This window comes from Hemiscyllium ocellatum, chromosome 23 (assembly GCF_020745735.1).
Source record: "Hemiscyllium ocellatum isolate sHemOce1 chromosome 23, sHemOce1.pat.X.cur, whole genome shotgun sequence".
Lineage (NCBI taxonomy): Eukaryota > Metazoa > Chordata > Chondrichthyes > Orectolobiformes > Hemiscylliidae > Hemiscyllium > Hemiscyllium ocellatum.
Genome location: NC_083423.1, coordinates 56,818,673 through 56,890,761, shown reverse-complemented (window position 1 = coordinate 56,890,761; position 72,089 = coordinate 56,818,673). Strand labels below are relative to the sequence as shown.

The 72,089-nt window shown below is 43.3% G+C and overlaps 1 protein-coding gene across 1 annotated transcript; it reads right to left on the bottom strand.

The window, feature by feature from the left end:
• Window positions 1–39,831: 39,831 nt before the first annotated feature.
• snrpf (small nuclear ribonucleoprotein polypeptide F) lies at window positions 39,832–57,484 on the bottom strand. Its single transcript, XM_060843275.1, has 4 exons — window positions 57,318–57,484; window positions 56,242–56,367; window positions 53,406–53,470; window positions 39,832–40,123 (listed from the first exon to the last, which is right to left on the bottom strand). The coding sequence occupies exons 1-4, from the start codon at window positions 57,318–57,320 to the stop codon at window positions 40,057–40,059; spliced, it is 261 nt and encodes an 86-aa protein (XP_060699258.1). The 5' UTR covers window positions 57,321–57,484; the 3' UTR covers window positions 39,832–40,056.
• Between the last annotated feature and the right edge of the window lie 14,605 nt (window positions 57,485–72,089).

Here is a 72,089-nt window from a genome sequence, read left to right as displayed (position 1 = left end):
TCAGACGAACAAGGGCAAAGACAACGTACATGGGAACTCCATTGCCAGAATTTCCCTTCCAGGCCACTCCCAATTGTGACTTGGAAATATTTTGCCATTCCTTCAGTGTTGCTGGGTCAAAATGCTGGAATTCCCTCCCTAATGAAATTGAGGGTGTAATTATAGTCCGTGGATTGCAGCGTTTCAAAAAAAGCAACTCACCACCACCTCAAGGGCTTCTGGGGATGGACAATAAATGCTGCCCCCGCCAATGATATCCATATTCAGTGAAATAATAAAGAAAAATGCAGTCTAACTGAGGTCCTACCTAGGTGTTCAGTTAGTCTCATTGTTACCTTTTGATATAGGTATTCGAAATACTTGTTCCTCTTGTTCTATATTGTCTGTGCCAAAGCCTAGAGTTTTGTTAGCTCTTTGAACCTTGTGAATTGGAGGTGCTGCCGATTGTCCTGTGAACTTGTTACCCCTTGTTTTCCTGCTGAAAATGTGTTGCTGGAAAAGCGCAGCAGGTCAGGCAGCATCCAAGGAGCAGGAGAATCGATGTTTCGGGCATGAGCCCCTTGTTTCCCTGCCCAACCCCTCTGCTCTTCAACAACATTAAGTAATTTACGCTTAGATTTTCTTTGTTAGAAAAAAAGCAGAATATAAAAAAAATCAGCCCATATAGATATTGAATTCTTCTTGCTCCACTTTAGCCCATTCCTCTTTGCAGTTCTTCTGTCCTTTAAAGGAAACAATATTCTGTTTTAGTGACATGCACAAATTCCAACAGGTCCAACTCCAAATTGTTGATGAGAATGAAGACATCCTTCCACAGCATTTTTACTCACTTTTCAAACTCACTGAGACCTACTCAATCCAGTTTGTGATCCTGCTCTTAATTTCATGCTCCTTAAGATATGGCTAAGAATTAGGGATGTGGAGATCTGTAACAAAAACAGAAATTGCTGGAGAAACCCAGCATGTCTGCCAGCATCTGAGGAGAGAAAGCAGAGTTTTGAGTCCAGTGATTCCTTTCTGAAGAAACTTCATCAGACCCAAAATGTTAACTCTGTTTTTCCCCATAGATGCTGCCTGACCTACTGTGTTTCTCCATCAGTTTCTGATTCTGTTCCATTCTCCTTAATTATTTCAGATAGACTCCTGTGTGATACCTTGTCAAAGAATCTCCACTAATTGAGGTACACTACATCCACATCAGTTCCTCCTTCATCATGCCTGCTCTCCACTTAAAGAATTATATCATGTTTTTCAAGTCCTTTTAAAATTCCTGCTGGATATTTCTAGTGCTGTTTCTTTAAGATAAGTGGCCACTTCATCTTTAGAGTATACTTCCCCCTGTCACAGATAGAAATAAACCAACTGGTCTGAGATTCCCTGAATAACTCTGTCTTTTTATAAGTAGATACTAACACTACTGACCATTCTCCAGTCCTTCAGCTCACAATGACACTCAATAGAGCCTGACATTTTACTTTGCAAGGCAGTGAAATTAATAAGAGACAAACAATGTATCACTTTCAGAGCCTGCTCCTTTGCTTATATAAAACTTCCCTTTAACCATAATAACGTGGGAGTAGAAGAGGGGAGTGGGACTATTTAGATGGCTCCTTTGCCTGAACAATAGACAGAATCACTTTCTCCTATGCATCTGTGTGATTCTGTAAAGATCTTTTATAAATGGTGCTAACATTTTAATTCTTTTTAGGGCAGAAGAAACTGCAAATGATAATCGTCTTGCAATGGAGCAAATAGAAAAACTTACCGAGGAAGTGCTAACTCTTAAAAGGTGTGCAACATTTATTTTGAATGTCGAGGTATGATACTATATCTTGTAACTATACCATGTAAAAGCTGCTCTCAGGTATTCATTAGAATCCCTAATTGCGAGAAGTAATAACATGAATTGTATTTAGTGGACAAGGTCGTGTTACTGAGTTAGATATTCCTGGAGAATTATTTTCATTTGATCCAGGGATATGGGGATCACTGGCTAAGCCAAATTTTCTATTGGCCTTGTGAATATGATGATGAGCTACCATTTTTGAGTTGCAATCCACATGACGTAGGGACATCTAGATTGCCATTAAAGAGGGTTCCAGGATTTTGACCAATAACACTGAAGGAATGGTGATATGTTTCTGATTCAAGATGGTGAGTGGCTTGGAGGGGACCTTGCAGAGGGTGATGTTCCCACATATCTGGCATCAACCTCTGCATGTTATGTGCTTGGTTGCTGCAAGATTCCAGTTCAGTAATGGAGAAACTCCAGGCCAGATTCTCTTGAACATATCACAACCAAATGTTTATTCATGCTTAGAAAGTACAAGTCTCCTAGCATGATCACGTGGACTGTAGTAGTTCAAGAAGGCAGCTCACTATCATCTTCTCACAAGCATCTAGAGATGGACAATAAATGTTGGACCAGTCCATATCCCATGAGTGAACAGAAAAAAACCTTTTGAAGTCAGGCCAACAATCTGCCTCTTGTGCTCAATATGGTGCTGCAGTCTCTGAAGTGGCCTTCTGTCTTGCATCACAACCCTGAGTGTTAACACCTCAATCAGGTAATTTTGTTGATCACCACCATTGAACAACCTACTTCACCTGTTTTTTTTAACATTGTGTAGTGCAATTGGAAAACAGCAACAAGAACTGGATTATTGTATAACTGCAAAGTTGTTTTTTGAAACACTTGCACCCAAGGAATGGAAGGAGAAAAGAAAAGAGAAAATGATTGAGAGTGATGTCAGAAAGGAAGCTATTCCACTTGACTCTCTTACTGTAACTTCTATAAGTGGTATGTTATTTTGCTTGTCTCATTTAAAATATTTTGTTCTTCATAGAATGATATGATTCTAAAGTCCTAATAACAATTACAAGATGGGAATGGTGTATGGGAGAAGAAGGACCACAGGTAGCTGGAGAGATATATCAGCTATTCAAGAGAGCCTCTTAGTCGAAAATGCCCAGGTTCAGCTTTGTTTCCATATACTAGATTATGGAAGACCTATAATGTACATTATATACTGATGTTGCTAACATGGTGGTCCATAAACAGCAGTTACGTCCCCTCTTAATATCAACTGACTTAACATTGTTTCACCGTAACGTTATTGATGATAAAGTTGATGATCATCATTTAATGTTATCAGTTTCATTTTACATCAGTTTCATTCTAACAAGTAATTTTCTGTCTGTGGTCTGCTTGTACAGCTGACCTTACCCCATCTCGCCTGCTTCCACCCTGCCCCATCAGGACCTCTTCCAACCAAACCCCACTACCTCTGCCAATCTTGTCTTTCTGTCATGCTATGGCACCTTGCAACCCCCCCCCCCCCCCGCCCCACCACCACCACCCCCCACACCTCTTCTTTTCCTTCTTCATGACCTTGCTTTTTGGCATTGCTCTGTCCTGGTTTTGCCTCCAGCCCCAGCTGCGCCTGCTGCCTCTGTTCTTATCTGAGGCTCAGGTTTGTTCTTCTATTCGTTATTGGCTTTGTTCTGGTGGCAGAAGTCAGTCATTGGATGTAGTTCTGGGAGTTCTGTTTCCTGCACTGACAAACCTCTGCATGACATCGAAGTTAGTCAATCTGGCTTAATAAAAATGGATATTTAGTGATGTATTTTATTTTGCTAGCTAATTCAGTTATGAATGTAGTGTTGCACAAGAATGATATATTATTTTAACTTTTACATTTTCTTTGTTGTGAGAAATAGCTCACAGAACCTTATTGTGTCTTTATCATTGATTCCTGAAGGAAACCATGATTAAGTTCAAAGTTGTTTCACTTAAAGTTGTGATTTTCAGGGATACAACTATAAGTAAGGTTTACTCTTCAGCAATCAAATTTATCTCTTGAAAACATTTATAATGCAATTTTTGTTTTATTCCAAATGTTTTAACTTAGCTGTGTTGCCTCTTGGTGATGTTAATTTCATGCAATTGAACATCGCTACAATTCTTTGGCAGTGTTTCCTTTCAGACACTACCTTTTTATAGTGAGTGTATTCCAAGAGGCCCACGTTCAAGTCCCACCTGTTCCAGAAGTGTGTAGGAAATGCTCTGAACATGTTTATTAGAAAATAGGTTAAATGTACCTTTTAGTTGATAAATTTTATGGAATTTACAATGTTCCAAGTACCCTGGCTTTCAGTTTGACTTCCCAGTGTGTGAGATATAGGATGAAACCAAAGCCAGATTATACTTACTTTATATAGTCTATTAGCTTCCAAATGAAAGTTACAGCATAGGAACAGACCCTTCAGTCCTCCAAGCCTGCGTTGTTCCAGCTCCTCTATCTAAATCTGTTCTATTTTCTAAGGATCTTTATCCCTCTTCTCCCTGCCCATTTATTTATCTGTCTAGATAGGTCTTAAGTAATGCTATCATGCCCTTCTCTACCACCTCCATGGGCAAAGCCCTCCAGGAACTCACCACCGTATGCGTAAAGAACTTTCCATGCGTATCTCCTTTAAACTTTTCCACTCTCACCTTGAACTCAGGACCCATAGTAATTGAGTCCCCCACTCTGGGGGTAAAAGCTTCTTGCTATTCAATCTGTCTATACCTCTCATGACTTTGTAGACCTCAATCAGGTCCCCAGCCCCCTCATGATCTGTCTAATGAAAATAATCCTAATCTACTCAACCTCCCTTCATAGCTGGTTCCCTCCATTCCAGGGAGCATCCTGGTGAACCTACTCTGCACCGTCTCCAAAGTATCCACATCCTTTTGGTAATGTGGTGACCAGAACTGTAGATAGTATTCCAAATATGGCCGAACCAAAGTCTTATACAACTGTAACATGACCTGCCAAATCTTGTACTCAACATTCCATCTGATGAAGGAAAGCATGCCGTATGCCTTCTTGACCACTCTATCGACTTGTGTTGCCACCTGCAGGGTACAATGGACCAGAACACCCAGATCTCTCTGTACATCAGTTTTCCCTAGGGCTTTTCCATTTCCCATATAGTTCATTCATGAGTTGGATATTCCAAAATGTACCACCTCACATTTGCCCAGATTGAAATCTATGTGCCATTTCTCTGACCAACTCTCCAATCTATCAAATTCTGCTGCATTCTCTGATAATCCCCTTCATTATCTACTTCACCAACAATCTTAGTGTCATCTGCAAACTTGCTAATCAGATCACCTATACCTTCCTCCAGATCATGTATGTAAATCACAAGCAACGTGGTCCCAACACGGATCCCTGTGGGACACTACTGGTCACAGTTCTCCATTTTGAGAAACTGCCTTCTACTACTACTCTCTCTCCTGTTGCCCAGCCCAGTTCTCTATCCATCTAGCTAGTACACCCAGGACCCCATATGACTTTACTCTCTCCATCAGCCTACCATGGGGAATCTTATCAAATGCCTATCTACAACCCTTCCCTCATCGATCAACTTTGTCAGTTCCTTAAAAAATTCTATAAAGTTGGTAAGACATGACTTTCCCTGCACAAAACCATGCTTACTATCACTGGTAAGCCCATTTTCTTCCAAATGTAAATAGATCCTATCCCACAGTATCTTCTCCAGTAGCTTCCCTACCATTGATGTCAGGTTCACCGGTCTATAATTACCTGGATTATCCCTGCTCCCCTTCTGAAACAAGGGGATAACATTAGCAATTCTCCAGTTGTCCGGGACCTCACCTGTGTTCAAGGATGTTGCAGAGGTATCTGTTAAGGCCCCAACTATTTCCTGTCTCGTTTCCCTCCATAACATGAGACTTGTCCACCTTAATGCCTTTTAGAATACCCCATACTTCTTCCCTCTTTATGCCGACTTGACCGAGAGTAATCAAAGTTAAAAATCATGCAACACCAGGTTATAGTCCAACAGGTTTATTTGGAAACACTAGCTTTTGGAGTGCTGCTCCTTCATCAGGTGATTGATGAAGGAGCATCAACTTCTGATGAAGGAGCAGCCCTCCAAAAGCTAGTGCTTCCAAATAAACCTGTTGGACTATAACCTGGTGTTGTGTGATTTTTAACTTTGTAGACCCAGCCCAACACCAGAGCCTCCAAATCATAGAGTAATCAAACACCTCTCCCGAAACTCAACATCCATCATGTCTCTCTCCTCGGTGAATATCGGCGGAAGTACTCATTAAGAACCTCACCCATTTCCTCTGACACCATGCATAACTTTCCTCCTTTGTCCTTGAGTGGGCCAGCTCTTTCTCTAGTTACCTTATTGTTCCTTGTATACAAATAAAAAGCTTTGGGATTTTCCTTAACCCTGTTTGATAAAGATATTTCATGATCCCTTTTAACCCTCTTAATTCCTCATTTCAGATTGGTCCTAGTTTCCCAAAATTCCTCCAAAGCTTGGTCTGTTTTCAGTCGCCTAGACCTTATGTATGCTTCCTTTTTCCTGTTAGCTTGTCTCACAATTTCACCTGTCATCAATGGTTTCTAATTTTGCCATTTCCATCCCTCATTTTCACAAGGACATGTATGTCTTGCACACTAATCAACCTCTCTTTAAAAGCTTCTCACATATCCAAGGTGGATCTGCCTCAAACAGCTGCTCCCAATCCACATTCGGCCGGGCAGCATCAGGAGGTGGAGAAGTCAACGTTTCGGGTGTAACCCCTCTTCAGGACTGGGAGCAGGTGTTGGGGGAGTTGCAGATAAAGGGGGTGGTGGGGGTATGGTGGTGAAGTGAAGATAGGTGAAAACAGATAGAGGGTACGACTCGGTTGGTCAATGGGAGGAATGAATCCGGTTGGTGGCAGGGAACAGTGAAAGGGATGAGGAGGGGCTGGGAAAGGAGTCGGGGGATGGGAAGGGAGGTTATTTGAAATTGGTGAACTCAGTATTGAGTCCTCCAGGCTGTAGGTTGCCCAGGCATGTGTGTTCCTCCTATTTGTGTTGGAGTTTGTTTAGGCAATGGAGGAGGCCAAGGATGGTCATGTAGGAAAGGGAATGGTTGGGGGAATTGAAATGGGTGGTGATTGGGAGGTCTGGTTAGCCCCTGCAGTCTCAGCTGCGATGCTGAGTGAACCGTTCCTTAAGTTAATCTTTTCCAGTTGTAGGCGAAGGTACCTGGGGGTTCAGAGGGGGTTGGTGGGGAGAGTGGCGCAAACCAAAGACTGAGAAGGAACTGCCCTTGCAGAAGACAGAAAGGGTTGGGGAGGGTAAGATGTTCTTGGTGGTGAGGTCTAGTTGGAGTTTCCGGGGAGTGTTTAAGGATGATGCATTGGATGCGGAGACTGGTGGGGCAGTAGGGGAAGACAAGGGGGACTGTCTTTATTGCATTGGGAAGGGGTGGTTTAGAGCAGTGGAACGGGAAATGGAGGTGCTGCGGCAGAGGGCTGTCTGGATGATGGGGGGGGAGGAAAAACATATTCAAAATAGGTGGACATTTGGGATGCTCGCGAGTGGAATGTCTCTTCATCCGAGCAAATGAGGTGGAGGTGGAGGAATTAGGAGAATGAGGTGGAGTTCTTGCATGATACTGGGTGAGAGGAGGTGTAGTCCAGGTAGTTATGGGAGTGTGTAGGTTTGTAATGAACATCCACTCGGAGACTATCGCCGGAGATGGAAATGGTGAGGTCAAGAAAGGAGAGGGAGGTGTCCGAGATGGACCAAGTCAATTTGAAGGCGGGGTGGAATTTGTGGGCGAATTTGATGAACTACCATCCCTTCCACTGCTCCCTGCCACCAACTGGATTCATTCCTCCCATTGACCAATCAGGTCATACCCTCTACCTGTTTTCACCTATCCCCACTTCACCACCCTGCCCTGCCACCCCTGTTATCTGCAGCTCCCCCCACACCCACCCCAAGTCCTGAAGAAGGGTTACACCTGGAACATCAACTTCTCTACCTCTTGATGCTGCCTGGTTTGATGTGTTCTTCCAGTCTCCTGCCTATCTATTTTGGATTCCAGCATCTACAGTTTTTTTTTGTCCCCAATCCACATTCCCCAGCTCCTGCTGAATTTTGTTAAGTTGACCTTCCCACAATTTAGCACTATTCCTTTAGGACCACTCTTGTCTTTGTCCATGAGTATTCCAAAACTTACAGAAATGTGATCACTATTCCCAAAGTAATCTTCAACCACCTGGCCAGGCCCATTCCCCAACACCAGGTCCAGTCTGGCCCATTCCCGAGTTTGACTATTTACATACTGCTCTATAAAACCCTCCTGGATGTTCCTTACAAATTCTGCTCTATCTAGACCTCTAACACTAAATGAATCCCAGTCCATATTGGGAAAATTAAAATCTCCCTTGATATCACCCTGTTGCTCCTACATCTTTCCATAATCTGTTTACATATTTGTACCTCTATGTCACGCTCACTGTTGGGGGGCCTGTAGTACAGCCCCAACATTGTTACTGCACCCCTCCTATTTCTGAGCTCTGCCCATATTGCCTCACTGCTTGAGTCCTCCATACTGCCCTCCTTCAGCACTGCTGTGATATCCACTCTGACCAGTAATGCAACTTCCCCCACCATTTTTACCTCTCTCTCTATCCTGCCTGAAGTGTGTATATCCTGGGGTATTTAGTTACAAATCATGCCCTTTTCTCAACCAAGTCTCAGTAATAGCAATAACATCATACTTCCAGGTACTAATTCTAGCCCCAAGTTCATCTGCCTTACCTACTACACTTCTCGCATTAAAACAATGGACCTCAGATCATCTGCACTCGTCATTTGCTCCCTGCCTACTCTTCTCCATTAGTCATGCTGACTTCAGTATCTAGTTCCTTACAAGCTTTAGTAACTACTTCCTTCCTGTCCACTAACCACCTCATTTGGTTCCCATCTGCCACATTGGTTTAAACCCTCCTCAACAGCATTAGCAAAAGCACCCCCTAGGACATTGGTGCCAGTCCTGCCCAAGTGTAGACCATCCAATTTGTAATAGTCTCACCTCTCCCAGAAGTGGTCCCAACGTCCCAAAAATCTGAACCCATTCTTCCTGCACCACCTCTCAAGTCACTCATTCATCCTGCCTGTTCTTTTATTTCTACCCTGACTAGCGTGTGGCACTGGTAGCAATCTTGAGATTACTACCTCTGAGGTTATACTTTTTAACTTGGTTCCTAACTCCCTAAACTCTGCTTGTAGGACCTCATCTTGTTTTTTTTTCAACCTATATCATTGGTGCCTATATGCACCACAACAGCCTCCCCCATCAGAATGTCCTACAGCCGATCTGAGACCTTCCTGACCTGAGGCAACGTACCATTCTGGAGTCTCATTTTCGACCACAGAACCACCTATCTACTCCTCTTATAGACATAGAGACATAGAACAATACAGCACAGAACAGGCCCTTCGGCCCATGATGTTGTGCCGAACATTTGTCCTAGCTTAAGCACCTATCCATATACCTATCCAATTGCCGCTTAAAGGTCACCAATGATTCTGACTCTGCCACTTCCACAGGCAGCACATTCCATGCCCCCACCACTCTCTGGGTAAAGAACCTACCCCTGACATCCCCCCATACCTTCCGCCCTTCACCTTAAATTTATGTCCCCTTGTAACACTCTGTTGTACCCGGGGGAAAAATCTCCGACTGTCTACTCTATCTATTCCCCTGATCATCTTATAAACCTCTATCAAGTCACCCCTCATGCTTCGCCGTTTCAATGAGAAAAGGCCTAGCACTATGAATCACCTATGAATATAGCCCTTCCACTCTTTTTCCCGCCCTTCTGTACAGCAGAGCCAGCCACGGTGCCATGAACCTGGCTACTGTTGCCCTCCTCTGGTGAGCCATCTCCCCAACCGTATCCAAAACGGTAAACCTGTTTTGGAGGGAGATGACCACAGGAGACACCTGCACTGTCCTCCTGCTCTTTCTCTGCCTTTTGGTCACCCATTTCCTTTCTCCCTCAGTAATCCTAATCTGCGGTGCAACCAATTCACTAAATGTACTATCCACAACCTCCTTGGCATCGCGGATGCTGCAAAGGGAGTCCATCTGCAGCTCCAGAGTCGTCATGTGGTCTAACAAGAGCTGGAACTGGACACACTTCCTGCGCAGGAAGGAGGCATGGACATCGGCCGCATACCTGAGCGCTCACTTTGAAGAAGAGAAGCATAACACAAATTGTTTTTACAAAACCTCTTGCTCCATGAACATAATGTGCTGTATTTCTGATGGAACACATCTTCATCCACTGCATTCTGTGGAATCACGAGAGAAAGTCAAGTTCTTGACATTTCTGAATAAAAGCCGAAAGAAGTAGACACTCTAAATTGAAAACAAAAATAGAAATTGCTGAAAAAGCTCACCACGTCTGGCAGCATCAGTGGAGAGAAGTTAACTCATTAACTTTCGGTCAAGTGACCCTTCCTTAGAACTCCAGACAACTGATGAGTAATTACAGAATCAAAAATAAAGCATAGAAGGGGGCCATTTGACCATTGTACCCAGTTCTTTAAAGAGCTGTCTAATTGGCTGCATTTTGCCTGGCTGTTTTTCCATGTCCACATAAGCCTTTCCTTTTCTGTATGTATTCAACTGCCTTTTCAAAGAGAATTCATACTATCTAATAATGTAGAAATATAACTCGCATTGCTTCATCAAGGTTTGAGGGACAGTTACTTTTACAGGCAATAATAATTAGTTCACAAGACCTCTGTAAGCAAAGTCACATGTTCCTTGTATTCGTCAGTCAATGGTATGTTGTGCAGAGAGCTCAAAATATACAAAGTGCAACAAATCATTAATTTTTAAACATTGTTCTGCTTGTCACACTTTAGAACCGCAAAGTCGTAAAGCAAGCAGGCCAAAAAAGAAAAGCTCACGGTTGAGCCCAAAACATTCAGCAGCCACGCTGACTACTTCCTGGATAGAGAAAGGGTAAGGGAACCCAACATAAAGACAGAGCACCAGAAGAACTGGAAATGCTGGGATTCCTGGTCTACTCCTGCCAGGGGGTGACTTTTTAAAAAGTACAATAGCCCGCAGCATTTGTTGGTGATTTTACACTGAGGCATTTAAATGGCTACAAGAACAGGTCAGTGGCCAGGAATCCTGCAGCAAGTAACTCACCTGCTGACTCAACATAGCCTGCCCGTCATCTATAAGGCACAAATCAGGAGTGCAGTGCAATATTCCCCACTTGCCTGGATGGGTGCAGCTTCCACTACACTCAAGAAGCTTGATACCATCCAGGACCAAACAGCCTGCTTGATTGGCACCACATCTACTAGCATCCATTCCCTCCATCACTGATGCTCAGTAGCAACAGTGTGTACTATCTGCAAGATTCACTGCAGAAATTCAACAATGCTGCTTAGAAAGCACCTTCCAAACCCATGATCAGTTCCATGTAGAAGGACAATGGGAACACCAGTCCACCTCCAAACCACTCTCCATTCAGACTTGGAAATATATTGCAGTTCTTTCAGTGTCACTGGTTCAAAATCCTGTAACTCCCTCCACAAGGGCACTGTGGGTCAACCCATAGCACATGGATTGCAGTGGTTAATGAGGGCAGCTCGTCAGCTTCTCAAGGACAGTTGCAATGGTTGGACAATAAATACTGTCTTTGCCTGTTATTCCCATATCCCATGAATGAGTAAAAAGCTTTAAATTATGATAAGTAACCAAAAGCTTGGTTAAAGGTTAGTAGACGGATGTAGGTAAATTGGGTGAGTGGGTGCACAAAATGTGGGAAACGTGTGAAAATCTGAAATGGTCTCTGTCAGGAAGAATGAAATGCATAGTATTTCCAACCTGAGAATAAGTGCAGAATTGCAGACGGAGCTAGGTTATCTCGTGCTCGAGTCACAAGTAATCAAAAGGCTAATGGAATGGTATCCTTTATTATGTGTAGAATTGAACGTAAAAGTAAGGACATTATGTTTCAGTTATATAGTATGTTGATGAGACACCATCTCGAACTAACTGAAAAGTCTAAGGCTGTGAATAACTTGGAGAAGCTAAAGAACCTGGTATTTTCCAGACTGTGGCCAGACTGTGAAGTGGAGAATTTTTAGTCAGTTGTGAAGGAAGGAACTCTGGAAAGCTACATTAGCAGAATTGTTGTGAGCCAAAGGAGAGATGATTCATGGGCATCTTTCTTTCTATGACTGAAGGAGTGAAACTGGAGGGTAAAAGCTGTCATCAGATAGGACCTATTGATGAGTGAAGTACTGTGGAACTGTGTAGCTATGTAGTGTCACATTTGTGTGGGGAGTGTTGGGTTATTTGTGATTCTCTAAGGGATATCTTTGTCACAAAATCTTTTCATCAGTATGTTTAGTTTTAAGTTGCAGCTCGTTCTTCTACAATATGCATCAGCGCAAATTAGCTATAATGCAGTTGATGAATTGTGGAAATTGTTTGCATAACATAGACTTTCTGCTGAATGGGTATGCAGCGTCATTTCCATAGTGATTTCCAATAGCACAATTTTTTTATAGTGTGAGGTTGCACAGGAATACAACCGTCGAGCAGAATGACCTGTTTGCCTGCTAATTCATGCTTAGTTTACGTTGGTTCTGATCTGTGTTAATGTATAACTTACATAAAGTAATGTCACGTTGACAGTTTCTCCTATGAGGTCATTTGGTACATTTGGTTAGTTTGATTGATGGTTCTCTGTGGGGATCATCACAGATTCTGAACAAATTCACAATGATTATCAGCCAAAAGGCCTTTTGAAAACACACTCTTACAAATATTATATCCATCCCACTGATCAAATATGCATCAGTAATTTTGATTCAAAGACAAAGAAATCTTTCTGTAATGATTGTAATGAGGTCAGCCAGGTGGACCTCATAAAATATGAGGGCAGCATGGTGACCCAGTGATTAACACTGGTGCCTCACAGCACCAGGATCCAGGTTCAATTCTGGCCTTGGGCAACTGTACGTGGAGTTTGCACATTCTTCCCGTGTATGCATGGGTTTCCTCTGGGTGCTCTGGTTTCGTCCCACAGTCCAAAGGTTAGATTAATTGACCATGCTAAATTACCCATTGTGTCCAGAAATGGGTAGGGGAATGGGTCTGGGTGGGGTACTCTTCGGACAGTCGGTGTGGATTTGTTGGGCCTATAGGGATTCTATGATTCTGAGTTCCTAGACTGGACCAGATTAACAACCCAATCAGCGAGCCCTGGCTGACAGATATAAACAGGAGTGTCAGAGGTTTGTTCACTCTGAGAGCTGGTTCTAAGGAGTTGGATCAGTGTCAGGGACTCTCCACAAGTAAATAAAGGGTGACTTGATGACCGGTTACCGGCCTCTGTGGAGTTATTTCCTTTCATTTCTGCTCAAGGCCCCCACTATCTCAAGTTAAATTTCTATGTGAAGTTTTGATACCTAATAATGAATCACTGTGGAGTGCAATGTAACCAGGCATTATGTTGGATTTCTGTAATCCTGGATTCAGGTAATTGTCAAGCTTGTTGTTTGACAAATCAGTCCCATAAGACCATAAGGTATATGAGCTGAAGAAGGCCATCTGTTCTCCTCTGCCATTCAATGCGATCATGGCTGATCTGATAATCCTCAACTCCACTTTGTTGCCTTTCCCCATATTTCTTGATTACATTACTGAATTAAAACTTTCTGCTCTGTTCTGTCCTGTTTGTCTCTCTCTCTCTCTCTCTCATTTCTCATTCTTGAATCTACTTAATGGCTTAGTCACTATAGTCCTCTGCAGTAAAGAATTCCACAAATTCACAACCTTCTGAGAGTACGAATTTCTTTGTTATTTGGGTAGCCTCTTCGGACTCTCCCACGAGAAGAAATAGCTTTTCTGCCTGTACTCTGTCAAGTCCCTGAGAATTTCATATGTTTATACAAGGTCGCCTCTCATTCTTGTATCTTCCAAAGAGTACAGGCCCAATCTACTCAACCTCTCCCTATAGGACAGTTCCTCCATACTCAAGATCAGCCTAATGAGTCTTCTGTCAACTGCCTCCGATGCTAGTGTCTTTCTTTAGATGGACAAAAATTGTTCACAGCTGTGGTCTGATTAGTATCTTGTATAGTTTTAACAAAACCTACTTACTTCTATGTTCCATTCTCTTTGAAATAAAGGCCAACATTCCATATCTCTTCCCACTTACTTTGTAAACTTGGATGCTAGCTTTTAGTGATTTATGTATGAGGACTCCAACCTCCCTCTGTACCGCAGCTTTCTGCAGTCTTTCTCAGTTTGAATAAGATTCAGCTCCACTCCTCCTGCCAAAGTACAAAACCTCACACATAACCTTACATTTCCAACACATTATATTCCATCCGCCAAATTTTTGCTCATTCACTTAACCTATTGATATCTGTCTGCAGATTTTATATCATCCTCACCACTTGCCTTTTAACTTAGTTTCATGTCGTCTGCAGACTTCAGTACAGTACATTCACTTCCTTCATCAAGTCATTCGTACATTTCTAAATGATTCTGGCCCCAGCACTGATCCCTGTGGCACTCCACTAGCACAGGTTGCCATCCTGAAAATGCCCTTCTTGTTCCAACACTAAGTTTCATTAGTTACTCAAACCCATGCTAATGCACGACTTCCAAAACTATGAGCCCTTAAATTGTCTAAGGTGTGGTACCTTATCTGATGCTGCTAAGGTGTCTGTGAAGTGCTGAGTGTTTTAACTTTTCTGTGTTTAACGTTCTTGACTTATTGTCTTTGATTTTCAGTTAAAAAAAGTATTTTATTTTGTTTCTGCTCAGGATGGAATCTGAACCTGAAGAAACGCCAATGGAAACTCAGCCTGATGTCAGCCCTGAGGTATGTTGGACATGACTGCAGCACAGATATCATAAACTAAATGGTTGCTTTCTAAGTTTAGTAAAAGGGTAGATACTGTAATGTTCAGAAATCACATTGGAAAGTGCACAAGGGTCTAGCGTATCAACAAGTTTACATCATCTATTTTTATTCTAATTTTAATCTGATGGTACATTGTCAATATATGTAATACATTTCTGCACGAGATTTTTCTTTTAAATAAAGTAATTGAGTAGATGTTTCTGAATTATACTTTTGTCACTTTTTTATATTGGGAATATCCTATCACAAGCTATCACAGGTTCCTTCATACAATTCGTAATTGCTTTGGGAGTGCTTTATGAAGTTGTTGTTATAATGAGATCTGACCTGTTTTTATCTGTTTAAGGATCAGGAACTGTATTTTAAGGATCCACAGGAAATCCTGGACATTTTCTTTGATTTGGAAGAGCAGATCGTTTCCCTTCTCCAGAATTGTCGTGAAGTTGAGGAGGACATCGACCGAGTTAACCAGAAAATGGCTGCAACACAGGAGACCATGTATGTGTGACTTTTCAATGTTTGTCTATGATTCTTGTTACTAAAGATATAATCCATATGCTTGTAGAGAAAGAATTTGAAAATGAGGTGGGGAAGTGTGGGCAACAGAACATCCTTTTTCAAGTCTGTCAGTGAGGATTTGGGAGGAATTTATTTCCAGAGAATGGTCAGAAGATGCCAAATGGAGTGGGTTCAAACTCACACATGAAGCATGGGCACACAGTCCCAGTTATAACTGCAGTGCAGTGCAGTGCTACACTGTCAGAAGTGTTACCTTCCATAAAGTGTTAAACCAAGTCCCATTGGCCCTTTCTGATGGAGTAAAAAGGATCACAATGATCCCTCAATTTGAGGATGATGTGTGTTCAGGATCATAGGTTCCAGCTGTGCATCATCATGTGCCTGAACAGATTCTGAAAGCACAGAACTTTGGGCATACAGGATATTCCATGGAACAGTGGGATCTGTATTGTGGGATTTGATTCCTTTTCTTTCCCACTCTAAAACCACTGTGCCTCATCATTAAGGTGTTTTGCCTCAAAGTGTGATGCATCTTGATGGACGTGTCGTTGCCATTCAGAACAACCAGTAGGGAATTCTTCCCAGTCATTAATGTTAATGCTGCTATACATCAAGAAGAGGTTTGGACAAAGATTTCAGACTTTGTAGCAGACTTTTTTCATCCTCACCGGAATGCTGACCAGTCGAGAATTGAGAAATCAGGACCTGGATGAGGAGATACTTTTCAGTCATTCAGATGCAGTATCCAGTCCACCGAAGTTGGTTTTGTAGGGGTTTGGCCTAAAACATGTGGGGTTAGCTTCAAGAAGGTACTTGTGTTTGTTCAACAGTGCCCCTCACCCACACTGAAGCTGGAGGATGTGGCAGAGGCATTGCTGGTGGAATTTCTCCAGCTCTCTGTGTGTCACTGATCCATCGTCCCGGTATCCCTGGAACCGCTGTGCACTCTAGGACTTGTCTTTGTTATCAAACACTCGCTGCTGTATTTTGTAGCAGGATGAGGTGCTGCAGTTGATTGGTGTTGGATCATTTCGTCAAAGGTAGTCTTCTGAGAGGGGTGACTGCCAAGACTTGGGACATACTCAATATTTTCCAGACTCTCCTTCAACAGATGTGGGAGCTGGAGTATGTTATATGTGACTGATCAGATTTGGGATGATATGAACTTTGTTTTGTCAACATTCAAGGACCAGCCAAGTCCATTGTTGCCAGAGTTAACGAGATTGGGAGTGGATGAAAATCTGGTGCAAAAAGGGGAAAGCACTGCAATGGCCCAGTGGTAATATCATTGGATTCATAAGCTAAGCAATCCCACCCCCCTCAACCTCTGTCGTGCCCTGAAAGGAATCTGTCCTCATCTGGTCAGGCCTACATGTAACCCCAGATCCAATTGTAGTTGATATTTAACTTCCCTTTGGCACTGTAATGCTCAAAAAGTAAAACTGTGAACATTCTGCTGTGATATAACCACTTGCGAGACCTCAGAATATTCCACAGCACATCACACCAAAGTATTCTTACAGTGCCATCACTGATATAATATCAGGAAATAAACCAAATCAATGATAGCAATGGTATTAATGACCTGACAGTCTGCAGTGACTTTAGTTGAAGGATAGATGTTGGTGCCAGGGAGAACTTACCTGTTGTCTGAAAAATGTTGTGGGATCTGCTACATCTATCCAAAAGGACAGAGCAGTTCCAAAGGACACCAGATGGTACAGCATTGTCTCCAGGCTGGGGTCTCAGCCAGAATTATAATGTGAAGTACTTGGACAAGTGCTACAAGGGTTGTAAGTCAAGAATATTAACTGTGAGCCATGACCATCTAAACACTCTGTTAGTAAATTATCCTTATAATATTTCATATCACTATTGTGGGCAGTGAGAAGCAGCGCAATATTCAGTTATTATAAATGTGCATTAAACTTTGTAAACAAGGTAACGAATGGGGCAGATTTGAAGGGAGCAATGATAACTCATTAGGAGGGATGTGTGTGTGTGTGTGTGTGTGTGTGTCTGTGTGTGTGTGTGTGTGTGTGTGTGTCTGTGTGTGTGTGTGTGTGTGTGTGTGTGTGTGTGTGTGTCTGTGTGTAGCAGTGTTTATGGCACCCGGGGCATTCACATGGGTCTCTGGACTAGGCTGGTGAGATTGCCACAACAATTATAGTGTGGTGAATGATGTCAAATAAATGCACATGCAAAGCCTAATTCCAGTTGTTTAGTCAATATTGAGGACTGAAGGGGGAAAGTTACAAATCATCATTGAGGTGACTAACAGAATATATTACCCAACAGGCGGATTAAAATATTCTGCCTGAAGAACCAGGTGAAGCATTTTGAGGACAGCATTGAGAATGTGCAAAGTGCAACAGAAGATATTAAGTTTCAGGTCAAGATGTTCTCATGGGCAGATTCTACAGGTGAAGATGAGGTAAACACGCCTTGTTCATTGCTCGTTGCTATATTATTTTCATCATAAACATTGAATAAGAATGTCATGGCACATTTCTTCTTAACCAAAGTGATTAAGCTTCCTGAAATGTCAGGGATTAATTAAATAGTGCTGTGAATCCATTCATATTACTACATGTTTGTCCATAAAACATGAATTGGGAGCAGGAGTAAGCCATTCAGCCCCTCAAGTCTGCTGTGTCATTCCATGAGATCATGCTGATCTGTTTGTGTTTCACATTTGCATCTTTTCCCAATAGCCATTGATTTCCTTGTACAACAGGAATCCATCTCCTCCCTCTACCTTAGCAATATTCAATGACCCTGCCATCACCACTTTCTGAAGAAGAGAGTTCCAAAATCTCTCTGCCCTCAGTGAAATAGAATTCCCTTCATCACTGTCCCAAAAAGGCAACACAACACGGTTCTGCACTCACCCACAAGAGGAAACATCCTTTTCCATGTCCATCTTATCACAACCATTCAGCATTGTATACATTTCAAGTTACACTTCATTCTTCTAAACTCCAGCTGGGGAAAAGCTCAGCCTATCCAACCTTTCCTCATAAGAGAATTCACTCATCTGAGGACTGCAGATGCTGGAGATCAAATGTGGTGCCAGAAAACCACAGCCAGTCAAGCAGCATCCAAGGAGCAGGAGAGTCAACGTTTCAAGCATAAGCTCTTCATCAGGAATGGGGGCTGTGGGGAAGGGGGCTGAGAGCTTATGCTCAAAATGTCGACTCTCCTGCTCCTTGGATGCTACTTGACTGGCTGTGCTTTTCCAGCGCCACATTTTTTGATTCCACTCATTCTAGATATCAGTCTAGTAAAGCTCCTCTGAACCAGCACCACGCATTTACATCCTTCATTAAATAAAGAGACTAGGGGATCCAAAATGACGGCGATCTAGAAAGATCGCGTTGCAGAGCTCCGCGCCACAAGCTGGAAGAAGTCCTAACCCACCCTACCTGGACCATTGCGATATCCTAGGATGCTGGAAAGGTTGTGGAATCCCAAGAAACTGCTAGAGAACAACTTACCTGGGTTTTCGCTGTCCAAGGATGCCGAAGAAGGGAGGAGGTACGTCGGGGGCCGGGCCTGTAGCCCAGTCTACCGGTTCCCCAGACTCTATTTCCTACCAGGTCCTCATAGCGGAGCTCACATAATCTTGATGTTGGGCAAGCAGATAGAGGAGAAGCTGGCCCCGATCTCTATCATTCTGCAGAAGCATGAACAGCAGCTGGGAGACCTGGAGAAAACGATGGATGTGGTAGAATGCAGAATCATAGTGGGTGGAAGCTCATACTGGTTCCTCCAACAATAGGATCCAGGCCCTGGAGACTTAGGTCTGTAATTTGCTTGACCAGGTTGATGATCTCAAGAACAGGGGCAGGAGAAAAAATATTCGGATTGTCGATCTGCCAGAGGGCAAGGAAAGTGAGCAACCAGTGGAATTTATTGAGGACTGGTTGCCGAAATTCCTTAGCGTGGAGGCAGGAATGAGAAGCTTGAAGATTGAGAGGGCTCAACGGGTCACGGTGCAGAGGTCAGGTCTGAACCAATGTCCTCGTCCTGTCTTGGTGATAAGGAGACAATTGTGGAAGCTTCCAGAATCCAAGGAAAGGATTCAAAAGCCCTAGTTTGCGAGGGCTCTAAGATCATGGTTCTTCCAGGACTTCTCAGCGACGGTGATCTGGAAAAGAAAATCCTTTGATGGCATTAAGAGAAGATTGAGGGAGCTCGGGATCCAGTACTCTGAGGTATCTGGCGATGCTTCGGATCACCTTAGATGGACTTGTACATCTCTTTGACACGTCTGAGAAGGCAAGAGGCTTCGTGGGCAAATTAATTTAATCTGAACAATTTAGTATGCAGAAATAGTGTGTGTTGTTTGGGTATGTCTCTACTTTTTCAAAAGAAAAGGAGGAAGCCTGGTTAGGGCTTTCTTTTCCTCTTTTTTTGTATTGGTAATAATCTCGTCTAAACTAAGCTTGGGGGTGGCCAGGCTGTTTACTTTCAATTTCTAAGTTATGTTAAACCAAACGATGGGTGGGGTACTTATTTTGTTATTCCATGGTGTATTTTCTTTCTTTCCTACTTGCTTTTGTGATGCGGCTCTAGCTAGGCGGAGGGAAAATGGTTGGGGTGGCTAGATGCCTATTTATGGGCAGTTTATGCCTGTTTCAGGTATTTAAATACCCTGGCTACTGTGTTGGCAGCAGGATGGAAAGTTGGATTTTGGGATATGTAGATGCCCTCTTTGGGTAGGGGGTGAGTTTCCCTTTTCTGCGCCATTCGCACTTTATATGTTGCTTTGTTTTTTTTTTAGTTTTTGGTATATATCTAATCTTTGATAGCTTCGTAGGTTTGTTACTGTAGTAGTTTTCGTTTACATAGATTTTATGTTCAAAGATCTTGCGACACTAATGCTCGGCCATTTGTAATTCAAGTTCCTCCTCTCTGGAATCTAAATGTTACTGCAGAAGGTTATGGCTAATGCCTTGATTAAATGGCATACCTGGAATATCAAGGGGAGTCACTCACCAATTAAGAAAAAAAAAGGTACTCTCGAGTCTTAGAAAGGAAAAGGTGGATATTGCTTTATTACAGAGACACACTTGGATGACAGGGAGCATTTGAAACTACAGCAAAATGGTTTTGGTCGGGTTTACTTTTTATCTTTAATACCAGAAGTAGGGGAGTAGCTATATTGGTTAGGAGGAATCTCCCATTTAAGCTACTGGAGTGTGTTAAAGACACACATGGGAGGTTTGTAATCCTCAAAGCCCTGATAAACTGGGAAGAATATGGTGCTTTAAATGTTTAGTGCCCTCCGGCCCGTCCCTCAAATTTCTGGTAGATGCTTTCTCTAAATTGATCATTCTCAAGTCTCGGCATATCATTATAGGGGGAGATTTTAAATGTGTCATGGATCCCACAGTAGACAGGTTGTCCAAAGCACCACCCCCCTCCCCCCCCCCACATTCATAGGGCTCCCAATATATCAGCTCCAAAAGTGGGGTCAAAATTACGTAAGATTTTGTTGTATGCGGATGATTTATTTTGTCAAGTCCTGCATTTTCGGTGCTTCGCCTCATACAATGCATCAGCTCGTTTGGCACCTTTTTGGACTACAAGATTAATTTTGCAAGATCAGAGGCTATGCCTAGGGGTGGTCTTATGAAGGTGTTTGGTCTTGAGAGCGAATCTCGATTCCCGTTTAAGTGGTCACGGGTTTTATGTATTTCATTATTCATTACTCCAGTTTTTTGATCAGTCTTTTAAAGCTAATTTTGTTCAATTATTTGACAAAATCAAACAAGACCGTCAAAGATGGGAGGCACTTCTGGTCTCATGGTTTGGTCAGATAGCTCTTAATAAGATGAATATTCTCCTCTGTTTGTTGTACCCTATACAAATGCTCCCCTTGATTTTTGACAAACAAATGTCTAGGTGACTGAACAGCTGGTTCAGCTCTTTTATTTGGCATCGTAAGCAGCTCCTTATTAAATTAGCTAACCTGCAGTTGCCTCAGAGGCTAGGGGTAGTGGATCTCCCGGACATTAAAAACTATCAACAAAGCTTGTTTTATTTTACGTGAGTGATTGGGCTTGTGGGGACCCTTTTTCAATATGGTTAAATGTTGAAACCTCTCAGGCAAAGTGTCTCCTTACTAGCTTGCTGTCTTTGGACAAAATGAGGACAGTTAAGGAATATTGCCATCACCCAATAGTTATCAATACTGTTAAAGCATGGAGGGCAATTCGGCAGAGGGAAGCCAATATTGGCAAAACATCTTTTCTACCACCCATAGTGGGTATGCCGGATTTTCAACAGGGGATAATGGTTTCAGGACTCAAACATTGGGCAGCTAGGGCTGTGTCTTGCATGGGTGATTTATTTGAGGGAGACACAATTATGTCTTTTGATCAGTTAGCGCAGAAGTATGAGTTATCTAGCAGGGACCTCTTTCAAGTTAATGATTTTATTAAAAAAAAACTACACTCTTGATTGATCCCTACAAATCTGACATAGAGAGGAGGGTGCTCATTGCTAAAAGTACACGTTCTGTCAGCACTTTATATCATTGACCTGTGGGGGCGGCCCCTCAGATGAGTTTGATCGGCTTTGCAAGCATGGGAGAGAGAGCTAGGCGTTGAGGTCTCCTCAAAGACATGGGAAGATATTTGGAAAAATGCAAGAAAGATATCAATTTGAAATAGGACCCATGTTTTACAGTTGAAGATTCTCCACTGCATCCACTTGGCTCCGGATCGTTTGTCAAAATTTAAACCAGGAGTATCTTCAACATGTCCCAAGTGTCTCTGCCTCTGGTCCTGTGGTGGGCTTCAAACGTACTGGAGCACTGTGACAGGTGCGATGGTGGGGATTTTGGGTGTAAGGGTGGAGAAGGACCCGATCTCTCCTCTTCTTGGCCTGCCCAGTGTAAATCCTGTAGATGCGCATAAGAAAAAACTTTTCAACATCCTCACTTTCTGTGTAAGAAAGAATATCTTGTTAGGTTGGGTGTCCTAAAATCCCCTGGGCCTTTTGGGTTGGCATAAGATTGTTATGGAGCATATCCCCTTGGATTTTCTTACAAGTATGGTATACCACAAAGCTGAGAATTTCTATAAGATATGGCGCCCCTTCTTGGAATACCTGGACACAGATTTGTCTGCCACACTAATAAGGACTTTTATGTAGCCGTAACAATTGTGCTTTACGAGTCCAATATCCAGAGAAGGGGAACTGTGAACGTGTGAATATGTGAAACTTAATGCTCTTGATATTAGAGAGTTAGTGTTTTGTTTTGCTGAGCTGTATGATTATTATTTATTAGTTTGTTGTTAGTTATTAGTTATTTAGTTAAGTAGTTATTTGGGTTTTTTATAATACATTTAATCATTTGTACAGGAGGGCGGTTTGTTTTTTTTTACATTTTATTTGGTGTTGTTTCTTTTGTATTGTTCAGAACTGTATTGTTTTGTATTTGTTGTAATATTAAAAAAATCTTTTTCAATAAAAGCATATTTGAAAAAAAAGGACTAAAACTGCACACAATATTTAAGATATCAATTTACCAAAGTCCTGAAGCATAGCATCCTCACTTTCATATTCAATTTCTCTCTTAATAAAGGCTAGCCTTACATTTAGATCCTTCATTTGTATTTGCATACGAACAGAAGACTGGAGGTTGGCTACCGTGGTGCCACAATTTAAGAAAGGTGGTAAGAAAAAACCAGACCAGTTAGGAACTGAAGACCGATGAGCCTGATTTTCAGAAGTTGTTGGAGGGAGGTTGTTGGAGGGAATCCTTAGGAAAAGGATTTATATGTATTTGTAAAGCACTGATAGGGATAGTCAACATGGCTCTGTGTGTGGGAAATCATACCTCACTAACTTGATTGTGTTTTGAAGATGGAACAAAGAGGATTGATGAGGGCAGAGCAGTGGATGGGATCTATATGGACTTCGGTAAGGCATTCAACAAGGTTTGTTATGGTAGACTGGTTAGCAAAGTTAGATCACACAGAATACAGGCAGAACTAGCCATTTGGACGCAGAACTGGCTCAAAGGTAGAAGACAGAGGGTGGTTGTGGAGGGTTGCCCTGTGACCAGTGGTGTGCCACAAGGATTGGTGCTGGGTCCACTGCCTATTGTCATTTATGTAAATAAATTGGATGTGAACTTTAGAGCTGAAAATGTGTTGCTGGAAAAGCGCAGCAGGTCAGGCAGTATCCAAGGAACAGGAGATTCGATGTGTTGGGCATAAGCCCTTCTTCAGGAATCCTGAAGAAGGGCTTATGCCCGAAACGTCGAATCTCCTGTTCCTTGGATGCTGCCTGACCTGCTGCACTTTTCCAGCAACACATTTTCAGCTCTGATCTCCAGCATCTGCAGACCTCACTTTCTCCTGTGAACATAGGAGGTATAGTTAGTATGTTTGCAGATGACACGGAAATTGGAGGTTTAGTGGACAGCGAAGAAGTTACCTCAGTTCAATGGGATCTTGATCAGGTTTAGATTAGATTACTTAGTGTGGAAACAGGCCCTTCGGCCCAACAAGTCCACACCGACCCTACGAAGAGCAACCCACCCAGACCCATTCCCCTACATTTATCCCTTCACCTAATCCTATAGGCAATTTAGCATGGCCAATTCACCTAACCTGCACACCTTTGGACTGTGGGAGGAAACCGGAGCACCCAGAGGAAACCCACGCAGACACAGGGAGAATATGCAAACTCCACACAGACAGTTGCCTGAGGTGGGAATTGAACCCGGGTCTCTGGTGCTGTGAGGCAGCAGTGCTAACCACTGTGCCACCAGGTGAGCCAATGGGCCAAGGAGTGGCAGATTGGGTTTATTTAGATTAAATCTAAATTTTTTAGATTAGATTAGATTACTTACAGTGTGGAAACAGGCCCTTCGGCCCAACATGTCCACACCGACCCGCCGAAGCGCAACCCACCATATCCCTACATTTACCCCTTACCTAACACTACGGGCAATTTAGCATGGCCAATTCACCTGGCCCGCACATCTTTGGACTGTGGGAGGAAACCACAGTCAGTCGCCTGAGGCGGGAAATGAACCCGGGTCTCTGGCGCTGTGAGGCAGCAGTGCTAACCACCGTGCCGCCCATTTTAAAAGAAAAATCAGGGCAGGACTTAAACACTTAATGGTAGGGTCCTGGGGAGTGTTGCTGAAGAAAGATACCTTGGAGTGCAGGTTCATAGTTCCTTGAAAGTGGAGTCACAGGTAGATAGAATAGTGAAGAAGGCGTTTGGTATGTTTCCTTTATTGGTCATTGCATTGAGTATAAGAGTTGGAGGTCATGTTGTGGCTGTTCAAGATATTGGTTAGGCCACTGTTGGAATACTATGTGCAATCCTGATCTTCTTACTAAAGAAAGGAAGTTATGAAACTCGAAAGGGTTCAGAAAAGATTAACAATGACGTTGCCAGGGTTGGAGGGTTTGAGCATGAGGGAGAGGCTGAATAGACCGGAGTTACTTTCCCTGGAGTGTCTGAGGCTGAGGAGTGACTTTATAGAGATTTTTAAAATCATGAGGGGCATGGACAGGATAAATAGCCAAGATTTTTTTCCCAAGGATGATAAAGTCCAAAACTAGAGGGTATAGGTTTAAGGTGAGAGGGGAAAGCTATAAAAGGGATCTCAGGAGCCACTTTTTAACGCAGAAGGTCATGGTGTATGGAATGAGCTGCCAGAGGAAGTGGTGGTGGCTGGTTCAACTACAGCATTTAAAAGGCATCGGATGGGTATATGCATAGGAAGGGTTTAGAGGGATATTGGTCAAATGCTGGCAAATGGGACTCGATTTACTTTGGATATCTGGTTGGCATGGACGAGTCAGACTGAAGGGTCTATTTCCATGCTGTATATATCTGTAGCTCCTATGACTCAGTGCAGAAATGAGTCACACCCCAGTACAGCCTTGCAGGTTATGGCAATGTTACTTGTCAGCAGGCAACAGTGCAGCAACCTAGAAATTTCACAAACCGAACTCTTCATGTTATTGTGCATGTGCAGCCACACACTGTTGTAGGATGGATCTCAAACAATGATGAGACAATATAGGAAAAAGAGTGCTTGGTGGCATGGTGTAAAGATAACAATCTCTTCCTCAAAGTCAGCAAAACTAAAGAGTTGGTCATTGACTTCAGGAAGCAACATGGATAGCACGCCCCGATCTATATCAAAGATGCTGAGGTGGAAGTGAATTGAGAGCATATGTTCCAGGTTTGATGATAACCAATGATCTATTCTGGCGGTAAAAACAATGACTGCAAATGCTGGAAACCAGATTCTGGATTAGTGGTACTGGAAGGGCACAGCAGTTCAGGCAGCATCTCAGGTGTAAATCTTCCAGCACCATTAATCCACAAAATGATCTATTCTGGTCCACCTATGTTGATGTGATGGTCAGGAAAACACAACAATGCTTCTCCTTCCTTAGAAGGCTAAGGAAATTCGGCATGTCTGTAAACACACACATTTTTAAAGATGCAACATAGAAGGCATTCTATCCAGATGCTTCACGGCTTGGTATGGCAACTACTCCGCCCAGGACTGTACGAAACTACTGAGTTGTAAACACAGCCCACTCTATCATGCAAGCCAGCCTTTTATCGACTGACTCCATCTACACTTTTCACTGCCTCAGGAGGGCAGAAAACATAACCAAAGACCCCTCCCACCCCAGGTATAATCTCTTCCAACCTCTTCTAACAGGCTGTGGGTGCAAAAGTCTAAACATATGTATCAACAGATTCAAGAACAGCTTCTTCCCTGCTGTTATTCAACTTCTGAATGAACCTCTCAATTTTACCTTTAATATTAATCTCGCTCTTTGTACACCTTATCTGCAGCCATATAATTGTTTTCTTCACTCTGTTCTACTGCCCTAATGCACTTTGTACGGTATGATCTGCCTGTACTGCACTCAGACTAAAACTTTTCACTGTAGCTAGGTACATGTGATAAGAATAATTCAAATCAAAATAAAGGAGATGCACACTTAAATAAATCATGTATGCACTCTAAAACAATTAGATTTGTTGCCAAAATGTTCTGGTATGTGCATTCCTGCAATTCTGCTATTTTGCATTTTCCCAATTTTAAGTACTTTACCAAAAGTGGCCCTCCCCTGGCAGATTGCGCCCTAACTCTGGAATCTCCTCCCCTCAAATCGATCCACCATTAAATAGTAGCACCGTGGTTGAGTCGTTGGCAGGGTTCAATTTCAGCTTTGGGTGACTGTGTGGAGTCTGCACATTCTCCACGTGTCTGCATGGGTTTCTTCTAGGTGTTCCGGTTTCCTTCCACAGTCCAAAGATATACAGGTTAGGTGGATTGGCCATGCAAAATTGTCCCACAGTGTCCAGGGATATGTACGTGGATTAGCTACGGTAAATGCAGGGTTATGGGAATAAGGTAGAGGGCTAGGTCTGGGTGGGGTGCTCTTCAGAGAGCACTCCACCCAGTTTCGAGAGGCTGAATGGCCTCTTTCTGCACGGTAGGGATTCTATGATTCAAATAAATTAGATTTAAAGATAAGTTGCTGCCACATTAGAATAAAATTGGTTGCAGGATCTCAAAACTGCATTGTTGCACACCGTTTCTGTTTTAGAAAAAGGTATTTCAACAGTTGGACCAGGGCCTTGCGAGGCTGCATCAGATGTGCTTTAAAGACAGCCAGGTACCAGAGGATACTTTGCAGAAGCTGAAGAATGTTGAGAGTGAGATCCACAGGCTGTTGGATTGCATTGACGCAACTGCAACAGCGACGACAGTCAGCAGCATCCTGAAGAGAAAAAAGAAAGAGGATGCAGATAGGTGAGGACATTGTCAAGCTGATGTTTGTTTGAGGTTAGATTACCTGGAGAAAGTGCCACCAAGCTTTGAAAGGTGTTCAACTTCTCTGTCACAAAGGATTCCATCCATTCCACAGAGAGATCAGACGTTTGTGCCATGGACAGTCCTGTGTTGGGGAAGGTCTGGTTTTGCTGGAAGCCCTGCATTGCTTTATGAAGGGGGGTTGTTTGACCATGCTGCAAACACCAAGTGTCACAATTTGTTAAGGGTGCCTCCCTGGTGTCACACAGCATAGATCTGGCTTTGGTGCCATCGCACAGTCCATTCAGTTCTGTCGGACTCGACCATCCAGCCCTTGTCGAAAGGCCTGGGCAGAGAAACCACCATGCAGTTCAATGTTCTTGTAGTCCTGTAGGACAGATGGATCCTGTAGGATGGTTCCCAAGCAGACATTCATTTGGCACATGTCTCATCGCTAGAACCTTCAAACAAGCACCAAGATGTAGCTTGGCTGGTACTGAGCAAAGCCCTCCCTATCTGATCCTTCACACACCGTCAAGTCTCAGCCATTCTGCTTCTCTGAAAGTGTCTGTGATGGGGATTTGACCATTGTCCATTTCTTTCAAGAGTGTTTCATTGCAGTGAACATCTGGAGTGAGAGGCGGTGTTTTTTTTTGTCAACATCACAGTGTCATAGAGATGTATAGCACGAAACAGACCGGTTACCCTAAATAAATCTAGTCCCATTTACCAGTATTTGGCCCATATCCTTCCAAACCTTTTCTATTCAATGTACCCATCCAGACATCCGTTAAATGCTATATTTGTACCAATCTCCATCATTTCCTCTGGCAGCTCATTCCATGCATGCACCACCTTCTGCATGAAGAAGGTGTCCCTTAGGTCCCTTTTAAATCTTTCCCTTTTCACTTTAAACCTATACCCTCTAGTTTTGGACTCCACTATCCTGGATAAACCACCTTGACTATTCACCCTGTCCATGCCCCTCATGATTTCATAAGGTGACCCCTCAGCCTCCAATGCTCCAGGGAAAACAGCCCCAGCCTATTTAGCCTCTCACTGCAGCCCAAATCCTCCAACTCTGGCAACATCCTTGTAAATCTTATCTGCACTCTTTCAAGTTTAACAATATCTTTGCTGTACCAGGGAGACCAGAATTGGATGTGACTTCTTAAATTGTCCTAACCAATGTCCTGAACAGCTGCAACATGACATCCCAACTCCAATACTCAATGCACTGACCAATAAGGTAAGTCATCATCTTCACTACCCTGTCTACATGTGACTCCACCTTCAAAGAACTATGAACCATCACCCTAAGGTCTCTTTAATTGGCAACACTCACCAGATCCCTACGATTAAATGTATAGGTCTGCCCTGGTTTACCAAAATGCAGCACTTCAGATTTATCTAAATTAAACTTCATCTACCACTCATTGACCCATCTGGTCAAGGGCCCATTCTACTCTGAGATAACCTTCTTAACTATCCACAACACCTCCAGTTTTGGTGTGATTGGCAAACTTACAAACCATTCCTTCTATATTCATCCAAATCATTTATGTAAATAACAAAAATCATTTGATCCAGTACCTGTCCTTGCAGTACATCACTTGTCACAGGCCTCCAATCCCCAAAACAACATTCTACCATCACCTTTTGTCTCCTGCCTTCAAGCCAAGTTTATATCCAAATGGCTAGCTCCCCCTGGATTCCATGTGATCTAATTTGCAGAACCTTGTTGAAAGCTTTACTCAAGTTCAAATAAACAATATCAACTGTTCTTCTTCATCAATCATCTTTGTCACTTCTTCAACAAACCATCATCTCCCAGATCATCCACAACCTCATCACCTCTGAGGATCTCCCACCCACAACCTCCAGTCTCATTGTCCATGAACCCCGCACTGCCCAATTTTGCATCCTACTGAAGATTCACAAACCTGACTGCCCCCACTCGACCCATTGTCGCAGCCTGCGCCTGTCCCACTGAACACATCTCTTCCTAACTCAACACCGCCCTGTCCCCCTTAGTCCAGGAACTCCCCACCTACATTCATGACACCACCCATGCCCTTCACCTCCTCCAAGGTTTTTGTTTCCCCAGCCCCCAACGCTTCATCTTCACCATGGACATCCGGTCCATGTACATATCCATCCGCCATGATGAAGGCCTCCAAGCCCTCCGTTTCTTCCTCTCACACCGTCCCAACCAATACCCTTCCACCGACACCCTCCTCTGCCTGGCTAAACTGGTCCTCACCCTCAACAACTTCTCCTTCCAATCCTTCCACTTCCTCCAAACCAAAGGTGTAGCCATGGGCACCCACATGGCACCCAGCTATGCCGGCCTGTTTGTGGGACACGTAGAACAGTAGTTACACCGGCACCACTCCCCACCTGTTCCTCTGCTACATTAATGCTGTATCAGCACCACCTCATGATCCCATAAGGAGGTTGAACAGTTCATCAACTTTACCAACACCTTCCACCCCGACCTCAAATTCACCTGGACCATCTCGGACACCTTCATCCATTTCCTGGACCTCTTCATCACCATCTTCGGCGACCAACTAACCACAGACGTCTACTACAAGCCCATAGACTCCCACCCTACCTCTTGTAAAAATGCCATCCCTTATTCCCAATTCCTCCACCACCGCCACATCTGTTCCCAGGATGACCAATTCCACCTCGAAGTCCCAGATGGCCTCCTTCTTCCAAGATTATAACTTCCCTTCCTACACTTCACGCACCACCACCCTTGAACCCCACCCCTCCCAACGCAAAAAGGACAGACCCCCTGGTCTTCACCTTCCACCCTCCCAACCTCTGCATAGATCGCATCATCCTCCACTGCCTCCAAACAGACCCCGCCACCAAAGATATATTCCCCCCGCTACCCCCATTAGCGTTCCGGAGAGACCAATCCCTCTACGACTCACTCGTCAGGTCCACAGGCCCCCCAAACCACACCCCACTCCTGGCACCTTTCCCTGTCACCGCAGGAAGTGCAAAGCCTGCACCCACACCCACACCCACACCCTCACCTCCATCCAAGGCCCCAAGGGATCCTTCCACATCTGTCAGGAATTTACTTGTACCTCTACCAGTGTCACCTACTGCATCTGTTGCATCCGGTATGGTCTCCTCTACATTGGGGAGACAGGACGCCTTCTTGCGGATTGTTTCAAGAACATCTCTGGGACACCTGCACCTACCAACCCCATCGCCCCTTGGCTGAACACTTCAACTCCCCCTCCCACTCTGTCAAGGACATGCTAGTCCTGGCCGCCTCCACTGCCAAACCATTACCACCTACACCTGGAGGAAGAATGCCTCATATTCCGCCTTGGGACCCTGCAAACACACAGGATAAATGTGGATTTCAACAGCTTCCTCATTTCCCCTCCCCCCACATTATCTCAGTCCCTAGCCTCCAACTCGGCACCGCCCTCCAGACCCGTCCATCACTTCTCTCTCTGACCTATCACCTTCTCCCTCACCTTCATCCACCTATCGCTTTCTCAGCAACCTCCCCCCAACCCCATGCCCTTCCCATTTATCTCTCAGCCCCGACCCACAAGCCTCATTCCTGATGAAGGGCTTATGCCCGAAACGTCGATTCTCCTGCTCCTGGGATGCTGCCTGATCTGCTGTGCTTTCCCAGCACCACACTCTTGACTCTGATCTCCAGCATCTGCAGTCCTCACTTTCTCCTTCAAAAAACCCAATCAAGTTAATGAAACATGATTTCCCATGCACAAAGCCATGTTGACTGCCTTTCCAAATACATGTAAACCCTGTCCCTCAGGATACCCTCTGACAAATTACCCACTAGATGTTCATCCTGAACAGTGTGCTTTATGGGCTGCTCCCATGGATGTCCACCTAGACAAACATCAATAGCTACTGGAGGGCTGTGGACACGGTGAAGGATGGTCTGCCCAACACTTGTTCCAAGGACCAAGAATGCATGTTGAGGGCTGTAGTAAAGCTTTGAGCATCCACTGTTGAGTCTCAGTGGGGAAAGGTTCCTGTCTAAGGCATTTCCATCATTGGGGTGCGAATCTGTTTGACACCTTTTGGGCTGCATGTTACTTAACAAGTGTCACTTATTGTATGGGACACAGTTGAACTGAATTGTTGTCTAATTTGAAAGGCTACAATATTTACTTTCTGAATGAAATAACTTGACAATGTTGCTAGTGGCTCACTCTTGGAGCTGTCGAGATGCCCTCATTGTGAGACTGCACTCCAGGTGATCGAAAATATATTTGACCAGCAGTTGGGTGTAAAAGTACATTTCCCACTGACATTAAAAGCTGGACAATTCCTCTAACAAATCAAAGAATTGCATTTCTGTAGTGCTTTTCATATCCTCAGGAAATCTCAAAATGCTTGACAACAAATATAATCTTTCAAGTATGGTTCCTGTTGCAGTAAAGCTCCCACCAGAAATAGGACAACCCTCTGTACAGCCCTGGAGTTCGGAATGGGTTATTTTCTCACATTAGGGCTGTGAGACTTAAACTCCTGTGTTCGGAGGTGAGACCAAGCGCAGTGAAGCCACAGCAGCTTCCAAACTGAGCAGCACATGGAGGGCGGTGATGTCCCAGTGGTATTGTCACTGGACTGTCAATCCAAAGATCCAGGTAATCCTCTGGCACCTGGATTTGAATCCTGCCACAGCAGACGGTCGAATTTCAGTTCAATGAAAATCTGGAATTAAGAGTATAATGATGACCATGAATCCATTGTTGATTGTTGTAAAAACTTTTCTCTTTCACTAATATCCTTGAGGGGAGGAAACTGCCATCCTTAGCTGGTCTGGACCATATGTGACTCCAGACCCACAGCAATGTAGTTGACTCTTAACCACCCTCTGAGCAATTAGGGATAGGTAATAAATGCTGCCTAGTCACTGATGCCCTCATCCCATTAATGAATATTATATAAAAAAACACACTGCCATCATTTCTAGAGCAGGAACTGAGAAAACTGAACAACTGACTTGACAGTTCATTGATAGTTTCTAGTGTTTGAAATCGTGTTCTGTGTTCATTCACGAGATGTATTTATTTTTATCCGCAGCATTCTTGATAACTAGTTCAACTTTCACTACCAGCTGGAGTGTGCTAAAAGGCATGTTCTGTTCTTTATCTTAGGCTGCAAGAAGAAATGATGTCTCGTATAAAAAGTTCAATGGAAGCAAGGAAAAAAAATCGACGGGAGGCAGCACTAAGAGATACACAGAAACGGGTAGATACTTCTCAGATGTAAATCATTCTGCATCATGTGAAGTGCTTTCATCTCCAAACTAATGTCCTTGAGGGAAGGAAACTACCATCCTTACCTGATCTGGCCTTCCGGTGTCTCCAGTCCCACAGCAATGTGGGTGACTGTTAACTACCTCCTGAAGTGGCCCAGTAAACTCCTCAATTCAAGGGCAGTTTGGGATGGGCACTGAATACTACCCCAGCCAGGCACACACCCACATCCCAAGACCAAATAACAAACTGAGCAGATTACTAGGCTTACGTGTTAAGGCATTGTGGGTCAACCCACAGCAAGTAGATTGCAGCAATTCAAGAAGGCAGCTCACCACCACCTTCTCAAGGGCAAATACAGATGGGCTATCAATGCTGGCCACAACTGAATAAAAAAAAGAGGCTCTGAGTTGTTAATGATATTTTTATCTTACATCCCTGTGAAAAAGTCACTTCTCCAAAAGTGACAAACTTCACCCTGCTTTCCTTATTTGTTGAAATAAAAGCAAAATTCTGTGGATGCTTGAAATCTGAGACAAACACAGTGAATGCTGCAGAAACTGAGCAACTGAGAGAAACTGAGTGAAAATTTTGAGTCTGGTACGACTCCTCCACCTCTCTTCAGTTCCATAGAAGAGTCCTATCAGATTTTTCTGCAAATCTTTCCTTTTCAAACATTTATTTAATTCTTTTTTCAAAGTTACCATTACACAGTGGGGGAGCACTTTGGGGCCAGCGACCATAAGTCTACTAGTTTTAAAATAGTGACGAAAAAGATTACAGCGGACCTAAAAGTTGAAGTTCTAAATTGGAGAAAGGCTAATTTTGACGGTATTAGGCAAGAACTTTCAAAAGTTGATTGGGGCAGATGTTCGCAGGTAAAGGAACAGCTAGAAAATGGGCAGCCTTCAGAAATGAGTTAACGAGAGTCCAGAGACAGTATATTCCTGTTAGGGTGAAAGGAAAGGCTGGTAGTTAAAGGGAATGCTGGTTAATTAGAGAAATTGAGATTTTGGCTAAGAAAAAGAAGGAAGCATATATATTAGGTATAGACAGCAGAGATCGAGTCAACACTCAGAAGAGAATAAAGGCAGTAGGAGTATACTTATCAGAAACCAGGAAGACAAAAAGGAAACATGAGATAGCCTTGATAAATAGGGTTAAGGAGAACCCAAAGGGATTTTATATATACATTAAGGACAAAAAGGTAACTAGGGAGAGAATAGGACCCCTCAAAGATCAGCAAGGCAGCCGATATGTGGAGCTGCAGGAGATGGAGGACTTACTAAACGAGTGTTTTGCATCAGTATTTACTGTGAAGAACGACATGGAAGATATAAAATGTGGGGAAATAGATGGTGACATATTGAAAAATGTCCATATTACGGAGGAGGAGGAGGAACTGGAAGTTTTGAAATGCATAAAAGTGGGTAAATCCCCAGGAGCCGATCAGGTGTACCCTAGAACTCTGTGGGAAATGATTGCTGGGCCTCTTGCTGAGATATTTGGATCATCGATAGTCACAGGTGAGGTGCTGGAAGATTGGAGGTTGGTTAATGTGATGCCATTATTTAAGAAAGGTGGTAAGGAAAAGCCAGGGAACGATAGACCAGTGAGTCTAACGTCAGTGCTGGGCAAGTTGTTGGAGGGAATCCTGAGGGACAGGATGTATGGACTGTATTTGGAAAGGCAAGGACTAAGGGATCGCCAACATGGTTTTGTGTGTGGGACATCATGTCTCACGAACTTGATTGAGTTTTTTGAAGAAGTAACAAAGAGGATTGATGAGGGCAGAGCAGTGGACGTGATCCATATGTACTTCAGTAAGATGTTTGACAAGGTTCCCCATGGGAGACTGGTTAGCAAGGTTAGAGTACATGGAATACAAGGATAATTAGCCATTTAGATACAGAACTGGCTTGAAGGTAGAAGGCAGAGGGTGGTGGTGGAGAGTTACTTTTCCGACTGGAGTGCTGGGTCCACTACTTTTCGTCATTTATATAAATGATTTGGATGTGAACACAGGAGGTGTAGTTAGTTAAGTTTGCAGCTGACACCAAAATTGGAGGTCCAGTGGACAGCGAAGGTTACCTCAGAGTACAGCGGGATCATGATCAGATGAGCCAATGAGCTGAGGAGTAGCAGATAAGAATTTAATTCAGATAAATGTGAGGTGCTGCATTTTGGAAAAGCAGATCAGAGCAGGACTTATACACTTATTGGTAAGGTCCCAGGGAGTATTGCTGAACAAAGAGACCATAGAGTGCAGGTTCATAGCTCCTTGAGAGTCGCAAGTAGTTAGGATGTGAAGAAGGTATTTGATATGCTTTCCTTTATTCAATATAGGAGTTGGGAGGTCATGTTGCGGCTGTACAGGACATTGGTTAGGCCATTTTTGGAATATTGCATGCAGTTCTGGTCTCCTTCCTATCAGAAAGATGTTGTGAAACTTGGAAGGATTCAGAAAAGATTTACAAGGTTGTTGCTAGGGTTAGAGGATTTGTGCTATAGGGAGAGGCTGAACAGGCTGGGGCTGTTTTCTCTGGACCATCAGAGGCTGAGGGGTAACCTTATAGAGGTTTATAAAATTATGAGGGGCATGGATAGGGTAAATGGGCAAAGTCCTTTCCCTGGGGTCGGGGAGTCCAGAACTAGAGGGCATAGGTTAGGGTGAGTGTGAAAGTATATAAAAGGGACCCTAGGGGCAATCTTTTCACGCAGAGTGTGGTGTGTATGGAATGAGCTGCCAGAGGAAATGGTGGAGGCTGGTCCAATTGCAACACTTAAAGGCATCTGGATGGTAAATAAATATGAAGGGATTATAGGGATATGGGCCAAGTGCTGGCAAATGGGACTACATTTATTGAAGATATCTGATTGGCATGGACGAGTTGGACCAGAGTCTGTATCTGTGCTGTACACCACTACGGCTCTAACTGCTTCCACTCTGCTTCAGGCAGAGTGTCCCAGATTATAATTTGCTACGTTTAAAAAAAATTCTTATCCTCAGAACCTCTAATTCTTTTCAATTCCCTGCAATCTAAGCTCTCTGGTTACTGATTCTGCTGCCACAGGAGATGGTTTCTCTTTATCTGACTGTACTTTTCCATGACTTTGAAAAGGAAACAACAGGATATAAAAGAATGCAGTGAAAGGATAAATGAGCCGTACAAACTGGGTTACTGTCAGAGAAATGGCACAGACAGGCTGGGCTGAATTGGCCCCCCCTCTCCTGTCACCATTCTGTGAATCTATTAAAACTTCCCACACCCTTTTCTGCTCTATGGAACACAATTGCAGCTTATCTAGTCTGTTGAACTAAAATTTCACACGGAATCACGTCATGGCTACAACATGCAGGAGGCTATTTGGTCAATCTGGTCAGTCCTGGCTGGCTGCCCTTTTCCCAAACTCCTGGCAGATTGTTTTCAGGTTCTTATTTAATTTTCATTGAAAGCCATGACTGAACCTGCCTCCACGCACTCTAATGCAGTCCTCCAGATTGAAACCATTCACGGTGTTTAAAAAAAAAGAGGATCTTGCCCCAACTTCTGCTAGTGGGGTCTCTCCCTCTCCACTCTGTTCAGGTCCTTCACGATTCTGAGTGCTTTGAACAAAATACCCCTCCACCCTCTTCTCCAAGGGCAATATCCCCAGCTTCTCCAGTCTGTCCGTGAGACCATTACAGCAGAATTTAGGCATTCAGTTCTTTGAGCCTGCTCCACTATTCAATCATGGCTGACAGTTTTTCAATCCCATTTTCCTGCTCTCTCCAGGCCATTCAGTATTCTGTAAGTTTCACGATCAGATTCCCCTCCCCCCTTTAACTGCACCAAGTAATGAAAGTCACTCAGTCCCAGAAACATTTTTGTAAGCGGCATGGTGGCTCAGTGGTTAGCACTGCTACCTCTCAGCACCAGGGTCCCAGGTTTGATTCCAGCCTGTGTGTGGAGTTTGTACATTCTCCCCATGTCTGCATGGGTTCCCTCTGGGTGCTCCAGTTTCCGCCCACAAAGATGTGCAGGTCAGGTAAACTGGCCATGCTAAATTGCCTGTAATGCTAGGTGCATTAATGAGGGGGAAATGGGTCTGGGTGTGTTACTCCTTGGAGGGTCGGTGTGGACTGGTTGGGCCAAAGAGCCTGTTTCCACACTATAGGAAATCTAACTTATTCTAATCAAGCTTTACCTGCACCTTTATAAAATCTTCACAGCTACCAAAGACATGGTGTACAGGCTGGAGCAGTACTGAAACTCAAATGAAGTTTTTAAAATTTTTCCAACAGTTGGGTCGAAAACTGGTGTATCGCTCAGAGCCCATCAGAGACAAAGGGAAAGGGAATGATGCAGTAAATAACGAAATTGAAGAGGTCAATGAAGAAGAGTTCTTTTTCACTTAAGAGTCAAGAGTTAAACCTTGTTATTTTGTGTTCTGTAAATTATTTATTGATATTCAGCTGTTCATTTTAATATTGATAGCAAAGATATAACTGGAATGTTTGTGTATTGCTGTTCCATGTCTATTGTCCTTATACACCATTCCACTCAAGGTCAAAAGGCACAAGATCTTTTGAGAAGACATGTTGCAAGACACCTTAACTTTTTTTTTAATATATCATTGTGTGGTTAGCTGCATGTACTACTGCCCATTTTTATTGGGAGTGAGATTTAAAATATATCCAACACATTAGCCACATGCTACTTACTGGCAGACTAGTGTAACTTATATATCTGAACAAAATTGTATAGGGCACTGTCATTGGGCATGCAATCTCAATACCATTTGAGCACCGTATGATCATTGTGAATGCTTTACTTCAAGATTGGGGTAAAAGAGATCTGCAATATATTTCTGAAAACAAGTCAGGAGAATTATAGCAACATTGTTATTTCCAAAGGAAAAAGCAGAGATTGCAGATTTTATTTATCATGCTGAGTGTCTTTACTTGCTAGGATACTGACTGATATTGTAGATGTTCGACTAAATACACACATGAAATAGTTGGTTTGTGCATGTATGTCTGCTACACCAGGTATTTCCATGATAATTACTACAAGTGATTTTATCACACATGGATAGCCAGTTAATCTACTAGACAGCACTGGATTAAAGCAACATTTGTCCCTTTACTGACATGTATACAATCTCTTCTAAGATGTGGGATTCCTTCAAAAGAACATTAGGACCAGTTTCTGGCTCTATCCTGCCGTAAAACTTATGAGATGATATGCTAAAATGGTGTTGCTTATTAAATGGTTCTGATAAACTGCCATTTAAGGCAATGGTGGGAGTGATATATAAAGTGACATTGAATCAGAATATAATCTTGGATACACTTGGTGAGACTGTTTCAGTGGTACCCTTCACTAGCATCTCTTCCTTCTACTTTTAATTTCAACATCCTACATTCTCCTTGTCCTGAGAGACTAATGACTTAGCTTTCCTAAATATTTCACTCAGCAACAGAGGGATTTTCCAATATCAGCATTGAGTGCTCACAGATAAGGTACAGAATGGCCACTTCAAGAAGCTAAAACTCCTTCTGCTCTTCCAAAACAAATGACCTGAGGACAACCTTCACTAACAGTAATCCATTAGCATTTACTCTTCAAGGACCACAGTCATGTCCTTCACAGTAGAGAAAAGGAAAACATGTTCTCAGGGTCCAAATGCAAACCTTCCTTTGTAGTATTCCTTCACTTCCAATTACTGTGAAATAAACTTTTCGTAATGTCTGCTGTAGAAATACAATTTTGTTATTGTTCTCAACTATTGAGCAATTTTGCTGTTTTTTAATATTTTGCTAATTGTAGAGTTTGTAGGATATTGCAATACAATTTGTAATGTATTATATGTATTGTAGTGTAATGTTTGTATCCTAGTATAAGGATGGGCTGTTACTTTCAAGGGATTTTAATTAAAAGCTGTTTAAAAAATAATGGTCTATATTCTTTTTAAGCGAAGATATACTTTATAAACTTGGTTTGTAAAGTCATCTTTGGAATGATAAAAATTGTGTACTCATTTTTCTAAACCCTAATACCTTAACTAGGGACCCCGGCATTAGACATCTTGTACTTAACCTCTTACATCCAGCAAACAAAAAAACATTTCTTCAGAGTTCAAATTCAAGTCAGTCCCTTCTGTGTTCGTACACTTCAAATTAATTCACTGGCTTTAAAGTGCTTTTGATGTCCCATGGTCATGAAAATGAAGACGACGTGAACCCCTCAATTTGTTGGTAATAAAGGTTTTATGTAAAATCATTAGACTCTGAATGTTTGGCACTACAGTCAGCTAATATGTGCAGCCAACCATTCTGGAATATCAACTCCTGTTTTAGTAGGCATTGTGTGTATTCAGGGCAGAAAGTAAGAACCTCAATTACGCAAGAAATACCAGAAAAAAAGTTTTAAAGGGACTCCAATATTTAACAAAATCGTTATCTGTTCATACATGTGACAATATAGACTCCTGCAAAGCTGCAGACCAGCAGTGCTCACATCTCTCAAGTAACTGACTACTTCACTGCAGATAGACTTGGACATCAGGAATCCCTGAATCATTGCACTTTAATGCACACAACTCAGGCTAAAGACAGTGTGCAGGGAATGTGCTAGTGCCTCGGTTACACACATTCCACATAGTGATGATTCCACACATCTCTGCAGGGAACGATTCATTAAATTTATCTGCTTTCCGGGGAACATATTGCCAATCAAGGTTGGGGGCAGTATACAATAGGTACCTCACATTTCCACTTAATAATGCAATGGCCTGCAGAGAAAGCTGCACAAAACTGCCTCTCTCAGATTTAATACTGACCTGGCAGATGGTTTTGGACATCGGTGACAAATCAGATGAGATTTCCATACTGACTTGTTCACACAGTGAAGTTACAAAAACATTCCAAAAGGTGATGCAAGTTTAGAATTCCCATAAACAGCAACTGAGGTTAGGTCAACTTGTTAATTTTAAATGGCAGTTCAACAGATTTCAGTTAATTAAAGGAATTTAAGGACATGACACAACTGGAGTTAGTAGTAAATGGATATAGGAGTATAGTGGGTTGGATCACTGAACAACCACTCTTAGTGAGTGGTTGGGCAGACCTGAGTTCAAAGGCCTACTTCTGTGCCTATCTGCAGGTGTGAATTCGGTTCTTACCAAACATCAGTGCAATATCACGCTGCCTTCAGGAAGAATAACATTCACCAAAATAAACATCAGGTTTGGTTCTGCAATACAGTGAAACACGGGCCTGTATTTGTACAAGGACATCTGGTTGCTGTGTAGACCTGCTTAGAGAATGAAGATACCAAACAGTAGGAAGTGCTGCATCTCCTTCAATCAAAGGCACCGGCCATTCTTGGGAAATGACTTGCTCACCCTCCAATATACAGAATCTATGAAATTATTACACATGACATCTCTCAAGATGTAAAAGGGTTTTTACTGGTACATCTGAATTCACAGTGCCATATTAACTCTTCTAGTTTATGTCTACAATTAAATTAGTTTGTCTTGGACATTTTGGTGCACAGTAGAACTGTCTGATCTAGTCAGTGCAGTCCCAAAAATAACATCTCGTTTACTGGATTAAAAAAAAGTACTAAAAAAATGGTACACGTGGTTATTCTTCCAAACAAAAAGGAAAGTTACTCTCTCATTTCTCCATCTTCTTCCTCCTCCTCAACGCCTCTAATGTACAGAACGTTGTTACACCTGTTGAACAGAACACAAGTCATCAATAGCTGAAAATGTGTTGCTGGAAAAACGCAGCAGGTCAGGCAGCATCAAAGGAGCAGGAGAATCGATATTTCGGGCATAAGCCCTTCTTCAGGAATCAATATCCAAACTGGTTTGATTTGCAGTGTACACGATTAGAGACTCTAGAACAAGGGGGCATAACCTGAGAATTAGGATCAGAGTTTTCAGGAGAGACGATAGGTATCATTTCTACACATAAAGGAAGGTAAAAGTTTGGAATTCTTCCCATAAACAGCACTGGATGCTGGATCAGTTGTTAATTTTAAATCTAAGATACATCATTTTTAAAGTTAAAGTGTTGAGGGATACAAGCTGAAGACAGGTTTGTGATGTTAGGCCACAGATCAGCCATTATCTCACTGATTGGTGGATCAGGCTTGTGGGGCTGGAAGATCTACTCCTATTCGAATGACTAAGTTACTACCATTACACTAAATATGGACTCTGGTGTAACGCAAGTCTCCCATAGAGTTTTATTTCATTATATCCAGTCAACGACTTTTAATAAAGAAATCACACTAAACCTACAAATATGTGAAAGCATCCAAAATGTATCTGCAATGATACGAAGCCTTACCCATGACTTTTGAAAGACAAACATTTCATTAGCACACTTGGACAACCAGATCAGCAAGTGAGTTAAGAAATCATAGAGGTTCAAATATACATTCTTCAAGAGACAATGGATTGTTACCCATTGGTTTTCTCAGCACTGAACACAATTCTGATTGGCCTGTAATTAAGAGGAACATTCCCTCTAAACCATGAGGCTGCATGGGGATCTGAAACCCCACAGAGACCAGGCACAAATAGGCTCCATTAAATTATCTTGCCTGCTAAAACTTTAAAGGGACCATGCACTTGGGATTAAAACTGAATTGGAGTAAAGATCCCTTTAGTTATCTCTCTTTTGAACAAGTTTGTGTGTAAAATTTGTAATCTGTCAATTTTATTAGTCAACATCTAGAGAGGATTGGAAGGCAGTCTACTTGTCATTTTCATCCTTGTTTCCTTCAGACCCTGGAACATGACTGTTATATTACAATTCATCAGAAGCCTCTTTTTGTGGTTTCATTGAATTAAAGAGCTCTAGGTTTGGACACATAGAAACATGTTTAATCTACACTCACTCAATCTCTTCAATAGCCTCCCACTGCCCATTTCCGGTTTTGATTCTAATTCACATCTGCCAGGTCCTTTTTCCAATTCTGAAATTCGCACATGCCAATTGAGTGTCTTCATCTTCAATTACTATGTCCTTGTTCTTAATTTGTGTACGTCAAATAGTGCCAGTTCTTTCCAAAATGGTCTTTCACTAAAGTCTGTTCCATGTCATTCCCAGAAATCAGTTAAACATTGTGTTTCCTTCTGTGTTAGATTAGAAACAATGATCAACAAAGTTCCCTTGCACACCTTTCAGGAATTTATCTCCTCTTTGCCATTCACTATTCTTTGACCAATCCAAGGTAACTGAAATCTCCAGTTATAAGTTTATTATCCCTTTCTGTAACTTGCTTGAAAATCTGCGCTTTTATGTCCTTCCCATCATTTAGTATATACTTAGTAGTGGAATTGTCTCCTTACTGTTCCTCAAATCTTGCCAAGAGATTCTGCCTTTGATCCAACTCTGGCAAATTATCTCTGCTCATTACCGCCACAGTCATTGTTTCTGCTTCCCTATCATTCCTGCGTACCATTTCACCAGCAATATTAAACATTTCACCCTTCCCTTGTTTGATCCAGGTATGTTACTGTCAGTCTTAACCCCATGTGGAAAGGTGATATACAGCTCACCAATCTTATTTATCATTATAATTTCAACCACCACCCTTTCCAAGGCAATTAGGGACAGGGAATAAAAGCCAGTCACATTAATTCAGCGAATTAATTCTTTTAAAATGTTATTTGCCTCTCTGTCCTCTGCACGTTTTGTACTTTAAAAAAACATTCCTGGTGTGTAAAAGCATCACTGATTAAGGTCAGCATTCATTACTGATTTCTAATTGTTCTCAAAAGATGGTGGTGAGCCACGATTGGAATACAAAAGAACGCCTTGCTCGGCCACTTCAAAAGACAACCCAGAGTCAGCCACCCTGCACAACAGAATGGGCAAGCACAGGTCGATTCCTTTCTAAACAAAACTCTTGCGAAATCGGTGAGTTGTAAGAATCTGTTGTTTTATGGTCACCGTAACTGATGCCTGTTTCCTAATTCTAAATTTTGGTTTAATTAACAGCATGTAAACTCATTTTTTAATTTAATTAACAAAGTGTAAACCCACCAGCACTTAGTCATGCAACACAGAAACTGACCCTTCGGTCCAACTTATCTGTGCTGATCAGAAATGTCAATCTGGTCTAGTCCTACTTGCCAGCAGTTAGCCCTTATCCCTCGAAACCCTTTCACCCAGATGCCTTTTCAATGTTATAATTTTACCGCTACGGCCACTTCCTCTGGCAGCTCGTTCCATACATGTACCATGCTCTTCATGAAAAAGTTGCCCATACGGTCCTTTCTAAATCTTTCACATCTGGCCTTAAACATCCGTCCTATAGTTTTGGACTCCCCTACCTTGTAAAAACAAAAAAAAAGCTTGGATAATCACCTTATCCATACCCCTCATGATTTTATAAATCACTATAATGCCACCCTTAAGCCTCCGACACTCCAGGGAAAAATGCCCAGTCTATTCAACCGCTCCCTTTAACTCAAACTCTCCAGTCCTGGCAACATCCTCGCAAATCTTTCTGCACCCTCCTATTTTTAACACCATCTTTCCTGTAGAGGAACGACCAGAATTGAACACCATATGCTAAAAATGGCCAGACCAGGTAACTACATCAGATTTCCATCACCATACGGACAGTGAACCAGAGGGCTTTTACGGCAATTTGTAAAGGCTCTATGAGGAAGTAGACCATGTGACAGAGGAGAAATGTGTCATTTGGCTTACTGAGTCTGCTCCACCATTCAATGAGAGTCTGATCACATTGATGGCTGATCTGAAAATCCTCAATGCTACTTTCCTGCCTTTTTTCTATGACTTTAGATCTTCTTATTGATCAAAAATTTCTCTCAGTCTGGAATATGCTTATGAGACCATAAAACATAGGAGTGAATGTTAGTCCTCTAAAGAGTGAGAATGGCAAGTTAATCATAGACAATAAGCAATTCTTCACTATAGAGTCATAGAGATGTACAGCACAGAAACACACCCTTCAGTCCAACTTGTCCATGCCGAACAGATATCCCAACCCAATCTAGTCCTACCTGTCAGCACTCGGCCCACATCCCTCCAAACCCTTCCTACTCATATACCCATCCAGATGTCTTTCAAATGAGCTCCTCTGGCAGCTCATTCCATACACATACCACCCTCTGCGTGAAAAGGTTGCCCCTTAGGTCTCTTTTATATCTTTCCCCTCTCAGCCTAAACCAATGCCCTCTAGTTCTGGACTCCCCCACCCCAGGGAAAAGACTTTGAATATTTATCTTATCCAGGCCCCTCCTGATTTTGTAAACATCTATAAGGTCACCCCTCAGCCTCCAACCCTCCAGGGAAAACAGCCCCTGCCTATTCATAGAACACTACAGCGCAGTACAGGCCCTTCGGCCTTCGATGCTGCGTCGACCTGTCATACCAATCTGAAGCCCATCTAATCTATACTATTCCATGTACATCCATTTGCTTGTTCAATGACGACTAAAATGTACTTAAAGTTGGCGAATCTACTACTGTTGCAGGCAAAGCATTCCATACCCTTACTACTCTGAGTAAAGAAACTACCTCTGACATCTGTCCTATATCTATCACCCCTCAATTTAAAGCTATGCCCCCTTGTGCTGACTGTCACTATACTTGGAAAAAGGCTCTCCCTGTCCACCCTATCTAACCCTCTGATTATCTTACTTGTCTCTATTAAGTCACCTCTCACCTTCTTCTAATGAAAACAGCCTCAAGTCCCTCAGCCTTTCCACGTAAGACCTTCCTTCCATACCAGGCAACACCCTAGTAAATCTCCTCTGCACCCTTTCCAGAACTTCCACATCCTTCTCATAATGCGGTGACCAGAACTGTACACAGTACTCCAAGTGCGGCCGCACCACAGTTTTGTACAGCTGTAACATAACCTCATGGTTCCGGAACTCCATCCCTCTATTAATAAAAGCTAAAACACTGTATGCCTTCTTAACAACCCTGTCAACCTGGGTAGCAACATTCAAGGATCTGTGTACATGGACACAGAGATCTCTCTACTCATCTACACTACCAAGAATCTTACCATTAGCCCAGTACTTTGCATTCCGGTTACTCCGACCAAAGTGAATCACCTCACACTTGTCCGCTTTAAACTCCATTTGCCACCTCTCAGCCCAGCTCTGCAGCTTATCTATGTCTCTCTGTAACCTACAACATCCTTCATCACTATCCACAATTCAACCTCTCCATATAGCTCAAATCCTCCAACCCTGGCAACATCCTCGTCAATCCTTTCTGAACCCTTTCAAGTTTTACAACATCTTTCCGATAGGAAGGAGACCAGAATTGCACGCAATATTCCAACAGTGGCCTAACCAATGTCCTGTACAGCCACAACATGACCTCCCAACCCCTATACTCAATACTCTGACCAATAGAGGAAAGCATACCAAACGCCTTCTTCACTAACCTATGTACCTGTGACTCCACTGCCCAGGAGCTACAAACCTGCACTCCAAGGTCTCTTTGTTCAGCAACAATCCCCAGGACCTTACCATTAAGTGTATAAGTCCTGCTAAGACATGCTTTCCCAAAATGCAGCACCTCACATTTATCTAAATTAAACTCCATCTGCCACTTCTCAGTCCATTGGCCCATCTGATCAAGATCCCGTTGTAATCTGAGGTAACCTTCTTTGCTGTTCACTACACCTCCAATTTTGGTGTCAGCTTCAAAGTTATGTACCTCTTATGCTTGCATCCAAATCATTTATATAAATGATGAAAAGTAGTGGACCCAGCACCAATCTTTGTGGCACTCCACTGGTCACAGGCCTCCAGCCTGAAAAACAACCCTCCACCACCTCCCTCTGTTTTCTACCTTTGAGCCAGTTCTGCATCCAAATGGCTAGGTCTCCCTGTATTCCATGACTTCTAACCTTGCTAACCAGTCTCCCATGGGGAACCTTATCGAAAGCCTTACTGAAGTCCATATAGATCACATCCAGTGCTCTGCCCTCATCAACCACCTTTGTTGCTTTTTCAAAAAAACTCAAATCAAGTTTGAGAGACATGATTTCCCACGCACAAAACCATGCTGACGAACCCTAATCAGTTTTTGCCTTTCCAAATACATGTATATCCTGCCCCTCAACAACTTGCCCACCACCGACGTCAGGCTCACTGGTCTATAGTTCCCTGGCTTGTCCTTACCACCCTTTTTAAACAGTGGCACCACGTTAGCCAACCTCCAGTCTTCCGACACCTCATCTGTGGCTATTGATGATACAAATATCTCAGCAAGGGACCCAGCAATCACTTCTCTAGCTTCCAACAGAGTTTTAGGGTACACCTGATCAGGTCCTGGGGATTTATCTTCTTTTATGTGTTTCAAGACATCCAGCACTTCCTCCTCTGTAATATGGACATTTTTCAAGATGTCACCATTTATTTCCCTACATTCTGTATCTTCTAAGTCCTTTTCCACAGTAAATACTCATGCAAAATATTCATTTAGTATCTCTCCCATCTCCTGTGGCTCCACTTGCTGATCTTTGAGGGGCCCTATTGTCTCCCTAGTTACCCTTTTGTCCTTAACTTATTTGTAAAAACCCTTTGATTCTCCTTAACTCTATTTGCCAAAGCTATCTCATGTCCATGTTTAGCCCTCCTGATTTCCCTCTTATGTATATTCCTATTTCTTTTAAACTCTAAGGATTCACTTGATCTATCCTCTATCTGACATATGCTTCCTTCTTTTTCTTAACCAAACCCTCAATTTCTATAGTCACCCAGCATTCCCTATACCTACCAGCCTTTCCTTTCCCCTTACAGGAATATACTGTCTCTGGACTCTCATTATCACATTTCTGAAAGGCTTCTCATTTCCCAGCTGTCCCTTTATCTGCGAACATCTGTCCCCAATCAGCTTTTGAAAGTTCTTGCCTAATACCATCAAAATTGTCCTTTCTCCAATGTAGAACTTCACTTTTTAAATCTGGCCTTACCTTTTCCATCACTATTTTAAAACTAATAGAATTATGGTTGCCCAAAGCACTCCCCCACTGACACCTCAGTCACCTGCCCTGCCTTATTTCCCAAGAGTAGGTCACGCTTTGCACTTTGTCTCGTAGGTAGAGCATACAAAGAAAATTCAGGGAGAATTGCATGTTCTCCAAGTGTCTGCATGGGTTTCCACTTGGTACTCCAGCTTCCTCCCAAAATCCAAAGATGTGCAGGTTAGCTAGATTGACCAAATAAAATTGACCTGTAGTGTCCAGGGATGTGTAGGCTAGGTGGATTAGCCATGGGAATTGTGGGGTAATGTGGATAGGGTGGGGGCTGCGTTTGGTGGGTGAGATGCTCTTTGGAGGGTCAGTGTGGACTTGATGGGCCAAAAGGGGATTCTATGATTATTAATAAATTATGAGATTTGTTTTGCAAGGGACAACCCACACTGTAGATAAAAGGAAGACTGCCGACATACTGTCCTTGGATTTCCAGCAGACACTGGGTAAAGTATCAAGTCAAATTTTTTGCTGAACGAAAAAGCTCAAGTTTATTTTTTAAACACATCAGCTTGCATATAAAGATTGGCTGGTTGGCAGAAAACAGATAGTGTGTACCATAGGTTTTTGTTTCACTGGCTGGATGCTCAGAATGAAGTCTCACAGGGGTCCATACAGGCACTTAAATTTTTTGCAACAATGACTTAAATGAGGTGAGTGTAGCTAAATTCACAGAGAGTAAGAAAGTGTGTTACGAAGACTATGAAAGTTGCAGATGGATGTAGATACGTTAAATGGAGAAACTCTTGCAGCTGGCATTTGTGGCAAAGTAAAAGAATTAAAAAGCAGTGATATTTTGATGGAAAACAACTGCAACCTTCTGAAATGCAGAGGGATTTAGGTGCTCCAATGCACGAGTTATGAAAAATCACCATACAGGTACCATACATAATCAAGCACGTTAAAGGAATGTTTATTACAAGCGGAATTAAACACAAAAGCATGTATGCTTCAATTATACAGGGCATTGGTGAGATCACATCTCAAATGCAGTGAATTAAGAGATGCAGTTTTGGTCTCCTTAGTTAAGGAAGGCTAATGCACGAGAGGTGGCTCAAGAGGTTTCCTATATTGATAATGGATTGGACAGGCTGTGCTCGTTTCCACTGGAGTCTAGAAATTTGAAACAATCAGTTAAGATTCTGAATGTTCTTGAGAAGATGGACATGGAAAGGATATTTCTGTTAACAAGTCCAGAACTAGGGAGCATTAATCTAAAATTAGGATTGACTTGTGGGACAGTCACAGAATTATTACAGTTCAAAAGGAGGCCATTTAGCCTACCATGTCTGCACTGACTCTACTATCTAGCACCAACCTCCTGCCTTTTCCCCATACCCCTGTACACCATTACTATCTGAAAAATTATCCAAGCCCCAATGAGGAGGAACTTTTTCTCTCAATGTTGTTTGACTTTGGAATTAGAAGGCCTCTTGCAAAAGGATCAAGATCGAGAGAACAAAGGTTTAAAATAATTTGTAAAAGAAGCATACGCGATCTGAGAAAAACCTTCCACAAAACGAGTGGTTCCGTCTGGAAGTATGATGGAGGTAGGTTCAACTGAGGCACTCAAGGGCATCAGATGCTTATTTAATAGAAACAATGTGCAAAGCTATCAGAGGGCATGAAGTCATAATGATCAATATGAGAACCAATGTAGACACAATGGGCCAAATGACCTCTTTTTTGCACCATAACACTTCAGTGATTTGATGGAGGCAGGTTCAGTAATTATTTTCAACACTGAGGTGGATAGATTCTTAAAAACCGAAAAAACCATGGATGCTTTAAATCAGAAACAAAAATAGAAGTTGCTGGAAAAGCTCAGCAAGTCTGGCAGCATCTGTAAAGAGAAATCAAATTTCACATTTCAGTCCAGTGACCTTTCCTTAAAACTGATGGTAGGTAAGAAACTTTTAGTTTGTATGCAGAAGATAGGGTGGTGGTGGTTGAGTGGGTTTAAGGAGTAAACAATAGATAGGATAGAGCCCAAATTGAGAGGAGGACAGATGGACAGTTAAAGGAGTTGATAATGATCTGGCTGAGAAAGTGAATAGCTGTTAATGGGACTATTAGTGGCTAACAATAGGTAGTGTTTAATGACAGACTATGTGATAACAAGGCGCATGGTGGGGTCCAGGCCCTAAAATTATTGAACTCGATATTGGGTCCAGAGGTTCCCCAAACAGAAAATGAGATGTTGCTGTTCTAGCTTGCGCTGAGCTTCGCTGGAGCACTGCAACAGGCCTGAAACAGAGATGCTGGCCAGGGAACAGGGTGGTGTTAAAGTAGCAGGCAAAAGATAGGTCAGGGTCTTTTTTGTCAGCAGAATGAGTGATGTTCTGTGAAGCAGTCTCCCAGCCTACGCTTTGTTTCCCCAATGTATAAGCGACCACATTTTAAGCAGCGACCGCAGTAGACTAGATTGTAAGTGCAGGTAAAGTGCTGCTTCACCTGGAAAGTAAGTTTGAGCCCTTGGATACGTGGGAGTGAAGGAAGAATGGAGCAGAGGGAAAGGTCCCTACAGAAGGTGGATAAGGTAGGGGAGGGGAATGTGGTGGCTTCTCGCTGGAGGTGGCAGAAACAGTGGCTAATGATCTTCTGGATATGGATGCTAGTGGGATAGTAGCAGTTATAGGGAACCCTATCACTGTGGAGAAAGTGAGGACTGCAGATGCTGGAGATCAGAGCTGAACAATGTGTTGCAGGAAAAGCGCAGCAGGTCAGGCAGCATCCAAGGAGCAGGAGAATCGACGTTTCTGGCATAAGCCTTTCTTCAGAAATATGCGACTGAGACGGAGTAACTGGGAGAATGAAATGGAATCTTTACAGGAAGCAGGGTGTAAATATGTATAATCCAGGTAGTTGTGAGAGTTAGTGGGTTTATAGTGGACAGAAGTGAGTACTGCAGATGCTGGAGATTAGAGTGGTGCTGTAAAAGCACAGCAGGTCAGACAGCATTTAGGTGCAGGAAAATCAACGTTTTGGGCAAAAGTCCTTAGTGGCCTGTCTATTCCCAGGAATGGAAACAGAGATGTTGAGGAAGGAAAGGGAGGAGTCATAAACAGACCAGGAAAAAGTGAGGGTGGGGTGGAAGCTTATAGCAAAATTGATAAATCATTCCAATTCCAGATGAGAGGGGGAAGCAACATCAATGATATAGTCAATGGATCAGAGAAAGAGTTGTGGGTAGAGGCCAGAATAAGACTGGAGCAAGGAATGTTCCACGTATTCCATGAATAGACAGGCATAACTGGGGCCCATGGCTACTCCTCTGACTGGAAGAAGTTGACAGGAGTTAAGAGAGAAGTTGTTGAAGGCGAGGACAAGCTCGGCCAAGAGGAGGGTAGTGGTGGTGGTTGGTGATGGTCTGGGCCTTTGCTCCCGAAGAGGAGAGGTCTGAGATCATCCGGGTGGGTGATGGTTGTGTAAAGGGATTGCACACCCATGGCAAAGAGGCAGGTGAAGCCTGCAAATTGGAAATTACGAAACTGGTATAAAGTGTCAGAGGAATCATGGATGTAAGTGGTTAGGGACTGGATCAGGGGAGAAAAGACTGAGTCGAGGTAGATTCTGATTTGGCAGAGTAAGCAAAGGTTATAGAACATAGAACAGCACAGCACAGAACAGGCCCTTCAGCCCACGATGTTGTGCTGACCACTGATCCTCATGTATGCACCCTCAAATTTCTGTGACCATATGCATGTCCAGAAACATCCCCAATGACCCTGCCTCCACAACTGCTGCTGGCAACGCATTCCATGCTCTCACAACTCTCTGTGTAAAGAACCCACCTCTGACATCCCCTCTATACTTTCCTCCAACCAGCTTAAAACTATGACACCTCGTGTTAGTCACCTCCAACCTTTGTGTCGTCTGCAAACTTGCTGACCCATCCTTCATCCCCTCATCCAAGTCATTAATAAAAATTACAAACAGTAGAGGCCCAAGGACAGAGCCCTGTGGAACACCACTCACCACAGACTTCCAGGCAGAATATTTTCCTTCTACAACAACTCGCTGTCTTTTGTTGGCCAGCCAATTCTGTATCCAGACAGCTATGTTCTCCTGAATCCCATTCCTCCTGACCTTCTGAATGAGCCTACCATGGGGAATCTTATCAAATGCCTTGCTGAAGTCCATACACCACATCCACAGCTCGACCCTCATCAACTTTTCTACTCACATCCTCAAAAAACTCAATAAGGTTTGTGAGGCATGACCTGCCCCTCACAAAGCCGTGTTGACTGCATTTAATCAAGTCATGCTCTTCCAGATGGTCATAAATCCTATCCCTCAGAATCCTTTCTGACATCTTGCAGACGACAGACGTGAGACTTACTGGTCTGTAATTGCCGGGGATTTCCCTATTTCCTTTCTTGAAGAGAGGAATTACATTTGCCTCTCTCCAATCCTCAGGTACGACTCCAGTGGAGAGCGAGGATGAAAAGATCTTCGCAAGTGGTGAAGCAATTGCATTTCTCATTTCCCAAAGCAGCCGAGGACAAATCTGGTCTGGGCCTGGCACTTGTCAATCTTAATGTTTGACAAAATTTTCAGCACATCAGCTTCCTCTATCTCTATCCATTTCAACATGCACACCTGCTCTTCAAAGGTTTCATTCACTACAAAGTTCGTTTCTTTCATAAAGACAGAAGCAAAAAAACCCATTTAGGGCTTCCCCCATCTCCTCAGACTCCACACACACATTCCCTATGCTATCCCTGATCGGCCCTACTCTTCCTTTGACCATTCTCTTATTCCTCACATAAGTGCAAAATGCGTTATCTCCCTAATCTGTTCTGCCAAGCCTTTCTCGTGCTCCCTCCTGGCTCTCCTCAGACCATTTTTAAGCTCCTTCCTCGCCTGTCTGCAATCCTGTAGAGCTGAGCTTGACCCTAGCTTCCTCCAGCTTATGTAAACTACCTTTTTCCTTTTGACGAGAAGCTCCACCGCTCTCGTCATCCAAGGTTCCTTTATCTTACCACTTCTTGCCTGTCTCAGAGGGACATATTTATTCATCATTTGCAACAACTGTTCCTTAAACACTCTCCACACGTCTATAATGCCTTTACCATGGAAATTGCTCCCAATCCATGTTTCCTAACTCATGTCTAATCGCATCATAGTTTCCTCTTCCCCAATTAAATATCCTCCCATTTTGCCTAATCCTCTCCTTCTCCATAGCTATGTAGAATATGAGGCAGTTGTGGTCACTATCACCAAAATGCTCTCCCACCATAAGATCTGATACCTGCCTCGGTTCGTTTCCGAGCACTAAGTCTAGAATGGCCTCTCCCCTCGTCAGCCTGTCAACTGAGTTAGCCTGTTTCCTGAGTTAGGAAACCCTCCTGAACACACCTTACAAAAATAGCTCCATTCAAATCTTCTGCTCGAAGGAGGTTGCAATCAATAATGGGAAAGTTAAAGTCACCCATTACAACAACCCTACTACGTCCACACTTTTCCAAAATCTGCCAACCTATGCTTTCTTCCATCTCCCTGCTGCTATTGGGAGGCCTGTAGTAAACCCCTAACAAGGTGACTGTTCCCTTGCTGTTCCTAATTTCCACCCATACTGACTTGGTAGGCAGATCTTCCTCGACAATGGAAGCTTCTGTAGCTGTGATACCCTCTCTGATTAGTAGTGCTACACCCTCTCCTCTTTTTCCCCCCTCCCTATTCTTTTTAAATGCTCTAAACCCTGGAACATTGAGCAACCATTCCTGTCCCTGAGAAACCCATATTTCTGTTATGGCCACAACATCATAGCACCAGGTACTGATCCATGCTCTAAGTTCGTCACTTTTATTCCTGATACTCCTTGTGTTAAAGCAAACACACTTTAATTGATACCGGTTCCTTGCCAGGAAAATCCTTCCCACTAGCTGGTCTACCTCTTGCTATTGCCTCATCTGGGATAGATGAATGCGGAATTCAAAACACAAACAGAACAGCCACAATCCTATTGAATTGCCTAGCAGGCCGAGAAGCTGAATGGTTTAGTGTCACTGAAACATATATCAGGCGAACAGACCCTTCAGACCAACTCATCAATACGGACCAGATATCCTAACCTAATCTAGTCCCATTTGCCAGCACTTGGCCTATATTCCTCTAAACCCTTTTATTCATATACCCATTAAGATGCCTTTTAAATGTTGCAATTGTACTAGCCTCCACCATTTCCTCTGGCAGCTCATTCCATCCACGCACAACCCTCTGTGTGAAAACGTTGCCCTGAAGGTCCATTTTATATCTTTCACCTCTCACCTTTACTTCTAATTCATACGTTCATGTGATTTTAAAAAAACAAGGCATAGTCTCACCAGAATTTCTTTCCACTTGGCCTCATCATTCTGTTCATCATTGGATTCAAATCAGAGCCCAATACAGGAAAATGCAAAGGTTCCAACGTATTTGGTAAAGTGTTTTATTCAAGTCAATCATCTGCAGGCACATCCTTTCTGAAGTGACTTGTGCCATCACATTGTTGATATCCATACAGGAAGCTTCCATAAACAATTGTGTTTTCTATGCAACAACAACCACATCCAAAAAATGAACATAATTGTCTCTAAAAGGACTGAGACCTCAGAGGTCATGAGAGGTGCTATATAAATGCAAACCTTCTTTAGATTAGATTAGATTACTTACAGTGTGGAAACAGGCCCTTCGGCCCAACAAGTCCACACTGACCCGCAGAAGCGCAACCCACCCATACACCCCCATTTACCCTTTTACCTAACACTACGGGCAATTTAGCATGGCCAATTCACCTAACCTGCACATCTATGGACTGTGGGAGGAAACCGGAGCACCCGGAGGAAACCCAAGCAGGCACAGGGAGAATGGCTGTGTGGAATTTGCACAGTCGCCTGAGGCGGGAATTGAACCCGGGTCTCTGACGCTGTGAGGCAGCAGTGCTAACCACTGTGCCACCGTGCCGCTTTCTTTGAAGAAATTCTCACCTGATTAGGACTTCTCCAAGATGACCCGCTAACGCACCATCAATATATTCTTCTGTGTTTGCAAGCTGGAATAAAAGCAATTGAATGGTTTCACTCATTTACTCTTCTCATTCTAGTCTACGATACTAATGTCTTTTAACATAGGATCCAATACTGCTTTGAATCAGACACCAAAGGATAAATCAGTCTGAATGTCTGCTTCAGAGCTGTGTTGGGAAAATTAGACTCTAATTCACAGTACAACAAATCAGAGTTTTATTGAGCACCTAGCTTTTATCAAGTCCAACAAGACCATAGTTCATGACGTCCAGATAAATGAAACACAAGTGGAGAAATATTACATGGAAAATTATCGGCATTCAAAATCATTTTAGTTGAAAGGCGAATACTTAGAATCTTGGAATGGTTAGACAACAGAGACAGCAATTCAGACGGTCCCACTCCTTCCCCATGCCACGGGAAAATATCTTACAACTTCAAACTGTCATCCAGTTCTCTTTTGAGCACTTTTAGGCAGTACATTCCAGATCCTAACTACTCATTGCGTTAATACTTTTTTCTCTCACGTCACCAATACATCACCTTAAATCAGTGCCCTTTGGTTCATGTCCAAGAAACCTTTCAATCTTCTCCTAAGAGAAGGACTCTCTATGTCTAGTCTATGAACAGGATTCTCCATCCTGTGAAACCATTCTCATGGTGCATGCCCTTGCTTTGCCATCTTGTACGATATTGTTACTCTCAGAGCCTGTGCTTGCCATTTTCCCTTTTAGGTCACTGCACATCATTGTTGTCAGCTTAACATTAGTCTGCCCAAATGTCCAGCTCGTCCCATCATGCCTTGAACCTCCCACTCGTTGTCCATCCTCACTCAACTCTCCACCTCCCGCGAGGAGGTTGAGCAATTCATCAACTTCACCAACACATTCCACCCTGACCTTAAATTTATCTGGACCATCTCTGACACCTCCTTCCCCTTCCTGGACCTCTCCATTAATGACAACCGACTTGACAGTGACATTTTTTACAAACCCACCAACTCCCACAGCTACCTGGATTACACCTCTTCCCACCCTACCTCTTGTAAAAATTCCTCCGCCATATCTGCTCCCAAGAGGACCAGTTCCACCACAGAACATACCAGATAGCCTCCTTCTTTAGAGACCGCAATTTCCCTTCCCACGTGATTAAAGATGCCCTCCAACGCATCTCGTCCACATCCTGCACCTCCGCCCTCAGACACCGCCCCTCCAACCGTAACAAGGACAGAACACCCCTGGTGCTCACCTTCCACCCTACCAACATTCGCATAAGCCAAATCATCCGCCGACATTTCTGCCACCTCCAAAAAGACCCCACCACCAGGGATATATTTCCCTCCCCACCCCTTTCCGCCTTCTGCAAAGACCGTTCCCTCCGTGACTACCTGGTCAGGTCCACTCCCCTCTACAACCCATCCTCCCATCCTGGCACGTTCCCCTGCCACTGCAGGAACTGCAAAACCTGCGCCCCCACCTCCTCCCTCACCTCCATCCAAGGCCTAAAGGAGCCTTCCACATTCATCAAAGTTTTACCTGCACATCCACTAATATCATTTAGTGTATCCGTTGCTCCCAATGCAGTCTCCTTTACATTGGGGAGACTGGACGCCTCCTAGCAGAGCGCTTTAGGGAACATCTCCGGGACACCCGCACCCATCAACCACACCGCCCTGTGACCAAACATTTCAACTCCCCCCTCCCACTCTGCCGAGGACATGGAGGTTCAGGAGGTCCTGGGCCTCCTTTACCACCACTCCCTCACCACCAGACGCCTGGAGGAAGAACGCCTCATCTTCCGCCTCGGAACACTTCAACCCCAGGGCATCAATGTGGACTTCAACAGTTTCCTCATTTCCCCTTCCCCCACCTCACCCTAGCTCCAAACTTCCAGCTCAGCACTGTACCCATGACTTGTCCTACCTGCCTATCATCTTTTCCACCTATCCACTCCACCCTCTTCCTTGACCTATCACCTTCATCCCCTCCCCCACTCACCTACTGTACTCTATGCTACTTTCTCCCCACCCCCACCCTCCTCTAGCTTATCTCTCCACACTTCAGACTCTCTGCCTTTATTCCTGATGAAGGGCTTTTGCCCGAAACTTCGAATTTACTGCTCCTCGGATGCTGCCTGAACTGCTGTGCTCTTCCAGCACCATTAATCCAGAACCTCCACCTATAACCACCCATCGCTGCCTCCGTTCCTCAGGTGTCTGGCCTCTCCCTCCACCTCACCCCTTGCTAAGGGCCTGCTACTGTGATCCTCCCACAAGGCACTCCTCCTTCACCACCAGCACCCATCTGTCTCCCTCCCATGAGCTAACCCTCCACTTCCTCCTTTCCACCACTACGTTCCCCCCTACTTTTCAGGAATATAACAACAATTTCAAACAAACACACTGTAAATCTTGTCTACCCTCCTCCAATACTGTCAAATCCTTCCTAGCATTGTGATGTCCTACAGTTGTTTAGTTTCATAATAGTTCATTCTAGCTCCTTCACTACTAAATGTTTACACCTCGATTTATAAAGCCCAGGATTCTATTTGTTTCATTAATTTCTTTCAGGAATTCACATATTTTGAACACTCAAGTAAGCTAGACTATAAAATCCAGATCTTATTTTTTGCAGTATAGATTTTGCAATCAGACCTGAGAGAGGATTACAAATGATCTGGGATTTCAGTACCCTGTGATTAACAGATCAAAAGTTAGTACGGCTTAGACAATAGCCATATTCATATCTAACCAGTAATATGCTTAGAGAACAAGCAAAAGTGTCACCTTAGTCCTTACCTGCATGTTCATATACCCATCAACTGAAACTAAGTAACCTTTGTATTCCATTCCCCACTTTAACTTCACCATCACCGGTTTGCCAGTCAACCCATTGAGGAAAGGTTTCGGATTCAATGGTAAACTCTTGAAAGCAAAAGGGAAAAACAAACAGCCATCACAAAGGAGAACGACCCTCAGTGTACGACCCAAGGAACAGGTGTATGTAGGAGAGAGACCAGGAGACAGAGGCGCGTGTATGTCTATGTTTGCAAAACAACCCCACCTCGACATGGGACTGGGGGGTGGGGGGGAAGGACTGGGGGGGAGGCGGGGGGGACAGAGGGACTGGGTGGGGGGCAACCGGTCTGGGGGGGGAGGGAGGCAAGGGGTCTGGGGACTGGGGAGCGAGGGGACTGGGGGAGGAGGGGGGAGGGGACTGGGGGGGGGGGGGGGAGGGGAGGCGAGGGGACTGGGGGGGGAGGGGAGGCGAGGGGACTGGGGGGGGAGGGGAGGCGGGGGGGGTGGGGGGGGGGGGGGAGGCGAGGGGACTGGGGGGGGAGGGGAGGCGAGGGGACTGGGGGGGGAGGGGAGGCGAGGGGACTGGGGGGGAGGGGAGGCGAGGGGACTGGGGGGGGAGGGGAGGCGAGGGGACTGGGGGGGAGGGGAGGCGAGGGGACTGGGGGGGAGGGGAGGCGAGGGGACTGGGGGGGGGGGGAGGCGAGGGGACTGGGGGGGGAGGGGAGGCGAGGGGACTGGGGGGGGAGGGGAGGCGAGGGGACGGGGGGAGGGGAGGCGAGGGGACGGGGGGGGGGAGGGGACTGGGGGGAGGGGGGGCGAGGGGACTGGGGGAGAAGTGTGTCGGGGCACAATCATTCCCCACCCCCACCCCCCTCCATCCCGACTGCCTGGAAAGTGGGAAGAGAATCAGATTAGCGCAGGATGGGGAGGCGGGTAGAGATCAGTCACCGCCCGGAGCGGGTTCAGCGATATGCCGCCCAGGGGGTTAATTCTAGAGCCGGTGCAGCCTGATGGAGCAGGCCGCTGGCCCTCCGAGCCGCCGTGTAGGCCACGGGCTGTGTGCCGGATGTTCTCACCATGCCGCTACTGCTCGGTGCTGTGTGTGTCTGTCGGTCGGTACGAGAGCGGAGCGGACTGATGGCGCGGCTCACACACGGAATGGCGGTTGCTCCGGGACGGACTCTGTCTCGGACAGACACACGCGCGGGAGCGCCAAGAGCCGAGAGCAGGGGCTGCCGGGAACCCTGACCTCTCACCTCTCACCCCGGCGCCATGTTGGGCAGCGGTTACCATGGAGACCGATCGCTCCGCGGCTGCAGTACCTCACCGACAGTCAGTGAACAAAGTTCTCCACCTGAGTCCTGTGAAATAACGACAGTGCATCATTCACTGCAGGTACCAGAGAGACATGATTAATAACAATAACCTGCAGCAACAGGTCTCATCCTACAATAGTTCACGGGGGAGTGGGAGCCAGGCTCTGGTGCACCTCGGCGACTTTGCTGTTTGCAATAAAATCTCCCAGGGTCAGCCTAGATCGGGGCAGCGGTCAGAGGTGGGTTTGGGTTTGGGTTTTTAAAAGTCTAAGTGAACTAGGGTCACCGGATCAGAGAATCACAGAAATGATAGAATAGTTGTGTCACAGAAGGCGCACAGCCCTGGGTCAATTATGTCAAACAGCACAAATGGAATTGAACCCAAAGTGTTTTCAACTTGATAAAAATTTCTACCAGTGAGTTTGAGGGGGCTTGAGATGTTTGTGCACTGACTTGGTGTATGGCAAGTTGTACTCAGGCGCTGATCGAATGCAGGGAAAACAGGGAAGATATGGGGCTGAACTGGAAAGGTGAGTAATATCTCAAAACCTTCCTGTGTTTCAGAACCTGTCTCCCTGTTGTACAGGCTGCTTTAACCTGAGATGGGAACTCTATTTCACAGGCACCAGCAACTTGACCTAAAGGAGGGAAAGGGGGAAGCAATGGCCCAGTGGTGTTATTGCTGGACTGTTAATCCAAAGAACCATGTAATGTTCTGGTGACTTGGGTTCAATTCCTGCCATGGCAGACAGTGGAATTTGAATTTAATAAAAAATCTAGAATTAAGTCTAATAATGACCTTGAAACTGTTGTCCATTGTCAGGAAAAAAAATCTGGTTCACGAATGTCCTTTTTGGGAAGGAAACTGCATCCTTACATGAGACTGATCAGTGAGAGGGTAGGGCTGATTGGGATAGTGAAGGGAACTTGTGCCTGAAGTCTGAAGGCCCTAACTGAATTTTTTGCTTCAGTATTCACAAGGCAGAGGGTCCTTGTTGATTGTGAGAACACCATGGACCAGGTTAATAGGCTTGGACAGATTCAGGAAGTGGATGTGTTGGAAATTCTGGGAAACATAAAGATAAATAGGTGCCTAGAGCCAGGCCAGATATATCCAAAGTTACTACGGGAAGTGAGGAATAAGATTGCTGTGTTCCGGCAATGATCTTTGCATCCTCACTCTCCACAGGACTAGTACCGGATGATTGGAGGGAGGCGAATGTTGTTCCTCTGTTCAAGAAAGGGAATAGGGAAGTCTCTGGGAATTACAGACCAATCAGTCTTATGTCTATGGTAAGCAAGGTACTGGAAAGGATTCTGAGAGATAGGATTTATGACTATTTGGAAAAACATAGTTTGATGAAAGATAGTCAGCATGGCTTTGTGAGGGGCAGGTCATGTCTCACGAGCCTTATTGAGTTCTTTGAGGATGTAACGAGACAAGCTGATGAAGGTCAAGCAGTGAATGTGGTGTATATGGATTGCAGTAAGGCATTTGATAAGGTTCCCTACGGTAGGCTCATTCAGAAAGTTAAGAGGTATGGGATACAGGGAAGTTTGGCTGTCTGGATATAGAATTGGCTGGCTGAAAGAAGACAGCGAGTGGTAGTGGATGGAAAGTATTCCACCTGGAGGTAGGTGACCAGTGGTGTCCCACAGGGATCTGTTCTTGGACCTTTGCCTTTGTAGTTTTTATAAATGATTTGGATGAAGAAGTGGAGGGGTGAGTTAGTAAGTTTGCTGATGACACAAAGGTCAGTGGTGTTGTAGATAGTGTCAAGGGCTATTGCAGGTTACAATATGATATTGACAGGATGCAGAGCTGGGCTGAGAAGTGGCAGGGGACGTTCAACCTGGATAAATGTGAAGTGATTGATTTTGGAAGGTTGAATTTGAATGTTGAATACAGGGTTAAAGTCAGGATTCTTGGCAGTGTGGAGGAGCAGTGGGATCCTGAGGTTCACGTACATAGATCCCTCAAAGTTGCCACCCAATTTGATAAGATTGTTACAAAGGCATATGGTGTTTTGGCTCTCACTGACAGTGGTATTGAGTTTAAGAGCCATGAGGTTTTGCTGCAGCTCTATAAAGCCCTGGTTAGACCACACCTGGAATATTGTGTCCTGTCTGGTCACCTCATTATAGCAAGGATGTAGATGTTTTAGAGAGGATGCAGAGGAGATTTACCAGGATGCTGCCTGGATTGGAGGGCTTGTCTTTTAAGAGAAGTTGAGTGAGCTTGGGCTTTTCACACTGGAGAGAAAAAGGAAGAGAAGTGACTTGGTTAAGGTGTACAGGGTAATGAGAGATATAGATAGAGGAGATTGCCAGAGACTTTTCCCCAGGGCAGAAATGGCTGTCACAAGGGATCATAATTTTAAGATGATTGGAGGAAGGTGTAGGGGAGATGTCAGAGGTAGGTTCTTTACTCAGAGAGTAGTGGGTGTGTGGAATGCACTGCCAGCGGTGGTAGTAAAGTCAGAGACCTTAGGGACATTTAAGTGACTGCTAGACAAGCACATGGATGGCATAAAATTGAGAGGTGTGTAGGTTAGGTTGATGTTAGGCTAAGATAAATGCTCGGAACAACATTGTGAACCGAAAGGCCTGTGCTGTGCTGTACTGTACTGTTCTATGTTCTATATTCTTAACTGGTCTGGCCCCAGACATCCCAGGGGCTCTTAACTATCCCCTGGGATGGGCAGTAAATGCTGGCGTAGTTGGCGATGCCTTTATCCTCTGAATGAATAAAAAAAAGAGGGCTTTTGAGTGAGTGAGGAGGGGCTAATGATTGAGTGTAGGGAGTGTAGAGGTGGGATTAAGGATTGTTGAATGATTATGAGGGTAGGAGATTTAAAAGAGAGACTTTTGAGTGAATTTATAAATGGGAGAAAGGTTTTGAGTGAGTCAGAAGATATGGGAAGAGGGGCTATCGAGTGATTTGGTGATGGTGAAGATTGGGAAGAGGGTTGTGTGTATGACTATGTGGGTGTATGACTAAATGTGGGGAGACAAACTGATTATAATTGCCTCACAGAGGGTGAGAGGAGAGAGGCTTCACTGAACCTTCCGACACTAGGGTGGGAGCTTTACAAAAATCGACATGACCCCATAAAATTATAACATTTTTACAAAGAGCTTGAAAGCACATTTTTAAAACAGGCATCGTTACACTGGTCGAGAATGCACATGCATATGCTGAATGGTGCTTTTTTTTTGCTGGCATCTGAAGAAATGAATCTTTAGATATTAAAACTGGGGTCACATTAGAAAATAGAAGGACTGCACAGGTTACTGAAGCTTAGTCAAACATGGAAATGCATAAAAAATTGCAGCAACAGCCTGAAGAAATAATCTAACAACTAACCTGAAAGGCATTCATGATACCTTTAAGCACACTGTTTCAAGCATCTAGAATTGAGGTCACCATTTAAAAATAGAGGGTTGCTCATTTCCACAGAAATGAGATGGAATTGTTTTTTGCAGTGGATTATAAGTCTTTGGAACTCTCTTTCTCAAAAAGTGGTGGACATAGTGTCCTTGAATATTTTAAAAATAGAGGTGGATAGGTTCTTCATAAGCAAGGGGCTGAAAACTTATCAGCAGTAAACATAAACGTGGAGTTGAGTTTACTTCAGATTGGACATGATCTTATTGAATAGCGGAGTAGATTCGAACATCAAGGAGTGGTCTCCTCCTACTTAGTATGTTCATGTTGTGTTCAGCTGTGCCATGTTAGGAGGGGCCATCAGGTGAGGAGTTCCACAACAGCAGGGCTGATGTCAAGTCACTGTACACATAGATTAGCATCATGGTATGCCTGTTCTGTATGTTTGTATGTGCACACAAACAAATATCGTGTCCAGTTTAATTCCTGTAAGAAGTGTGGGCATAGGATGCAGACACTATTTTGAACTTTAGTAAGCTTTGTATTGCCTAAAACTGAGATGTTACATACAGCCCAGTTTCACACTCCATTCTGTTTAAGTCAAGTGAATGATCTGATCAGGAGAGGGGCAATTGTAAAAGGGTGCAAGGGGGAAGACAGACAGGTAGAGAAGGGGCTGGGAGGACAATGGAACTAGCAGTTGTGGGGTGTGGGGAAAAGGTTGTTGAATAGTGATAGCTTTAAATATAGAGCTGTGAAGTTTTTTACCATCTCCCTGATCACTTATTCTCCCTGGTCTTAACAGTCCCGTAATAGCCCACACGGACTAGTTTCTGCTGAGAATCTCACAGGTGTTTTTGGTTATTTTGAATTCATTCACAGGATGTGGTTGTTGTTGCCCAGGCCAGCATTGATTGCCCATTCCTAATTGTACAGAAGACAGTCAAGAGTCATTGCTGTGGATTAAGAGTCATATATAGACTAGACAGGTAAGGACATTAATTTCCTTCCCTAAAGGACATTAGTGAACTAATTGAATTTTTCTGGCAATTGTCAATGGATTCATAGTCATCATTGGCCTTTTAATTCCAAATTTTTATTGAATTCCAGTTCCACCATTTCCTGAGGCAGGATTCAAACCTGGATACCATCATTACTTGGGTCTGTAAATTAATAGTCTGGTCAAATATTTCTCTGAGCATTAAGTGGTCCTGAAATATCTATCCACAAACACACCTCATTGAGCAATTACTGGATGATAAATAACTGGGTGGGAATTCTAACCAGTACCTCCCCTCTTCAGGCAAGTGGTAGCCCTCTTCAACACCTCCACATCCTGCCCTACAGTGCCTAGTACCAGAGACCATTGAAACCAGACACCCTCATTAAAGTGAGATCTTCGTGTTTAGAGAGACAATGGTGAGGCGAAGGCTGTGAAACAATATCAAATCAAAACAGACAGTGCAACAGGAATGGAACAGTCATTGCTGCAAACTGAGACAAGAAAAATAGGCCTGTGCTGGTTATTTGGCAAGGTCAGTAAATTAAGGGTTAAAGTACTGAATTTGAAGGCATTTAGTACCAGCCAATGTCCAGACTGGCTAAAACATAGACAATTCAGTACAAAACAACTGTCTGGCCATCATACCATATTCTTGCACTTAGATTGAGGCTGATTGAAGACACACAAGAGTTTGTACTTCTTGACTAGAACACATGGGGGAGCTCCAGTGTTGCACATGCCTTTGAGAGCTCCGTGCACAGGAGCTTCTTTATGTCAGATGAGGAAAAAGCATAGCAATTCCAAGGAAAAAGACCTAGGAGTTCTCCAGCTCTTTGTCAAATACTGCCTTGAGCTTTCTATCTTAGAGGTATAAAGGGTCTCAGTTTAGCCTTGCATTCAAAAGATGGCACTCCTAGCAGCGTAGACAGAGTTGTCAAACCTGAGATTTAATATCCCAATTGCTAAGCATGACTTCTGATGGCTTTAATCACTAGACATTATTTAATATCCCAATCTGGTCCAAAATAGGAATGAAGAAGGGGAACCTTCAGTGGCTCTCAACCAACTACCTGTCATAGGCAAGTGGTTCGTGAGGGTGTTGTAAGTGAGCTGGTGACGGATGGGGCAGTGGGAAGTTTAGGTCAAAGGAGGCCATTTAAAAGCGAAATATTGCAGATGCTGGAAATCCAAAACAGACAGAGAATACTGGAGAAACTCAGCATGTCTGGCAGCATCTGTGCAGAGAGAAACACAGTAAACACTTCAGACCATTATGACTCTTCTTCATAACAAACAAGGCCATAGTTTCCCTTGTGGAGGCATTTGTTCTTAAACAGAAAAGCAGACTGTTATTTAAATGGAGAGAAACCACAGAATGTTGCAGAGGGATCTGTGTGACCACATATGTGAATTTCAAAATGTTAGTATGCAGGTACAGGAAATAATGAGAAAGGCAAATTGAAACTTGACTTTGTTACAAGGAAAATGGTATATAAAAGTAAAGAAGTCTTGCTAAACCTGTATAGAGACTACACCCAGGCTAACTGTGTTTAATTAGTACCTTTGATCTCCTTATTTAAGGAGGGATATCCTTGTATTGGAGGCAATTTGGAAAAAGGTCATTGAATTGTTTGTTGTAATAAAGGGGTTTATTTTATGAGGAAAGATTGGGCAGGTTGGATCTATTAGAGTCTAGAAGTATGAAAGGTTATCCAATTGAAACTTGACAGATGCTGAATTGTTTCCCTCATAGGGTAGTCTAGAATTACCTGCCTATCTTCCTTTCCACCTATCCACTCCACCCTCCTCTCTGACCTATCACCTTCATCCCCACCCCCATTCACACATTGTAGTCTTTGCTACCTTCCCGCACCCTCCTCTCTGACCTATCACCTCCATTCCCACACCCATTCACCTATAGTACTCCCTGCTACTTTCTCCCCAACTCCACCCCCCTCTCATTTATCTCTCCACTCTGCAGGCATCCTGCCTCTATTCTTGATGAAGGGCTTTTGCCCAAAATGTCGACTTTCCTGCTCCTCGGATGCTGCCCTGCTGTGTTTTTCCAGTACCATTCTAATCTAGACTCTGGTTTCCAGCATCTGCAGTCCTTGTTTTTACCTAGAATAAGAGGACACTGTTTCAGAAGATGGTTTTCCCACTTAAGATGGAGATGAAGAGGAACTTATTTTCTCATGCAGCTTTTAACCTTTGGAATTTCCTACCTTGTAAAGTAGTGGAAGCTGTGACATTTGAATCTACTCAAAGTTGATTTCACCAAGTTTTTCATCTACAAGAGAGCTGAGGGTAATGGGGGACAGGTAGGAAAGTCAAATTATGGCCACAATCAGATCCGCCATGATCTATTGAGTGGAGGAATAGGCTTAAAGGGCTGAATGGCCTGTTCCTGTTCCTATCTCTTATGGGTGGAATTTTATTCTCCCTAGTATACCAAGAGTAATAGTGAGTGAGGTGACTAAATAAAGTGAGAATGAAACAAAATTGTTTTTGAACATTGAGAAAATGTTGCTGGATTTTCTGTTCAAGTTTTAAATGATGGATTCTGAATCTCACCCTCAAGCAGTGATAGCTTATTTCCATGTAGATGCAACTCATTCAAACTCCAACTCACCACATTAATATTGCAATTCCAATTCTCCTGTCCTCCTGTGGGAAAGTAGATTGTGCAAAAACTCAACAGGTAAAACGAAGCAGATACCTGGCTCATGAAATGCCTGTGGTCTGCCATGCAACAGTTTCTTCTGCACAATTCGCCTACATGGTCCATGACGACTATCCTCTTCAACACTTCATCCACACAACTGAACATTAGCAAACCTTTTGCCTCACCACATCATCATGCCCATTCTCATACCAAGCCAGATCCCCTGTCAGGCTATCAAATATCCATTAACTATCCATTTTAGAGCTGAGGAACAGCTAAGGTCTGCATGGTACTGAAGGTTGTTTTATGCAGGGACAGAAATGGATCTCATGGATCTCCACAGGATGTTTTTGTTCTGACATGGACATAGGCATCTTAAAGGTCTTAGCTTGCTTTTTAGCATTTGCTGATTTAGCACAAACTTGATCACGTTCATTCTAGAAGACATTGCATTTTTAGTGTACAAGAGCTTGAACACTGAGTTACAGGCTACTTACTTCTGTGCTTTGACGTTTTAGCATAAAAGGAAAAGCACACAGCACTGGGAGGCATTGAAGAGTAGATATGTCAATTAGATAAGGGATGGGCATGTTGATGTACAGGATGGTACATCAGTGTCAGAGTTGCAGCACATGCCAGCATTGCTCCAAGTAAACGATGGTGTGTAAAAGTCAAAAAGGAAAATTGCTTAGTGGGTATAGTGAAGAGATCTACAGTTGGTCAGGGGGTGGGTGCAGCCACAGTCATTCAAGAAGGTTGTCCAGTTGAAGTCCAGGATATTGGTTACAGTCTGTCAGGTGATTCGTCTTACCCAGATCTGGAGATGAGTTTGTCTTAAACCAGTCTTTCATCTGGGATTGGGTCATGATCAGTCGAGCAGGTCAAGTGCAAGCAGCCTAGGGAATGCAGTAAGGTTGGTTAGGGTGGTACAGTGACATCAGCCTAGGGGCTGGACTGTGCTCAGTCAGGGCTGTCCTGCCAAATCAGTCAGAGGGGGGAGGGTGCCACAGTCAGTTATGGGTGTTGGTAAATAGTGGTCAGGAGGCTAATCAGTGGGAAGCCCATGGATTTCTGAGACAAATGGGTAACTCAAGTCTGGGGATGAGTTTCATTGTACTTAGTCCCTGAAGGAATGATTATAGTGATAGGGAGCAATTGCAGATAATGGAGTAAGACCTCAACGTAAATGCGAGGGGAATGGGAGCTCTTGCAGTTTATACTCAAATAGGTCATAGTAAGTCTATCATCTTTATGGGGAGATAACAAGGGCATGAGAATCTGCAGAGTCATGGACTTAGGGGTAAAGTGAGCACACTAATAGTGATTTGATTGGTCTCAAACAAAATGGGGAGAGGCTGAAAAGTCATTGGAGCCATAGACACAGCAACATAAAGGGTGGAGGAAAATTGGTGCATCAGAGGTGGAGCCTTCAACTCACTCCCTGTAGCACTGAGTTGGGCATTTGCCAAATCAGATTGAAAGTCATCTGTGTGATACTTACAGCAAATGGCTGCAACTATATGCAATTGGATGGAGTAAGTCACTATATTTTGGGGGTTAAGTCAGCAGCTTTGTTTTGAGTCCCTCCTAGAATGAATTGCAGTAATCATGTCACAAATCTTCCATTATCTGCCTTCAATTTGTCCTTCAGTGGAAGATCAATAATTGTCAAGAATGCAAATATTATATAATGGTCTCAAGCAATCATTGCATGTGCCCACTGATTGCCTCCTTATCATTGTCATCTTAACAAGTGTCATGGTAACAAGTAGCTTACAAACAGACCCTGAAGTTCCCATTTCACCATTACATTCCATAGTATATTCTGGAAGACCATATGTTGTCACTGCCAGATTCTCACACTGAAATGTAAGCATGCAAGGACCTGGGCTGTGATGTGACAGGGAGTCTTTTCTTTTGTGGACTGGGGGTTACTATCATGGAGGGTTACTGGCCGATATCTATTACTAGTGTAGCACAAACACTTCTGTTGTTCACCATACAATTAAATAGTCACATCCCTCAAGGCATGACTATTTGCATCCGTGTCACACTGTGTGAGGACACTGTGTCTTGACCCCCCCATCTCTTTGCTGTTATGCATGTGAGGGCTCAGGAGTTCCATTAATAAAATTGTGTTCCATTAATAAAATTTTCAGATTATTTTCTTACAAATCTCACATGGAGGACACCATTAATCAAGTCTACATGGCCTTGATGATAATTTAAAGCCAATGCAGAAGGAGCATCTTCCTTGCCAATCTGCCTTCACCACGAGGGAAAAGTATAGAAACTTTCCCACTCATTTCCTGGCTTCTTATATGGTTGGGATCCTACTATATCCATCCCAAATTTCCTAAGTTCTTGCTTTAGGTGGCCAATTCAGAGGTTTGTAGAAACTTTCAGGTTTAAAATTGCAGGCTGCTGAGGAAAAGGTTGCCCATTATTAACTGTCATCTTATTTAGTCTGTACAAGGGAATAGTGTTAAAATTGACCTCCAACTATCAAATTCAATTTCAACCTGTTCTTGTCTCCCCCCCCCCGCCACTTTTATTTCATATGATTTTCACTGAGAGAGTTTAATTGGTAATTCCAGGGGTGATAAAAGGAAAACTGTTTCCAGAGCTATGGCACATGGTATGAGGTAACTGAATCAGAGACACAAAACTGAGTACTAAATTATCTTGCTGAAGTGTACCTTCCAGTGAGAGTCTCATGACTTTATTTCACACTTAGTCAATAGCACCTGTTGTTTCAATAAATTTGGATCAACAAAAGAAGAGAAAGGAACAAAAACAAGATTAAATTTTAAGCTAATGATATTGCTCATGGTGCTTGTTTGTTGTTGAGAAACAGTATTAATTGTTGATATTCCTTTAAGAAAGAATTGAAATGTTTATGCCCTTTCTGAATCGTGCAGCCTATGTCCTCATTCTCAAGTCAAACACAGGACTTAGAAGCTGCCTAGTGATGCATGTGAGTTACAGTTCAAGACGGGAGAAAGTGAGGACTACAGATGCAGATGCTGGAGATCAGAGTTGAGAGTGTGGTGCTGGAAAAGCACAGCTGTTCGGGCAGCATCTGAGAATCAGGAGAATCAACATTTCAAGCATAAGCTCTTCATCAGGAATGAGGATAAGGGCAGATGCTTTCTGTATTGTAATCCTAGCGACACAGGCAGGTAGTAATTACAATTGACTGAACCTTCTGAGCAGTGACAAGCACTGTCAGTTTGCCACTCTGCTCCTATATTTTCACATTATAACAGATGTCCATATTTCTAGTGGGCACTTCTAAACACAGCCTACTGAGAAAAACAGGGTAGTTTAAGTTGGACACCTTCCTTAGTGGTGGATCATCAAGGGGAGGATAAGCCACAACCCTTTTTACTGCACTGGCTGCTATTTTGTGGTAAGTACCTTCACCAGCACACTTAAAAGCTTTGAGACATCTAATAGGTTTTCAGTATAATGGTGATTGAATACGTGAGGTAAGTGGGTATGCGAGTAGGTTTACTGGATTTAACTGGAATATAATAATAATAGTAATCAGGAAAGGTTAGACAAGCTGGCTTTTTCTCCAGTGGAATATAAAAGAGTGAGGGATGACTTGATTGAAATGTACAAGATTCTGAACAATCTTGACAAAATGATCATGGAAAGGATGTTTCCTCTTGAAAGTAAGCCAGGACAAGAGAACTGTTTCAAAATTAAGGGTCTCCCCTTTAGAACAGAGATGTTAAGAAATATTTTGTCTCAGAGGGTTGGCAGTTTTGGAGGTTAGTGCCTCAGAAGGTTTGTCATGATAGTGGTAAAAACTGGAATTATGAATGTTTAGTTTCTACCAGCTGAGTTTAACACCTGGGGCATTTCATGAGCTAACACAGTTTTTAAAAGGAGTGAACACTGTTTTAGTAAAGCTACAGCGGTCAACACATCTGGTTGGACCAAGCTCTTGAAACCAAAATATTAAAATCAAAAACAGTTTAAGCTGAAATTAATGTTTTATCAAACAGTACAAAAACTCAGTGGGTGTGAAGAAATCCTTGTCTCCTATTTTTGAATTACATCTGGAAGTTTCAACATTGGGCTGAAAGCCACCTGCAAATTCTCCACCTTGGAAAAACAATGATGCTAGACTTGGGAGTACACAAATAAACCGTGTTTTAAGTAAATAGCTTTTGGGAAAAGCAGAGAATGAGAATAGATTTGTAAAAACTGAACTGGAAGACTCTCTCTCTTCATGCCTGTTTCCTTGAACCTCCTGGTAAACAGTACCCATTAATAAAGAAACTTCTATTTCCTGCAAACTTCTGAACACAGCCTGCTGAGAAAAACAGGGTAGTTTAAATTGGATATCTTCTCTAGTGCTGTATTGTAGTAAGTAGCAGCACTCTTAAAAGCTTAATAACTGTGAATTTACTATGAACAAATTACTGTTGAGGATACAAGAAATCTATCAAGTCATTCTGTTCTCAGGTTAAAAAATCCAACACCTTGAGAGCTCTGTGGACTTTTACAGACTGCACATTCTTGACCTTCTGTACCAGCCACTCTCTTTTCAAATTTTTATGTTTAATGTGTTTGATGAAATATTCTATTACATTTTTGGGTTAGAAAATAATAAAATTCTACTATCTTTTACTCTAAAACCTTCTGATTGGCTCATTCATTTTGATCTAGTTAGCTACACTTCAACTGACATGCAATTCATCTGTGTGCTAAAAAATAATACAGTATTTGTAGCAATTGAGAGATTTAAAAAGAGGAGAGCCAATTCACCTGGTTGCACGGGTTTTCAATACTGACTGTATAGAAATGAAGCCCAGTAATAATGTCAACTTTTCTTTCATATTCATCTAAGATTGCAGATGAAGCTACAATTCACATTCCATCTGTTAGCCTTTATTTTATGCTTAAATCTTAGAATGGGATTTGAACCCATGACCTTCTGATGCCAAAGTAATGATAATATGATTGTAGTGATTGTGGTGACTGGATGTGGGTAGGTGAATAACTGGCTTTATTCGACAGTTCCAAGAATCCCGAAATACTTTTTCTACGTTAATCACTCATGGGATGTGGGCATTAGTAGCTAGACTAACATTTGTTGCCCATCTCTAATTGCCCTGGAGAAGAAGAAGCCTTCTTCAGCTGTTGCAGTCCATATGTAGATATGCCCAGAATGCTGTTAGAGTTCCAGGATTTTGACCCAGTGACTGTGAAGAAATCATGATATATTTCTAGGTCAGGTTGGTGAGTCGCTTGGAGGAGATCTTGTAGGTGGTGGTGTTCTCTTGTATCTACTGCCCTTGTTCTTCTAAGTGGGAGAGATCACAAGTCAGTCATTTTGCTGGAGGATGTGAAATATTAGCTTCCACATGTGGAATCACAGATGGGGTTTGATTGGTCCCAGTGTGTACTTAGGGCACCTCAATATCTGTCCAGGCATATCCTCAACATGCCAATGACCTATAAAACTCACACCTAGTGGTGATGTGACATTCATTGTGATACTACAGGTTACCATTTGTGTCCTGTTTGTGTCCCTTAGGAGACACCCATTGCCCCTGGTTCGGATGGGAAGCGATTGAAGAAAATGGTCTGGAGGATGAAAGTATCATGATAGTTGCCCAGGAATCTTTCACAAGTGTATATAGATTTATTAGTGGTTTCACACATTGATGGAGTGCAAGGTCTTGTAGTTGACCAACAGTCCTGGGTGAACTGGAGAGTCTGGAATGCCCCCTGTACACAGTCAATGCCACCCTGTGTTTTGAGGAAGCCAGATAGGGACACAAACCAGAACACCCACTGACTGACTGGCATTATCACAGGTGAAACCAACAGTAGTGTATAGCAACCTGCTCCAGCTGTCTGTACGTGTCAGACATCCCCTGACATGACTGTCCGAGTGTGCATGGAATCAAGCATCCTAACACATTGAAAATAATGTTTGCAGACCTTGTGTGTTGGGTATGACACCTTGCAAACACCACTCTGCTGCTCATCTCAGATGTTACTTTCCCTAACAAGTTTGGAAATCTCATGCATCACGTGTTAAAGTGAAATCAGATTCAATAACACTCCAGTTGAATGATTATCCTATACTAATAGGGAAACTCTCTTTAGGCTGCTGCATTCTGGTCACTGAATTGTGAAAGTTGGTGGGTTGGAGCTGGTATCTCAATGCACTGTTAAATTCAGCCTTGGACCTTCTAACCACTTCCAAACACATGCACATCTCTGAATGACAATTCCTGAAACTCCTCCATGCATTCCCACTGATTAGTTTTGAATTTATCTCTTAAAGTGCAGGTCTGTCTCTTCTACTGGTTAGGAGAAGTTGAAACAACTTATCATAATGTATCCAGTCACTGTAGAGTCCCAGAAACAGCAATCATATCATCTGCCAGCCATCTATAGTGAGAATATGTCCAATTTATACAGTAGCTTCTCACAGTCCAGTTCTTCCATCTTCTGAATCATTTTCCACGTTCTTTCCTGTATCCTTGAGACAGGAATTCCTCTATCTATCCTCCCAGATGGTTTAACAGCTCCAGTGAATGCTGTTTAAATGAGAGGCTGAACCAGATGATACAAATTGAAGGGAGAGCCCAGAGATTGGACAGGTCTGCTATCTGACCCGATTGTGAGGTTTCCTTATCCAATCCGGCTCCAGACAGTTTTACAGACCAAATAAAAACAGAGAGAACTGCGGATGCTGTAAATCAGAAATAAAAACAGGAATTGCTGGAAAAGCTCGGCAGGTCTGACAGCATGTGCAGAGAGAAATAAGAGTTAATGTTTTGGGTCAAGTAACCCTTCCTCAGGTCACAGAGAAAGTACAGGTTTGGAAAATAATCTCAAAGCTCTGGTCTAACTTGCCTGTAACCAGTTCTAATGGATCCAAGGCTGACCAACATGGACCTACAGATCAGTGAGGTCAATCTCCAACTTTATGTTACAATAAAACAAAGCAGTAAAATTATGAATAAAGAAAAGCTTGCATTTATATAATGCCTTCCAAAATCTTAAGATCTCCCTGTTTCAGTTAATATTTTTGACGGGTGATGGTTTATAATGTAGGACACACAGCAGCCAATTTATATACAGCATGCTCACACAACTTCATATTTCTCAGGACTTTGGGGAGAACCCCCTGTTCTTCATTGAAAGTGCCATGAGATCTTCTACGTCCACCTGAGAGTGCAGTTTAACATATCATCCTAACGATGAGCAAAGCAGCACTCCTTCTGTTGTGCCAATCAAACTTGTGTGTCCCAAGTCCCTGGAATGGGACCATTAACCTGGGAGCTGCTGACTCAGGAGTGAAAGTGCTATCTGCTGAGCCAAGGCAAAAACAAAAACTCCCATCACTTACTTGTTAACTCTGAATGTGTTCATTAGCAGCACACAGATATTGTATAAAAGATTATTTAAAAAGCCAACACAGGTTTTCTCACACTTATACTT

Excerpts from the sequence above, each read along its gene's own strand:
- snrpf (XM_060843275.1), bottom strand. Across the intron at positions 53,471-56,241 it reads ATGGGTATATGAACATGCAG|CTTGCAAACACAGAAGAATA; the intron begins GTAAGGACTAAG and ends CTTTTATTCCAG. Across the intron at positions 40,124-53,405 it reads CTTGGAGAAGTCCTAATCAG|GTGTAACAACGTTCTGTACA; the intron begins GTGAGAATTTCT and ends TCTGTTCAACAG.